The sequence below is a fragment of the Passer domesticus genome, chromosome 1 (assembly GCF_036417665.1).
Source record: "Passer domesticus isolate bPasDom1 chromosome 1, bPasDom1.hap1, whole genome shotgun sequence".
In the NCBI taxonomy this organism is placed as follows: domain Eukaryota; kingdom Metazoa; phylum Chordata; class Aves; order Passeriformes; family Passeridae; genus Passer; species Passer domesticus.
Genome location: NC_087474.1, coordinates 130,326,864 through 130,398,952, shown reverse-complemented (window position 1 = coordinate 130,398,952; position 72,089 = coordinate 130,326,864). Strand labels below are relative to the sequence as shown.

At 37.2% G+C, this 72,089-nt stretch overlaps 1 long non-coding RNA gene across 1 annotated transcript; it reads right to left on the bottom strand.

The window, feature by feature from the left end:
* Positions 1 to 15,264: 15,264 nt before the first annotated feature.
* LOC135289552 (uncharacterized) lies at positions 15,265 to 32,360 on the bottom strand. Its single transcript, XR_010352300.1, has 3 exons — positions 32,229 to 32,360; positions 24,752 to 24,955; positions 15,265 to 20,084 (listed from the first exon to the last, which is right to left on the bottom strand). It is a non-coding gene; the product is annotated as an uncharacterized LOC135289552 (long non-coding RNA).
* Between the last annotated feature and the right edge of the window lie 39,729 nt (positions 32,361 to 72,089).

Here is a 72,089-nt window from a genome sequence, read left to right as displayed (position 1 = left end):
AGGCCCACATTTTCCAAATACGTATGGATGTACTTAACTTTATTATCTTGAACAGTCACAGGCAGTCAAAAGGTGCAAAGCCTGAGAATCAATGAGGAAGAATTTTACTGTTATTATAATGATTTAATTATCACTATTTTAACTTTAGGCTCTGAATTCCCTGTGCTTAGAGCTCATTTGTGTCCTTTTTAATGGTCTAATTTACCTTTAAATGTGAGCAGCAAACCATGTGAGATTTTTCTGGAACACTTTGAAGTCCCAGATTTGAAAGTGCCTCTTTTGCCAGTTATCTGAGGTGAGAATCAGGTCAGCTGTATTGTTTAAACAGCTTTAGTCTGAAAAAGAAGTTTGGTTAAATGAAAAAATAAGATGACATTTTTTCCCATTTAAAATGTGAATATTTCTGAGAAACCATCCTCATTCAAGAAAAAAGTACCTTTTGTCTCTCATACTTGCTGCATAACCTTAAAAAGGACACCATTAGATCATGCCTGGCAAAACATAGCTTATTATTCTTATAACAAATTATTTGCTAGGTGCCAACATTGTGCTGCTTCACAGAATCAGGAAGAAATGGAGACAGAGCTCCTGCCATGAAGATTTTACAGTCTAAATATGCAGATCAGACAAATCCACCCCAAAATGCAAAGCATGTTGCTGTGTTTTCATTTGAACAGGCAACAATATCTTTGTTGCAGTTAATTAGTCTTAGTGGACAGAAAAAATTAATTTTAAAAAGCTATTTCATTTAATATAAATAGCACATGAGGCTGATTCCATGACAAACAGGTACACAGAAGCTATGAAAAAGTAGCTCAGAGACTGAGGCAGGCTGTAATGGGATGACAAAGAAGAACCTGTTGAAGGCCAAGGACAGAAGTTCAGGCTTGATGTGAGAGATAAAAAAGCCATGGAAGAGAATTATAGAGAAGAGTAATACAGGTCTTGTGCAAATACAAGGACTATACAGAGATACATTTTAAATTAAGTGCTTGCAAACCTTCCAAAATATTTTGATTGTCTCTTGGAAATACCAGCTTATCTAAGGAAGCATGACAGCAGGAAAGGGTTTAATTGTGGATGTGTTAGTGGATGAAATGTTCTTTTAATGAAGTAGGAATATATTTCCAGAATGCACCTGGAGAAACATGCCAGTAATTCCAGTTTTCAAACACAATCTTGTTTACGTGGTATTTAAAAAAATTGGGGGAAATTTTGTCTTGTTTTGTTTATTTTCTCTTGTGGATTTTTTTTACATAAAGTTTCACTGGTCTTTGAATTTTTCTGCTGCCAACTACCTTGAAGAGTTGTGGCCTTATCTAGTTTAAATTTATTTCTCACTTTGGTACATGGGATAAAATCTACTCTACCCATCAAAACATCTATTTCTGTGACTTTTATTAATGACAAATTAGCTATTATCAGGTATCTTAGGCTTAAATAATTAATATAGCTTCTGAAAGACTATGAGTGAATGGCCAAACAAAGCAAATTAAATTAAGAAAATGATCAATGATTTGCACCATTATAAACCATATGCTTTGATTCCATAACAACTGCTTTGTATTAAATTTCTGTGGTATAACTAAAGCATCTGTTTTAGAAAACACAATATTCCCTGGTTATTAATAAAGCTGGGGCCACTTTAATTGTTTCTGAATGTCAGTATTGTGTTACCCAGTGCCTGCTGTGTTGCATTCAATTCATTTTTAGGCACAAGATCACAAAAACAATTTCAATAAAACCCACAGGGAAACTGGATGTTCAGGTTGAACCTTTGTCCTTAAACTATAATGTTTTCATCTTTAAAATTCAATCTCCAGAAAAAAGAGGATAGCCTAAAGTGAAATAACAAATCTCTCAGTGGTTACTTGGGGCCGCATGGAGTAACATCACCCCACGTGTTCCTAAGGGTGATCTTGAAAGCATTTTGCCAAATTTTAAGCCCAAAGAAGCTCACTTTTGGTCTCTCAATTCTTTTTTCAGTGCTGTTATTTGTGAAAGGACTAATTATAAGAATACATTTCTGCTGAATGGAAACATAAATTTTATATGTAATAGAGAGTGACCATAGTTCTAAAATTCTCCCTCCATACACAGGATTTGCAGCCCCAGTTTTAGAGGGTACTCTCTAGTTCTTGGACCACGTAACTCTGGAGAGCCTTAAATTCTCAGACTAAGAAAATTATCTTAATTATATTAGGATGAAACAGGCATATTTTCTGGGCTAAGCAACATCAAGGAAGTTATAACCACTTTGCTGTATTTGTTGTATGAACATCATAGCCTGGCTTTGCATGTATGTATAAATGCCTGTATTTGAAATTCCAATATTCTTTGGAAGTGTTTGAAACTACAGGAGGCTAGGATAGCTATAGGATCTGGTTTGATTTCCATTTTTCTAACTGATAGTTGTAAAGATTTGAGATAGCTAATTCTTGCTAGCTCGGAGGCACCATTTCACCAATAGTTTACTCCTGTTTCTGGAGACAGGATGCTTATGCTATACATCTCATGCCATAAACCACATTCCTCGGTGTGACCACAGTTGCTAGTTAGAATGCTGCACTTAGCTGCAGCTTGTACCAAATGCATAATAATATTTACTGGCTGCTGTTAAAACCATCAATATAGGTCTGAAGTTTGACTGTTTGCACATGTACATTTTTTTCCTAAAAGAATTAAGGTTTTTGCCTGTTGTGGAGGAAAATGTGAAGGTATAAAAGATGATGGTGAAAGGTAGAATTGCAAATCATGGAAAATAAGGTTGCATGGATCAGTGTATTTGTGACTTGTTTTTTGACATCTAAAAAGAAAGATTCTTCTGAATGTCAGAAATATGTCTTCAAGAGTACAGTGCTTTTTATGATGATTGTGAAGCCTATGGAGAAGTGACACAAGAAACAGACTTGTGTTTCTGTTGTCACATCTACTTGAACTTGTAAAATTAAATCTTGGTTTGTCCATATGGTGTTAGCAGATTGTTCTTCCTTTAGGACTGACCATTGCTGTACATACTTTACTTTGAAAGTTTTTTTACATATGGTGAACATCTGAAGTCTGTCTTTACAAGGTTTAACCTTCTTTAAACCAGGAGAAACAGAGATATATTGTGTACATGCATGGCACAGGGTTATCAGCTGAAACTGTAATTGAATGAAAGTTCCTATAATTTCTTTCAGTTGGAAAAATAAAATAATTTTACATTGCTACTATATTACAGATGTATCAGGCAGTGCTAGTACCTAAATATGATCAATTAAACATGCTTGGTCTCTAATTGTGGTGTGACAAAGGAATAGCACTGAAAAAATGTATTCTATTATTTTCATTCATTTTTCTGTTGAACTAATATTGTTCATGCTTTACTCAACCTAAAGGTAACAGTTCTCAAAAAATACATTGTTATATTATTAGTTAACTAATAAAAAAAAAGTGCTATGTAGTCAAGTACTTAAAACATAATTTAATGCAGACAGGTAACAAGACAATGTTCAGACTGGCAGACTAAGCTCCTGTTTTCTCAGCTATTATATGTTCATTTGTATAAGCTATAACATGTCATTGGTTCACTTCCATTAAAGCCCAAAGCCAGATTGTTATTGATATTCAAGGTGGGTACAGCTGAAAAATCTGAACATTTACTACATCTTTGTGAAAATTATCTAAATCAAACTACAGAGTTCCATCACAATATGCAAATGCTGGAATAAGCCACTACCAAAATCCTATGTGAAATATATCTGTGTATTTCTTATAGAGAAAAAAACCATAGTTTTATGTTAGTTACTCAAACAGATTGTCTTGCCTCTGTCATAAATAATAAATTGTGCCTTCTGCCTGTTAAAAAGGCATAATAGGAACTATATTTGGAAATATTTTAGAAATACATTATTTAAATACAAATTTTGGGGTTTGGCTACCAATTTTTACCACAACAGTTTTAGTGGCCAAGAACACAGCTTCAAGGTAATTATTTCTACAGCTTCAAGGTAATTTTTTTTCCTCTGGTATATTCTCTTTTGAAATTTCTCACAATATTGCAGAACAAATTAAAGATAGAAATATTGGCTGATGTGTAACTTCAGGGTACACTTTGTGAGTTTTATGCTAAGAGTAAATATTTAACATCTATGGTTTTGTTATAAGAATGGCATCTGTTAAGGGTATTTTATTGATCTTGGCTTAGTAGTGTTTTCCTCTAAACTATTCTTTCTTGCTTATGCTTTAAACTTTTTTTAAACTGTTAACACTTCACCCTAGCTTAAAAAAAAGATACAGAAAAATTGGGTTAGTTGGAAAAATATGATTCCTCCACTGGTGTTTTCATATTGACAGAACTTTTTAAAAAAAAGCAATCTCTCAGGTTTAGAATGCTGTATGAGGTCTATCAAGAGCTATGATTATATGGCTACTGAGGAAAAGCAGCAAGCAAAGTTTAAGTTCCAATTTCATACCACTGCTATGGCAGGATGTAGTCTTTTCTGCTGAAACAGAATTCAATTTATAATGTTTGACCATAATACTTTTATTGAACTGCTTTCTTGCAACTGTAGATGTGATTGCTTCACTCCAAATACATTCTTCTGGTCTCCCAGAAGGTAATGGAAATATTCAATTGTTTAAGTGCCTGTGTGTTTACAGGGACAAAGCCTAAATTTTCACACAAGACCTCCTTCCGTATAGATAAAAGGCATGGCAGAATACACAATAAAATTGAATGAAAGCATGAAGTTGTTTCAAAGTCAATCATAAATTCTTTAAGATCATCTGCATATTCAGATGCATCGAGACATTGTTCTAATGCATTGAATCTTCTCATTCTGTGACCATCAAGCAGTAACATTCATTTTCTCCTACAGCTTCTTTTAAACTACCTACCATCCTCATAGTTCAAGAAGTTAGACCAGAAAATCTACTGATATATTTACCCATGAAAAATAAACAAACCCCACAAACCTTCCTTCAACTGAGGGAGAAAATCATATTCATTCTAGTGACACAAGGGCACAAGCTTCAGTTCTTGTAATTGGATGGGGGGGACATGAAGACCTTGTAGGTGCCTGGCTTATAACATCCCCAAGACATTCTGATAATGCAATTTGGACCAGTGCTGTGCATTCCAAAAGCAAAATAAATTACTCTTTGTTAGTTGTTTTCATGACTACCAGGGACCATCTCTAGTGGGGATGTTTTTTTCTACTCAGAGAAAGTATGAATTGCATTAGAGACTTTAAAATTAATCTCAATTTCCCTTCAATTTGGTGACAGAATTTTAACAAGTTGCTTCCAGGAACCCTTGAGAGCTTCCCTCAGCATCTCATTCTGTCAAAAACCTAGATATATCCCTGCATGTACTATGGAATTTAAAATACAGTTATAAGCATTTTAAAATTGGTTTTGGTACGTCACCACTATTAAAATTTCTATTAGTTTTTTATTATATGTAATTCCCCTGTAGCACCATGGAGTTGCCTAATAACAAATTTACTCTTCTCTATTATAGGTTGTATGGGGTAAAGTTGAGAATGGTAATATAAAACTCTCTGTTCAATTTGTTGCAACTTTCTCGAAAGTTTTTTTATTTTTTAATTTCTTGCTGTTGTTAGTTTTGCTTAAATTTTCACACTTACCATACTTCCTAGATGTGTTTTTGTCAACCATCCTCACTTTAATGTTGTGGATAACAGACCTCTGTGAAAGTTGCAGCTTTCAGAAAGTTGTTTTCATTAAAGTTCAACACATAAAGTGTTTTAGATAATAGGTAATTCTTCCTCTCCAAGCCCACTCCCTTTCATGACTTTCAGGTAAAACATGGCTTCTTTCAAGCTCCAAACAGACCATAAATTCCCTAGTTTAGTCTCCTACACCAGAGAATTTCCATTGGGGTTTTTTTCAGTTTCTATTTCAGAGGGAAATGAGACAGATGATCTGTGTCAGGGGAAATTTGTTGTAGATAGCAGTATGTTTGGGGTGTTCTGTAACAGTCTACAGAGATCTCATGCTCTTAATTTGAGAGGTTTACTATCTGAGTAGTTAAGTATTTCTCTTTTTTGCTCAGACTAGTGTAAATACCAATTTGCACAGAATAATTTTTTCAGTTATGAAAAATATTTTGTGCCTTGTTTCCGGTTAGTGCAAGAACAGCACACATGTTTAGTTTGTGAAGACTGAATTATTGTAGCAACCCCTTCACATTTCTTTATAATACTAATAAATGCAAGGAGTTCTACTGTGGAAGGGCTATCATGCTGGCTGTGGTGAGGATAAATTTGGTTAGTGGGAAGAAAAGGTCTACAGCATAGATTGGCTCATAATTAGAATAGAAAAATACTCAAGGAAAAGACACTGTAGGGACAACAGTGATATACTGACCAGAGACTTTTGATGAATGTTTAAAATGTTGTAACAGAAAAGAAAAGTCATTGTTATGCTGGAAAATAAAATGCAGGTTTATGATGTTGGTGTAATAATCTTCCTGTGGGTGAAAGAATTTCAGATGCTAGTAAACTGGAAAGTTGGGGGAAAAAAAATACTTCCAAAGCTCACAGCTTTTGGTGTCATTAAAAATACAATATTTGTAAAGCAGATATAAAATATTTGTTATGTGAGTGGATCAAAAAGGAGCTAACAGAGCAATTATAGATGGACTGGAGGATTTGAAGGAGGAAGAGAGTGTTCTTGCTAAAGCTTGAAAATAAAAAAAGAAAGGAAGTCAAGTGTAAGGGAAATCAGATATTATTTTTTCCTGGTCTCTCGCCAAACACCCCATTGAAGAGGCAGACCTTTATTCCAGTAAAGAAAGTTTTCTTGCCAAAAATGTGGAGGTGGCTACTTTGCTCTCAGCCAAGCTCAGAATGAATTATGAAAATAAAACTTACATCTACTGGGACCTTCAGTCATCTGTTACAACATGTTGAAAGTGACTTAATTCAGGAAGATCTGGATTCTAGCTCAGGCTCAGAGGGAACTTGAGGGCTTTATGGCTTCCTTTTTTTCTATCAAGTTTTATAGCCCATATTTGTAGTAAAATAATGTTGTTTGAAGTTTGTATGTTTCATGGGAGTGGTGCCTTGAAGAAGTTATTTCAGATAAATGGCACCAGATGGAGTGTTTAGTTTGTGACAGAATTCCACTGTTTAGCTTGAAATTATGTTCTTTATTTGATGGCTTTATGGTATCAACAGCTATTCTAATGGCATATATTCTTGCTCTGCCTCTTGGAAAAATGGGATAAAATGCATCTTGAATCAATTTAGGGAGGGAAAAAAAGCTATGGCTAGATAATAATGTAGAGGATTTTCTCTACTATGAGGTTTCATAACTTTGTATCAGAGTATGAATTAATTTTCAGTTCAAAAGTATGTCTTGGTTCCCTTTGGACTATATGAAAATCTCCAGATACCTAGTTAGGACAGAATAAATCCTCAAAAGAAACAATAACAATTAATATTTAGTATGAGAGTAAAAATATTTCTGTACAAATATTGGGAGTCAGCACTTAATTTGATTTTTTTTTTTTTAATTTGCCACCTCTCTTTATGTTGGTATCATCTATATTTTAGATCCTCACTTTGCAGCAGAAATAAAAGCCCAAAGAAGACAGGAGAAACTTACCAATATTAAATTGCAGGACAATGAGTTTGCTACTAATTGTGACACTGACTTTTAACAACTCATTGTCCAAAAGTAATGGGGGAGAGAGAGAAGGCAATAAAAATTACCAGCCATAGAACAGAAATGAAAAATGTGTCACAAATTATTTTAGGAGCGAGAGGTCATCTGTATAAGGGGGCAGCCCTTCAGAAACAGAAAGCACAGCTATAAAAATGACAGTGTAAGTGATTTTATCTTCCTTGAAGGAGACTGGGCTCCTCAGCCCACAGACTTTTGTAGTGGTAAGGACTCTAAAGTGGGAAGATAAACATGTGGGAGATTTTATCTTCCCTAGGAAAAAAACAAAGAATCTGAGGACTTCTAGCAATAAGAAAGACTCTGAAAAGGAGACAGAAATCAGATTTCTTGTTTTGTGTGCGTTAGTCAATACACTTTCTAAATACTTGTACTGTCTAGTATTAGAGAGGTTGTACTCTAACTAAAAGGGGGAGGGAAAATGACAAAACAAAACAAAAAAGAGAAATGTTTAAAATTTTCAAATTATCTCTAGTGGTTAATATACAAGCAAATCCAGTCTCACAATCATTGACATCACCAGTGTGTGCACAGGCAGAAGGAGTTTGACAGAAAAGCAGTTGGGAAGGTTTGAAACTTCTCATGTCCTGCTTCTGGAAAGACAGGATTCACTTTGTCGGTAGCCAGGAGTGGGTCGGCTAGGACCAGGAGTTTGTTTTATGCCACCTCAGGGCATGGGGGCAGGAGGGGAAGGAGTCCCCTCTGGTCAGTAGTGTGGAGGGGGCACTCAGGTGTTGTGGGCTGTACATGGTGAACACTCCTGTGTGAGCTGTTCCCTTCTCTTGTACACTGTGTGATTAGTATTGTCACTGTAACTTTTTGTTTCTTTTTTCATTGTTGTTTCCAGTAAACTCTTCTTATCTCAACTTGTGATCTTTACCTGTTGTGCTTCCAATTCTCCTCTCCAGCCCACTGCAGGGAGGAGGGGAAAGGGGAATGGAATGGGGAAGTGAGCAAGTGATGGATGGTTTGGAGTGTTTCAGTGGGAACATTAAATTGGGGAACGCCATTTCTGTACCACAACATCTCATAGCTTATTTTAGGATCTGGGAGAGTTGGATTATAGAACACTTTAGCTCAGCTGGCCAGAGCATGGGGCTAATGACACCAAGGTTGTGGATTCAATCCCTGTGTGGTCCATTCACTTAAGAGTTGGACTCGATGATCCTTGTGGGTCCCTTCCAACTCCAAATAATCTGCAAATCCCAAGTATGGGTCTATGCAGTACAAGGATTTAGCTTCTCAGACACTTCAGAAATGTTTTGGTCCTAGCTGTCTAGGTAGTGTGTCTAAATCACTTTTAAATTTGAGAGAAGACACTCAGACATTCCTCAAAGTTTTGCTCCAAGTCAGTCACATCTTTTAAAAAAAAAGGAATATCTTGATTTGTAACGAGAAACACTTGGAGACCAAGAGGAAATTCTGGAATACTCGCATACTCCCTGAAAGTAGAACTCTTTTGCAAGAAAATCACAGACTCCTGCCACAGCTCAGTTCATATTTCCATCTAATTAGAGGTGTGGCACACTGCAGAAAGTATAATTTATAGGAATTCTTTTGTACATTTTAAATATATAGCAAAATGGTATGAACTATCAACTCATGCCTTATTTTTTAGGAACAGAAATATTAAAAAGACATTGTAATGTATTTTTTTAATAAGATGGTTTGAAATATGTCCATTATTATTAACTGCTTATTCATAACTTTCTCAAACAAGTACTAATTTTTATACCTTCATTAGCTGAAAAGAAAAAAATAATAACACTGTATATGAAAACTAGAATGAACTAATGCTGTTGAGAACTTACAAGAAAAATATTGACCTTTATGAAAGAATTGCTACTGCTATAATATCCTTGAAAAATGGTAGATAAATAATTACAGTCATGATAAGAATATAGAGATCAAGACATTTCTAATTTTCCCTACCTCAACTCTAACAGTTTTAGTGTTCTGTAAAGATCAAGGTCAATCTGTAATTTTCAGACCGGTTCTCCCCACTCATCTGTAAAAACCAAACAAAAAAATTCAACCAACTAGCATAACAAACAAACAAAAATACAAACAAACAAACAAACAAACAAACAAACAAACAAACCTTGCAACAAAATAAAAACCAAAATCAAATAAAATAAAACCAAACAAAACCCCAAAGCAAAAAGCCACCCAAAGCCCAAGCAAACAAGAAAAACAAAACTCCACAAAACAAAAAACCGAAAACAAACCAAACAAAAAACCCAAAACAAACCAAACAAAAAACCCAAACCAAACCAAACAAAAAACCCTACCAAAGCCAAAATTAACAAATCCCACCTAAAAAAGCAAGCTGATAAAAACCTCTGAACTATCAACAAAGAAACCCCTTGGTTTCCATAATCTCATTTAGGTAGCCATAGTTTTTATTTTAAAGGCATTTGATTCATTTGCTGCTTCTCTTTCCAGTAATGTCTAGACCATTTTTTTTAAGAGATGGGTCTTTATAAAGCATAGCAGAATGCTTCTTCATTGAAACATTATGGCAAAGGATCTCTATGGATATGATGATTAAAGAGTTGAGCAAATACCTGCTCTTGAATCGATGAACGACTGAAGTGTTCCTTGTGCTGATCACCTTTCACACCATGAGTTGTGTGACATTCCTCACCTCTGCCATGCCCAGTTGTGGACACCATTTACTCTTCAACTCATGCACGCTCAGGCAGTTTTCCCTTTCAGTCACAGAGCAATTGTTTGAAATGCCTAGTGAGCCATAAATCATTAGCAACACACACTCCACATCTGGAAGATCATCTATATCAATAATCCTTTCAGTTATTCTAGAGGAGAAGGGTTCTACTTTTCCTAAGAGTTATCTGCATGAGAACATTATAGTTGCATATACAGCTTTGTTTTTGAATGTTATTGTGACTTTTGCCACTATTCATTCTGCTTTTTGTTTCTTTAATTTTCACAATCCCATCATATCCTAATCTTTTGGCTAGATCTGTGTTCACGTGTCCTGCAGTGTTTTCATCTCTTTGTATCCTTGAAATCTTTGTGAAATATCTGAATTTACATTTGAGAAATTATTTTTCATTTTTTGGTGCTGTAATGAAGACCTCAGTGAAGTTCCTTACTGCCAAATACAGTACATGTTGTGTTAGCTCTTATGCAACAATAGTTCATACAAAAATGTATATATTTCTATATAAATATATATATCCTGCATATAAATGAAAACAGTGGAAGTGGAACAAATAACACTGCTTACTCTTTACTATTTCATCCTTTAATAGCTCAGCTGTTTTCTCTTTTTTCTTATAAGTAATCACCTTTCCCATCTGAAACAAATTAACTCCTGGGGAGGATATGTTCTGAGAGCTTTCATATGGTCCTTGTTACCAGGGAAACTACTTCTTTTGTCAGTATGTGTTCTGAAGCTCACGGACAGTGTAGATTGCTTTGTAACATCAGATGACAAGAGACAGCAAGGGCCAACTAGTTTGCATGTGGTTTCTGAGCAAAAAAATAATTAGAGACTCTCACAACACTGGCCAACATTACTTATCCTGGACAGCTCTTCAAAACAGAGGTGTGCAAAATAGTGTGGTTTATCTATGTATTCAGCTTCCTGCAGGTTGATGAAATAAATACTGTCCTGGGGGCAGGTGGGTGGGAGGTGCAGTGCCGAGCATCTGTCGGTGCTGGGGAGTCCTCTGCTGGGGACAGAGTGTTGGGGGACTGCTGGACACTGCAGGGTCCAGGTTTAAGAGTTCTGGAATAAGCTGCCAGAGGAAACCATTTCCCCTTGAGCAGGTTCTTCCTGGGTAGGTGTATCTCATTTTGAAAGTGGTTTGTAACACTTATTTTATTTTGTCACTACACTGTGTGTAATTTTCCAAGTTATTAAGCCTAAAGCTTCCAATTTCTAATGGAATATAGAACCCGAGAGCATACCCTTCTGATAAAAAGTGTGAGGGGTTTGGACAGATGGTCTGTTTTTTTATTTTCAGAAAAAAACCCAACAGGTACAGTGGGGAAGAAAAGCAAAGCAATGCATGGACCTCAGGATAGTTACTGCTGTTTGAGAAGCTTCTCTGATTTACATTTTTAATCTGTAATGAGATCAATGCCCACATTGGATTGTGGAAGGTATTGGATTTAAAGTGACTGGCAAATAGGATACAGAATTGAGCCAATAAAGAGAAATATCAGTGTCATTAACGGCTTCTGAGATCTCAGCAAGGCTTCTGTTTTCAAAAGTCTGTTAATAACAAGGCTCAGTGTATGTCTTATGTCTTTACCAGTCTGCTTTTTTTAACCATATTACTATGTCAAGCATTTTATCCACAGAAGCTGGTTTGTTTCAGAAGTGAAGAAAGAATAGATTAATGAAATTAGAGCATTTATTTTGTTGAAGTTTTTTTAGGAAAGAAAATAAAAAGGAAAATCAGGAAAAAAAATCATCTGGGTTATCCATTTTCATTCTTTGGAAGATTTAAATAATAAAACCAGAAACACTGGCTACAGAAGTGGAAATATCAGTTTAGCTTTAATCATAATCATTCTACCATTGTTACAATAGTCCTGACAAGTTGGAGTTCAGTCTTTTTTGAAAGCCATGCATGAATATAACTGAAGTTTCAGTCAGCAACACCTAGCCATGAATATTGGTTATGAGAACAGATCACAGAAAATGTAGCACATTGACAACAGACATCAAACGGTCTGCTTTGGAAAGCATCTGTACAATTAATCTGAGCAGATCACCAGGTAATGGCTATTCAACAAGCTGAATACAGTCAAGAGGGATAAATCATAGACAGCAAGCTGAGTGAAATAACTGAGATCATAGAAATGGCAGAACAAGTGATTAAAAAACCCAGTGCTTTTACTGACATGGCACCAGATGCATTAAACACTAACAGGAAGGCAAAGTTCCTTAACCAGAAGCATACAGCCTAAACAGAGTTTTTATGCATATGATGAGAGTTAGTCAAAGAAAGCCAGCACAGCTGGATGACAAATTTATTAATGTATTTGGTATAATGGGGCATAAAATATTTTCTTGGGATTGCTTATGAGCGATACAAACACTTTTCTATACGATGTTTATGTTTCTCCAAGGTACGTTCAATGAGCCTGATGCAGCAAAAAAATAGGGACGTGTTTTATGCACAAGAAGTTTTAGGTAAACTCTCATTTGCATCTGCTTCCAGAGGGACATAAACAAATGCTCCTTTTTTTTGTGAAAACAGAAGTTATTTCACTTTCTGGTCAAATATCAGACACGTAACAAATAAAATACCAAACCCCTTCCCCTTGGAACACGAGGCAAAAATCCGAAGTAAAAAGGTCTAAAGCGTATGAGAAGCTCAGGTGAGCTTTTCCTTGGATTCTGCAAAATCTGTGTTTTCAGGTTGGGTTTGTAGCTACGTCCGGCAGGAGTTCTGCAAAAGCAGAGCATTTAGACCCTGAGGGAAGAGAGGAAGCTCTTCCCAATCTCTTTCAACAGTGGTTTCCCTTGTCAATTAAAAGGATGCCAGCTACTGTCAGCTAGGAGTCTGTCAAGCCCTTAGTGTAAGATGCCTGAAGGGAGGATGCAGATTAAAGCCATGTAAGAAAAACAGATGTTAGAGCATGGACTAGAGATGTTCTGAAATTCAAAGAGGTTGTTCTGCCTTAATGTGCTTAATTACAGAATTCCTTGTTGCTGTCATTAAAATTGAACCCTGCTGTTAGCTCATTCATCTATGCTCCAATTTTCATTAAAAATTTTCAGTTCTCTTAGGGGTGGTAGGACCACCTAGATTTGCCAGTCCCTGAGATGTTACATCAATAGGGGAAAAAATATTCTCTTTTAATTCTGAACTATTCAGTGATCAATGTAAAAATGAAGTCCAGTGCTTAAATTCCAGGACTAGGGATTAGATGATCTAGATTTTATTACATTAGATAGATCTGTGATGAAAAACCAGCTCCCTTGAAAACCTTGAAAGTCTGGCTATTAACTTCAAAAGACCCACGATTTCTCCCTTGCTGTTAAAGTTGGAGTTAGTAATTCAGGTCAGCCTTTTGAAAAGGCCTCAGAACTACAGATCTTACAAGAACACAGAGCATCCCAAATATGAAGCATCCAGCACCAGTGAACTCCTTTATGCAAATTCTGTACCCATTTTTTTGTACTCTCATCACAAGCAGAAAATAAGATAAATTATTTTTTGTTTTATTGAGAACTTTTACTTACTCATATTGGACAATTAATCAATGAAAATAATAATAACAGAAAAAATTAAAAGAAAATATATTGAAAGCTGCATGTGATTAATCTTCTTGTGCTTCCTCTCTTCCTGAGTAAGGTCAAAACTCTATTTTCAGTTTTCTTCACAAACTTCCAGTTTTCAAGTTGCATTCAGGCATAGAATGAAAAAGGGGAGCAATTTGTTGAAATAATTTCAGATCACATATATTTGAAAACAACACTGAAGAAATCCTTTCCATAAAATTGCAACTGGTTTTTTTTAAGGGAATTTAAAAAGAAACCCAAATTTTTTTTCCTGCATCTTGTTGAAACAACAGATTTCCACATTTTTCTGAAAATATTTTATGTATATACAGTCATAAGAATCCTTTAGGTTGGGAAAGACCTCCAAGATCATCAGACTATTAAACCAGCACTACTAAATGCATGCTAAAGCATGTCCCTAAATGCCACATGCCTTTTAGACACCTCCAGGGATGGTGACTTCACCACTTCCCTGGGCACTGTTTCAAAGCTTGACAATCCTTTCTATGAAGGAATTTTTCCCAATGTAAAATTTAACCTTCCATAGTCTTCCCTGAGCCTCCTTTTCTCCAGAATGAACAACCCCAGCTCTCCTAGCTGCTCCTCATAGGATGTGTGCTCCAGACCCTTCACTATCTCCATTGCCCTTCTCTGTTTTTCTTGTCCTGAGGGGCCCAGAACTGAACACAGCATTTGAGGTGTGGGCTCACCTCAGCTGAGTGCAGGGGACAGTCCCTGCCCTGCTCCTGCTGGCCACACCATTGCTGACACAGGCCAGGATGCCATCGGACTTCTTGGCCACCTGGGTACCACTGGCTCCTGTTCAGCTGCTGTTGCAGCATCCCCAGGTCCTTTTCCTCTGGGCAGCTTCGCAGCCACTCTGTCCCCAGCCTGCAGTGCTGCCTGCGGTTCTGGGGACACAAGGGCAGGACCCAGCACTTTGTTTTGTTGAACCTCATACAGCTGGTCTTGGCCTATTGATTCAACCTGTTCAGATCCCTCTGCAAAGCCTTCCTGCCCTCCAGCAGATCAGCCCAGCCTGGTGTCATCCACAAACTGGGTGTGGATGTCCTTGATGCCCTCATCCAGATCATTGATAAAGATTTAAACAGGACTGGCCCCAAAAATGAGCCCTCAGAAACATCACTAGTGACTGGCTGCCAAAGGGCTGTTTGCAACCAAGCAGCAGATCCAGACAGAATAACTCCAGCTACTTTGAGTTACAAGAAAAAGAAAGGAAAATCAAGGACAGTATAAACCTAACATTGCAAATTTCCAGAAAACAGAGTAAAAACACTCAGGATTTATTTTTGCTGCATAAATATTTAAATTAAATATAGACATGAAAAGGTCAAGCTTGCTCCTCCAGGAAGCCAAGGAACAATCTGAGTTTCCTTTTCAGATTTTGAATAAAGTTATGTAAAGATGTCTTCAAATGTGGTTAAGGATGGGAGAGAGGAACACCCATTCCTGTGGAGTTACTCTGTGGAAGAAGACTGGAGCTCCTGAAGGCATTTGGATGGACTTCTACATGCCAGAAGTTATGAGTCGTGTCTGAGACACAGTGAACCTGAAAAGACTGGAGAAAAATGCTGCTAGAGCCACAGAACCACAAGTATTTGTGTACATATAATATAAATATCAGTATAAAAATCCTGATTCCAAAAATCAGCCTTATATCATTGTCTGAGCACTGCATTATCATGATGTGCTTTTTCATAGAACATCTATAATTTCATCTATAATTTTATTTGACTTTCTAAACTTTTTATTTGACTTTATAAACGTTTTATAGGCTCTCCTAGAACATTCACTAAAATATTACGAACTGTCTTTACTCTTATTGAATAGTGCTTTACAATTCTCCAGATTCGTTCTGATTAAGTACAAAGGCTACAGGGTGTCACATTTGAAGTATTTTGGTGTTTTTATTAAGGAACCTAAACAACTGACCTACTCCTAAAGAAATGACATTCATTGTTACATATTTTTAAAAAGTGATCAAGATTTCAAATGTTCTCTGTACTCAATACTGGGAGCAAGAACTAAATATTTCTGGAGATCATTTAGGAACCTCAGTGGAAGCAAATCATGGTACATTTCGTTTGTGCCATGTGAGCCAATTACTTTTGAAAATCAGATTTTTTTCAGCATACTCTCTGTATGTCAGAGTGAGCAGTACATGTGTCTGGGTATTGTAAACTATCTGTTTTGGTTAGCATTCCTATCAGCAAACCACGTGCTAGGGTACAGCTGAGGAGTGAGAACAGTAAGGTTAGTTAGCAAAGGAATCAAAGAAGAATATCTTGAAAATTCACATATTCCAGTATATATTGAAAATTCAGATAATATTAGAAACATATGAGGGACGGTTTCCACAGCTTGTTGTCACAAAAAATTACAAATGCTGTTTCAGAAAGTGTTTTTGCAGTTATACGAACCAGGTTACTGAAGGAAATTTCAGACTGTTTATTTATTCTTTAGTTGAAGTTTAACTTAAAATTATTTTGGCATGGAGTATCTGAAGAAATATGACATATTTGGATGGCAGTGCCCCTTACACAATGGCCAGAGTGTTTTGCTGGGAGAAACAAACACAGCAGGAGTCAAACTGAGCACTGGTTAATGGCAGCTTGAGACAGATATCCAAAGAATTCATGAGATAGCTTAAAGAAAATGTAAATAAAATGAAGACTCACCATCAGAAATCTTTATTTTAAAAGATCACTGAGTATCATTGCTAGACTATGTATTCCAATCCAATACCTTCAGACTGAGGTCTAAGTTAATGGTAAAGAAGGGACAAAAAGGAAAGTGATATGCATATAATACACAGACATCTCCCTCAAAAACCCATCCCACCAAACCCAAAACCTTACAACTGTAGCTGACTCCCAGCATATTTTGTTGAAATCAGAACACAGCTGTACCCTAGCTGCAGAACAGCTTCCAGATACGCCCTTCTGTCTGCATGTCTGAACAAATTATACCAGTTTTTCCACCCTGCACCAGGGGATTTATTAGAAGAGCACCACAATGGATTTACAAGTTTATGTTAGCTAGGAAAAAAAAGTATTGGGTTGTTTGGAGCAGTATTAGGGCCTTCAGGACTGGTATTTTGCATGTAACCTGAAGGTGTTTCCAGTAGTAAAATATCTCAGGACCAAGTTATTACTCCAGACATGACATTGGTCCATCTTTGTATCATTTCTGTACACCTCTGCACATCTCAGAAAAATCTGTGAGTTGTTCTGCCTCAGTAGATACAATGCTGAGTTTTTCAAGTGATCTCAGAGAATATTAGGTTGGTATGGCCCATGAAAAAAGCAATACATTTGTTTCTTTGATGTTTTAGAAGATTTTGACAAAGGTTAGTCAAAATAAGGTGGAAGGAGAGTCACCCCACGCACTTCTAAAGATAACAACAAAAGAGAAATCATCAAATGAATAATATACTTACTTTTAATTGTCCCTTTTCTGCTTAAGCGATATCTTTAACATTTTAATTAACAATGATAAATTTATCTTGGAATAAAAAAGGAACAGGAGAGCAGAATTTGTAAAATTGTGTGTTATTCAAACAGGTCATTTAGTTATAAGAATGTATTCTACAAATCTGGAAATCCATTCACAGATGCTATTAATATTGTTCAAACTGCTAAAATATGGTGTAAATATTTTCAGCATTGACAAACCAAAAGAGAAATATTTTCTTCACTTTTTTATCCCATCACAGCTTTCATGAATCTGCCCAAGTACAATGTAGGCTAGACGAGAGCTTAGGAAGGGTTCTGACTTTATCTTTCACTTACATTATTTCTTACAAGATGTGGCCTGTTAGCTTAGAAATATATTCACCCTGATTTTTCTTTTATAGTCTTCCGATAGTTAGAAATAATTTTGCATTGCCTTTCTTGATAGAAGTAATTTTTCTCCTAAATGTATATTTTTGTTCTAAAACAACAAACCACCCCCAAATTTTATATGGCATTTCATATCTTAAAAGTACCTCTGTAGGCAGTATACTGTCAACATCTTAAACTAGTAAAGCTGAAGTACATTTGATCAATCCTAAAAGACCGTCTTGTTACAGAGATCCATTCCTCAATGAATAAATATAAACCACCTATCATTTTACATAAGCGACTGATCTTAATGCAGGGTAGTAAATATTTCAACATCTGAAGATTTTCTCTGAAAGACATGCTCCTAAGACACTAACACTTTGGATATTATCTAGTTAGAGTGAGAGAAAGGTATCTGCCCCAAATTTCCCATCTTATCCAATGCTCTGTCCAGTAGTCATTTCCTCTCTTTTAAACCATAACAAATTGTCTGTGGTAGGCACTGACAATTCCACCACTTGCATACAAAACAGAAAGAGTTTCCCCAGAAACAAATAGGCTTTATAAAACTTGTAGTTGCAAGCAGCCATTCCCAGCCTTCTTTACCCCTACTCCCAGAGGTTCCTCAGACTCTCTGATCTGCCTCCTCCTCTCCTCACATCCCTGCTTGCCTCCTGGCAACATTTGGCTGGGCAGGTTGAGTGGTGTCAACCCTGTTTATTTCAGGCAGGCATCAACATGGCAGAGATGTACCAGCATCTCCACTGGCAAAAGGTGGGAGGAAGCCCTAAAATCTTCTCATTTTCAAAAAACTTATGTGAAATTAATGTTGTTGGCAATTCTGCCCTTTTATAAAATTGGCTGAAATTACTGGATGTATTCAGAAGCCCTCACAGGGATGACATATAGCCACCCAGATTTGATTCAGGGGTACAGTGCTCCTATAAATCTCTTTCTCTTCCTCAGCATGCCCAATAGTACCACAGGCATCACAACCCACACATATGCTGCCAGGGAGGTCTGCTAAATAATGTCCTGTCTGAAGAGGAGCAGCATGATGAGCTTATATAATGTTCTGGTAACATAGAGGAATGTTACTGTAATTGAATATCTCATTGCATGTATATGTATATCTACAAACAACTTTCTCCAAATCTCATTTTCTTACCAGGTCATCTGTCCTCTGGTTGCTCTTACCAAGCAGAGCTCTGATTTCACCTGTTCCAGGATATATGATGCAGTACTTCCATGTGATTAGATAAATATGTAATAATCAATGAGAACAGATTCAGACTCTCTGTATTTTTAAGGAACAGTATTTGAAAGAGCACCATTAAATGCTCAGGTTTGACCCTCTTTAACTCCTAGGTAAAATACCCTTTTTTTTGAGTCCTTGGATTTTGTCCATAATCCATACTTAATTTTACCAAATGCTCTTCAACCAGTAGATCATGTCAGAAAATGTCAAGTAATTGATCCTCTAGACAAGACTTAATGGAAAGAAGAAAACCGGTTAGAGTAGTTGAAGGGGTTTTTTGGGTTTGGTTGGTTTTTTTTTTCCAAATATTTGAAACTTATTAAAGTTTTACACTATTAAACTTCTCAATATAGTGAAACCCTGAATGCAATGCACCTTTCACTAAAGCCTCCAGATTTAAACCTGCACGTACATCTCACTGTATAAATATATTCCATCCTGGTAAAACTGAAGAGACTTGATTCATTTACATTGGCCACAGCGAAGTATCTGAGAGGCATTTCAAGCTAAATATGGGATATACGTGGGTTGGGTATATCCCATATTTAGCTTTCCTTTCATTTCTTTGGAGATAACATTGGACTATGGTATAGTGACCACAGAGAAATGCTAGGTATTGTTGTAGGATGATGAGCTCAGGCTGTTTGTTCTGTGTGCATGAATAAATGGCCATCTGAAAGAGAACATGTTGTGTTCTACTGATGGGCTTCCTTATTGGTTTGTAGTCCTTTCTGCATCGCTGCCCCTCTCCGGGTGAGCTTTCCCATTATCTCTTCCAGCTGTGTTTTCCCAAATATGGAAACATCCTCGTGTTCTGGACGAAGCCACTCCACTGAGCGACCGAAGGTGGTGAACAGGCCTTTCCAACAGTTTTTCCTGCAGCTTTTGGAGAAGGTTTCTCGAAGATGAAGACGATGCTGGCTTCCTGGGGACACAACCAGCATCTGGCGATCCACCCAAGGGTCCCCCTGCAGCCAGGCGAGCACCACTAGGTGTCAGCGCAGCCCCGTGGATCGCAAACCTATTAAGTGACACAGGGACAACACAGTAATTAGCAAAAAGGGTTTAAAGCATATTTCTCTTTCCTTCTTATTGCTTTTAAACCACTTTTGTATTTTAACTTTTTTTCCTTCTCTTCTCTCCCCCTTATTCATTTTTCAAAATTTGATAATCCAACAATCTGGCACCCGTGGCACTTTTTGCATGCTAGATATGACGTTGGAGCAAATGCTATGTTACCATAACCTGGTCTTTGCTTTCACTCAGACTGAAACTTATTCCATAAAACTTGCAGAATCAAGAACAAAGCAGAAGCATTAAGCACAGACAGCAATCCTACTTGAACATATTTCCTTAAAATATAAGTGCACCTTATTTCTTTTTGATTTGGTATAATAATCTGTTATCTTTTTTCATGCATGTTACACTGATTTCATGCATGGGTGGAAAGGATGGATGATTTATTAGGAGAGCCCTATTCATTCTGCCAAGCAGACTTGTGTTTGAAATTGATATGTACTTAAAGAAATACAATATCTCAGGTCACAGTTATGAAAATACATTTCTGGTTGCAGATTCATTAAAGGTTTTCTTTTACAAAAATATAAGCAATAGAGATCTTAGCTGTTGCTCGTCTTTGCATTCTACACAAAAGATTATACTAATGAATGATTTGACCAGAATAATTTTCTACAGCTTCTGTTCCTGCCTTTGTATCGATTTCCATTATTCATCCATAATTATGGTACAGAGTGTTATAAAATGAGATTTGATTTTGAAACATTGCTTGTAACTGGTGACCCTTCAAAGTTTGAAAAACTGAGGCATCAGTTTAATTACATTAGTCTGTCACCAAATATTTTTTGGAAATACTTTTAGTAGGACTTGAAAACCCATTAAAATATGATTAAATTGTGAGGCCTGTAGTTCTGCTCTAATTAACATCTCCTTGCTGTAATGATAAATCACCATTCAATATAGTGGTGAGGATATTTCTAAATTGTAAGCCCTGAGTAATTTGAATGTTGCTGCCAAGGTACAGCCACCCAAATTAATAGGAGGCTGATTGATGACATTTTCTCTGAATAGAGTGCTGAAAGTAAGAGCAAAACCTCTGTGAGTTAATGAGATGGTCGCTCTTCCTTCAAGAAACTCTGGTGGTGCAAGAGTCAGAGGTTTTGTGTAGAGACTGTTCAACTCATGGTGATGTTTTACTTCCAAAGAGCAGGTCAGTGGGAGATGTTAAGACTTAATCTATTAAACTTCTGTTCTTCTAAGGCTTTTGGTGGGTTTTTTTTGGTGCTTGTTTTTTTTGTTGTTGTTGTTGGTTGGTTGGTTGTTTTTTTTTAATAATTTAGGCTTCATAATTAACAGCAAGCTGACATGGAAATGCTGGATAGTTCTTATGACCCACCCAAACCACAGACATAGATTTTTCTGTGGGTGGTAGGAAATCCTTGTGTCCTTGCATCTACTGTTCTGAAACACAGCCACTGAACTGAGAAGAAACTGCATTTTCTACTCCGGCGTACTTTCACTTATTTACTTTTACACCATGCAAGATTGTTGATTTTTTTTTTTAAAGGGGTTTAAAATCTTGATTGTTTCCACTAAATCAAAACATTAGACATTTTCACTTTAAAAATGAAATTTTAAAATTAATATCGGCAGTCTGGCTGTTCTGAACATGTAAAGATATGAAACAAAAACTTATGTTCACTGAAATAAAAAATTTATTTGATATGCTCTTCACTGGTCATTACCATTTAGGAGAGATTTTGTGATTATAACAGATATTCTAGGAAAACATCAGTTCAGTGATCAGAAGTTGTGAAGAATCAAATTGAGTGTCCAAAATTATTAGAGAAGAAATAGAGAATAAAACAGAGATCATTATTGAAACACTTTACAAATCCATGGGGAGCTCACATCTTGAAGAACTGAAGAACTGGTATAATTCCAGTCATCCCATTTCAAAAAATCAAAAAACCAAAAAAAACCAAACCAAACCAAACAAACAAAACAAAACAAAACAAAACAAAACAAAACAAAACAAACAAACAAACAAAAAACCACAAAAAACCCCCACAGAACTGGAAGAGACGGGGACAAAAAGGGAAAAAATATTATCAAAATTATGTGAGTTTTTCATAAAAAGGGTCAACAAACATACTGCAACTCTCCATCCTGTGAAGATATGAGGGATAACTTATAAAATTCTTCAAAATCATGAATAGCATTAAAAAGTTGAATGGAGGGCAACAACACAGTGTCTTATACATTACAAAACCTAGGTATACTGAAAGAAACAATAAAAGAGAAGCTCAAAATAAGTAAAAGGATAAGACTGCTTCAAATAACATTCCTTTAAACTGTGGAAAAATGTTTAATAAATTTAAAAGTTTAATAAAACTCTTCAAAAAATGTTTGAAGAGTTTTATTAAAAAAAAAACCACTGAGTGGTCTTAAATCTGTGGATCTTTGTGATATCCGTGTGATTTCATGCAGAGTTTTGCTTGTGGGGAATCCGACTGTCTGAGGCCCATCACATTCATTTCAGAGCAGTGCATTCAAATTTAGTTCATTGCAAACCAAGCCACAGAAGTTTTAATAACTGTGGCCAGGTCAGATTCTGCCAGGAGAAGGTCCAATCTCACTGGTCATAAATGAAAGAAGACTTTTATGGTGTTTCTTGTCATGTGGTGTAATGAGAAATGCAGAACCACACTGAGGCTGCCTGCCACCTCAAGAAATGAGAGCAGCTGTCCCTCAAGCAAAAATTTTATTACTGTGTTGGTTACTTGTCCAAAATGTTTTCCTCTGCCTATCAATATTGCTTTTACTGTGCCCAAGTTTAGTTCAGCCAGCTGTTCCTAGTCATAACACTAACCCCTCCTAGGTTCCAGGACACCTGGAGTGGGGTAGTTCATGGCAATTTGTTTTATTGGTTGGCAATGAGTAGAAAGTTAATTTACTGAATGAGAAAGTGATGTAGAGCTGAATGTCACAATGTATCCCTAGCATTTTTGTCTACTGAGCATGACAGTTTCCCCAGAGAAGTTGTACAGGTAAATGGAATGTAAATGGAATGAGAGGAGAGACAGTTTGGACAGTTTGTAGCATTTCCAGTCCAACACTGGAATTCATATCTATTCATATGTACCAATCCTCTCTGTAAAACTGACAGCCACTAGTGAAGTTCAGATTTTTAAGATTTCTGTCTTCAACATAATCCTTCAACATGTCCTATAGAGTAGTCTTATTTAACTGTGAATCTTAGGTTTTACCGGTCCCTAAAAATATAGGACATCTAATATAATTTAAAAGGAGAGGTTATTGTGAACAATTTAAAAACTTTCATGATAAACAACCTAACAATAATCTTTAAGAAGCTGTTTTTCCTCTACCTACCTTTCAGACACGCAGAAGAGGAACTATAAATCCTTAAATTGCTATAAACATTTCTTTGGGTTACATTACGTCCCTTGGTGCTCCAAAAGTGCTGAACTCAAGTGAGTTTTTAATTTTGCGGGGTTAATAACCATCAGTTCAGTGTGACTCTCATAATACTGCTGGCTCTAAAAGTGTGTAAGTGACCTATTGATTTCCTTGGCATTTTGTGGCTTGTTCTGATATGAGCACAGGGTTTTTTGAAGTCATCTTGCTGCAATGACAAACAGTCAATATACTCTGCCAGTGCTCAGTTATTGAAACCTTTTACCCAGTGGTTAGATAGTGTTGCCTGGAAAGGTACTGATTGAGCCATGTTGCTGGCTTATACTGAAGGCTTTTTAAGGAGCTCCTCACTCAGCTGTGAATGTTTCAGTTCGTGGAGCATTCTTTATTTGCTTAGCCTTGTTCTTCCCCTTAAATTACGCATTAAATATAAATCTGCATCCTGATACATCACAAAGACAACGCTGTACTTCTAGCAGACAGCAACCCAGAGAGGTGATGTAATGTTTTTGGACTGTCTCAGCTCCCTGGAGCGAGACAGGTTGGAATTCCCCACATGTCAAAGATCTGCCCCCCTATGAGATATAAACATAGGTTAGCTTAGCTTAAATCTGGTGGCAAGCAGTGCTGCACATGCTGGCAGAACTCCTTTCTGTCTTTCAAAGAGTAATAAATAAATAGATCCCCAAATTCTCAAAGGTAACTTATGTGGTTATCTCATGATGTGAAAAAGGATGCAATGCTGGTTTGCCCTTTTGCAGAGGTCATCTTTTCTGCCCCAACAGGACACCACTGTGTGAAGTGTGCCCTCTTTTGCCTGACACTTCCCTTGAGTCTGGTGAACAGACTCTTTGCAACTTAATCCTTACCACTGGCAGATTGGTCTTGTCCCTGTTGCTGACTCAGCTTTGTCTCACTTCACCTTCTTTACTGCCCATTCCCCTCAACCTGCATCTGTCAGGAACTGTGCACGCCCTCCATTTCTTTTCTTTGATGTGAGTGATAGGGAATGTAACTTTTTCCTATACAATACCCATACCAAAACGTGCTATCACTACACTTTTCTGTCCCTACTGTGCAAATGATCTATTTGTATATGTGAGCTGTCTGGGAGAGGAATGTCAAAGACCAGGTGACATTGAGTCTCCCCTCTACATCTGTTAGTGTATGAAATCCCCTGCAACACCCCTGCCCTTCAGTCACTGATCTCACACAAACAAAAGCTCTACTCACAGTTCTTGTAGAGGGAAGAGCTGAGAGGAGAAAGGGAATAGGATGGAAAAATAGAGCTCATTTTCCATCTCTTCTCCTCTGACATCACACATGTTGTGCCATCTCTCAGAACCAGGATGTAGAGGTGCAGGGCAGTGGCATGCAGAGCCAAACATCTTTGTGCACAGGGCTTAAGGGGTGCCATCAGCTCTGGCATTACCAATCCTGCAATAGAAATGCAGACACTGTTTTTTTCTTTTGTATCACAGCACTACAAAATCATTTGTGGGGTTTTTTTAATGCTACTCCAAGGCAGAATTCCTGCGAGGAGTGAAGACTTCAGCTTATGCTCTATTTACTTTCATTTTTGAATAAGACCATAAACAGTGTTGAAAGTAAGGCTATAAGTTCACCTCAGCTAACTATTCAGTCACAAAAACAACCATATTTGTATTATACCCTATGTTTTCTCATAAACTCTATAAGCATGAAGTACCAAAATTCTTTCCCATGAATCCCAGAAAAGAGTAAAACCTTCAGGTAGAAATCAAATCAAATGCTCTTTCAGAAAAAGTATATAAGAATTGATTCCTCCTTCAGGACACCTCTCAACTGAAAGCTTACTGCAGAAGAATAAAAACTTGGAAAGGAAATTTAAAAGACCTGTTCACAAGTATGAGTCTGAGTTTCTTACCGTTAAGGAGAGTAAGGAAACAGTAAGGAAAATTAGAATAAATTGCATGCCTTTGTGAAGTCAGTTAAAGAATATTAAAACTACACAGATGCATGCACTCAGGGGTAGTGTCCTTTGACCATTCCTGCTTCTAGCTGCTTCACACATTAATTCATTCCCATGATATTTAAATTGTTTAAGCACATGCACATGAAAATAAAATCCTTAGCTGAATCATCCTAATTTTCTTGAAAGATCCCATGCACAGATGATCTTACAGTAAAATTGATTAGGATTTATTCAGAAAATGACACAGATATAAATTATGTTCTATGCTGGCTTGCAAGGCTGCTGTTCTTTGAAATTCCTACCTAGCCTAAAAAACACCAGCTAAAATGAGGAGAGCCTGTCACTGAGGTGATAAAGCTGACAGACAACTTAATTATCTTGGCCAAGGAGAATTTGCTTGCTTGGACAATTGGAAGTGAGGAAGCCAGCTTGCTTTTAGTATCCCAGCAATAATTATGTCTATTATAATAGTCAGGACACGGTACTTTCCAGTCACTGTCTCTACAAAAATATATGATGGGAATTGTATTTGAAATAAGTGTTATGAGATGTGTTCTCTGGAACAAGTAAACCTTTCATATTGTGGGGATAAGCTCTACAGAACTGTGTGAATCACTGAAACAAAGCAGCCCCTCTGTTTGCATGGAGAGTGAATGATGACCAGGTGTGTCTCAGCTGGAAAATCAGAGCATGAGCATAGCCTACTGGCTTCTGGTAAAATTGCATTAGCAGTAATTGCTTTTGAAAGGGGCTTTGCTGTTTAAGATTTCACATGAACTGCAAAAAATTTTCCCTCCTTCAAACTTTTGCACATGGTACTAATGGAAAATCAAAAATAAGTGTTTGATACCCTAACTAGTGAGTTACTAAAGCTACTGCTAACACTCCAAACTACATCCTGAATAAAATCAAAATGAATTTGCTTATTTTATTGCTTATTTCAAGAAATATCATGACCTATGTGTTTCCCTATAGCCCATGAAGTTAAAAGTCTTTCTTAGTTTTGCATCTTAATAAGTTAGAGCAATATGGTCATCCACATACAGATATTCTGGGTAGGATAAAAGAAAACTGCAGAAATACATATTAAGTTACGTCATTAAAGGAGTTAAAATTGATGAAAGAAAATTGACCTCTACTTGAAGGCTTTAGCTGAAACTGCATTCACTGTCTGCATGTAAGCATGTGGCTATGAAATATGGCAATAACAGCTCAAAAGTCAGAATTAATATTTTGCTTTTGTGGCACCCTTTTATTCACTAAGTATGATTTTTAGCCATTCCAGCTTTAGCAGCTCTTAGTTCTTTTCTAGAGCAAACCTTGCATTGCTCCTAAGGAGAGCTTGTATCTTCACAGGGAACGGGTGCAGCGCTGCACCACACACTTCTTAAACACGATGGCTGTCTCATCTTGGTACCATACAACTCTCTAATACCTCTCAGGAACTTCTTGCTTCCCTTTAAACAGAGTTTGCAAAGACCATCTGGTCTTTATTTAGCCTTGCACATGTATGAATCTGTCTGTGTCATATGTCAGCTACCACTGAATGAAAACAGCAGAAAGGGACAGTGCAGCACCTGCACAGAGCCAGCACAGGGCTGGGTGCTTCAGTGCATCACACTTCAGCAGCAGGCAGGTGAATGAAGTAAGGAGGCTGCACACCTCCAAAAAGATCTGGGTGTTTGCTCAAATCTGGGTCTGGGGTCCTTCTGTGAACAGTCTATGAAACATGACACATTATCAATTAATGATAATTTTGATAACCAAAACCAGCAGCAAATGAATTTTCTTGGCAGAATGTTTGCTTTAACCTTGAATCATCTAAACATATACAGCCTGTAGATGTCAAGGAGAAGAGTTGCATGCCAGCCAGAGGACCTTAAAAGTTGTTATCAAATCTCTCAGAGTAGATGGGAGGCTGATAACACGCTTGTTGTCTTTGGCTTGTTTCAGTTTCCTTACTTTCAATCTCATTGCTGATCTCCAGCAGCTTCTCTGCTTGCAATTCTTATTTGACCTTTTTGTTGCAAAGTTATTGTGAAGGCTTTAAATAGTTCTTTATGAGATCTCAGTGGGTATTTCAATCTGAAATTCAGGAATAGTTCTTGTTATAATCCTAAGAATCAGCATATACAAGCTGACCTGCAGCTCAGTGTTCATTTCTGTCCCAGATGTCTATTGTCTCTCACAGTAGGTACAGAAGAGCACAGTATAAGGAAGAAAACTGTTTATTAAAACTGCTGTGAAACAGGAATTACAGGGTTAGTGTGAAAATTTGAATTCTTGAACTGAAATGTCCTTAGCGTTATTTTGAACTTTTTTGGTTACTGATAATGTTACAATAATAAGAATTCATTTATTTTCCCAACAGAAGTAATATGATGTATTTTACAGCCAAGTTGCTTCTAAATCAGTTCAGTTGTAAAAATCTGCAGCTTAAGAATAGGTTCTTATTCTTCTCCTAGAAATTTATCTGCAAATTGAAAATGCATTTGTGCTATCAGAGTTTAGATGGACTAATCATATCCCCAAACTGCAAAAGAAAACTGGTTCCATTTCTTTGGTGATTAAAAAAGAGACAGTCTGTGCAATTAGAGCTTGAATATTTTTTTAATAAAAACCTGAAGATTACATAGTATTCTGATTTTTTCCTGATGCTGATTTGCAATTTATTTTCCCAGATGAACTCAAACAAGTACATTAGAATTACATCCACTAATTTCCATGGAACTTTTCTTTGAAGAACATTATTAATCATTATGAGGAAGGGAAAATAAATAAAAATAATACCTAATATTTGTGAAAAAATAGGAGTATATGGACCAGAATGGTTTTTTTGGGAGAAGGAAAGAAGCGGGGGGGGGGGGGGGGGTGCTGCAGTGATGACCATTAAAGTGAGAATTATGGGAGAATTTCTCTTTTAACAGAAAGATTCTGAAACCTTGTATTCCTGCACAGCAAGATAGATAAGCTCTGTTATACAAATAATTATTGCTGTTGCCACACTCCACATGGTCCCACTCTTATTTTTATTTTTAAATTGACACCTTTCCTTCTACTATTCATTCCATTTCATCACCAGCTTATGTTTTTTTGCTTCCCATTTATCAGAGAAAAAGAAAAGTTATTCTCATAAAGAGAAGTTAAGCTAGAGGGATTTGTGTTTCTATTTTGCTCAGTGTCACTTAGACAAAAGCTCACAGCAATAAAACACAGTTTGTATTGGAACATGTAGTAGTTTGTTGATTATTTGTGATATAGCAAATGTGCTTTCTTTAAGAGTTTTCAGTTGCAACAGCAATGTAAATATTTCTTTGACTTTAAATGCTTCACCTCTAGCACTTTCTACCAGAATTTTCCTCTGCATGGGAAAAATACACATCCTTTAATCTCATTTCTAAGGCAATGATTTGCAATGACACAGTGGCACTGAATCAGGTGCAGTGTCCATCAGCTGTGAAATCTTGGCTGATTTCAGGCAGAATCTTGTAATAGGCTGAATTAGCCACAGCCCATTTTACTAGTTACTGCATGTTGCTTCACTCTAAATAGAACTGGGCTATTTTATGGCAGCCACACCCTTTAGCTCCACTTTTTAGTTAGCCCTTCCTAACACTTTAGGAAGTGTTGTGTAACTAATATTTCCTTTTGTTTCCAAGGAAAATACAGCTCCCATCTCCAGGCTAAGACATTCTGATAAGTATCTTGCTACTAAAGAGCATGAAATTGAAATGGACCCAGTGCACTCTGCCCTTTTATCCAAATGATAACCAAAGCATTGTTCTGACTTTCTGATTTCCATCCCCAAACCTGAATGACAGTTTTAAACATTGTCTGATAGGGTAGGCCTCATAGAGCCCTTAAAATCACTGTACTTCACTTTTCGTTTCAGTAGTGATTAGCAAAGGACTCAAAAAGTCTTTGTTGACCATAAATTAACATGAGCTGCCCAGGTTTTGGTACAAAAATATATGACTAGTGCTCTGTTCAAACTGAATGGCATAAATCCCTGGGGATGTGCTTATCAAAACAGGACCATGTGTTCTGCATTATTAACTAAGGGCTGTTTACTCAGATAAGTCAATATGTAGCAGAAATTCTGAAAGAACATTTTGTTCCACAAAAAGAGTTGAGCTGAAAATATATTCAAGCTTTAGCTTTCATATTGGTCAACCTTTTGTTTTCATCTTTCATACCAGCGGGGTAGTGGAAATCCCATTTCCCAGATAGCACAAGCTGGCTGAGAGCAATCATTTTCTTCATTTCATTTAATTTCTTGTGCAGAATGGGCTAAGGATATAGCCTGGAGGCACCCCAGGGTTCGATGCACTAAGATGCCAAAGCACTAAATTGAACAGGAAATTCAGAATAAAAACAAATAGCAACAAAATCTATGTGAAATGCTCAGAAAGTAATTCTAGTACCTCAGAGTACTCAGCATTATCTTTCTCCCGACTGACAATAACATACATAAAAAATATATAGCAGCAGCAGGGTAACGGGGCTGTTTCTATAGTCAACCAGAGGACAGTTAGAGATTATTCTGATACTCATTTCTTTATGTAAGGTGCTCTCTTTCTACATATTCCCCCACATGGCGCATAATATTTCCCTCTCTTGGAGGATTTCTATAATGAGAATAAATTGTCTCAGGGCAGAGAGTGAGTGCCACCTTTCCTCTGCTTTTTGTGTTTGTCCAAAGGGAACATAAAATGTAAATGAATCAAAATAGAAATGTTTTGCCCACTGTGGACTCATACAATTCCTAACTCATTTTTCACTTGTGAAAAGGAATATACAAAATTGATGGTATTTAAGAAGCCGCTCATGAATTACTTTGCTTATGATTTGCACACCATACTCTTATGTGCAGCTCTAGGCAGAGCAATGTCTCTTAGAAAGTTTCATCATGCATTAGGGTAAAGAAATAAAATTTGTATTTTGGAAATTGGACATTGAACATTATACTTTGATATTGTTAGTATTTTTTAGTTGGTAATAAAAGGTTTCTGGGCAGTAAGATCAGTTTTAAGGCCAAATCAAAAAGTGATCATCAAGAGGCCATAAAAATGGCTTCAATAAAAAGAAAACAGTAGCAGTAAGTTTACATTAGGTCAGCTGGGCAGCTGAGAATAGCCTGGTCACTTCTAGAAATTATATAAAGAAACAAGTACTTCAAGTTTGAAATGTAATGTAATGATAATTTTTAGATGTTAAGTAGCATCTGTTTATGGCAGTGCACTGAGATAGTTAGCACTGATATAGAAGTGAGTCTTGTTAGCAAGTCTAGCAAATTCATGTCTGGGTTTTGGCTTTTCCATACCATGGAGCCTTAGCTTCCTCTTCATGGCAGTTACTGAAAGAAACTTTGAATCAGTTGAATTTATTCATAGACTTCACTAGAACCAGCATAATTTTTTACAACAGTTTTGTTAAAGAATTTAGGTGCTTAGACTGATAAATCATAGAAGTTATGAAAGCAAAACCTAATTTTGTTTGTTTTCATCAGTATTTTTGAACTAAACAAACCATTTTCCTGTTCATCTATCCTAAGACAAAAAAAAAGTACATTTTAAGTACCTGGACAGTGTCACTAACTGCTTTGCTAAATCAAATCTTTGACATGGAGTGAGGAATGGCTATCCTACATTTTGTCATTCAGTGACACAGTGTAATCTCAACAAAAGTATTATTCATAATTTCTTCATAAACGTTACACACAGACATCTGTAAAGTATTTGAACTGATTGGTATGACAGACAGTATAGATGTGCTATAATATGTACACAAATTATACTAACAGCTTTGTAAAGACTTGGTCTTGTAGTAAATCATAACATGAGCTCTCCCCTGGACTTGTACCAATGTGCGCCTGTGTCCCCTCCTGTGCTGCAGCACCGAGCAGGTTTGTGTGCTCGTGAGCAGCAAGCCGTGCTGTATATGCAGGGGATTGCTTTAGCAGCTCTTCTGTCAGGGCTCCACTTAACCCTTCAGTATTAAACACATAAATACTTCAGTGAGAGCACAGTGAGAACATGGAGGAAACTAACTTCATTTCTGAATTTCCTTCCATAATACCCTTGAATTTTTTCACATAGTTCTCTCTCAAGCCTACTTTTGTTACTTCCTAACTTTTCATGAGGTCAGTTCTGAGTTTTTGCTGTGGAATGATGCCCTTATTTCAGAGAAAATGTAGAAGGCAAACCACTAAAACACTTGTATTACTCATGCCTAGAAGAACAAACCTAAAAATAAAATGAAATAATGAACTTATCATTCCTTCTGCTTATTTTCTATGAATAAATTAATTAATGAATTGTAGCTCTAAACATTGTTTTTTTTTAAATTCCATGTGGAATGTATATTTCAACTAACACTGGAAATTAATATTTCTCTGTTTCTCTCAAGTTTTGGGTTTTTTATTATCCAGTGACTTATTGCTCACTGCCTTCATTACCACCATAGAAAACACATTAATCAGCTAGGAGAACCCCATCTATTTTTACCAGAACACAGAAACTATTTCAAAGACAATAATTCTAATTCCAGGAAGAATTTTATAAAAAAATAAGAAATAGCAAATGTATCTCAAATAAAGAGCTATTCCATGACAGAAACAAAAGGGGAAAGATGTAACAGCAGACATTTGTCATGAGGTTTTACTGGAGATGCTGGTAAACTACTTTGCTTTGAAAGGGAATTCAAGAGAACCCTCTGCTCTACAGACCAGCTGCCTGTGTTTTCATAGCACCGTACCTGCTCCCTCTTGTGGCTGCTTCCCAGGGATTTTTCCTGTCAACATCAGGCAGGCCACAATTATGAGAAGGTGAGCTCTGAACAGAGATTCTACACCTTAGTTGTACTGCATATGCACTCCACAGGTTTCCTTAGAGACCATTTTTCCCTTAACATCATAGAATGACAGAATCATAGAACGGTTTGGGTTGGAAGGGGATCTTGAAGGTCATCTAGTTCCAATCTCCCTGCCGTGGGCAGGGACACCCACAACCAGATCAGTGCTCAGAGCCCCATCCAGCCTGGCCTTGAACCCCTCCAGGGGTGGCCATCCACAACTTCTCTGGGCACCCTGTTCCAATACCTCATTACCTCACAGAATTTTTTCCTGCTATCTGATCTAAACCTAACTTCTTTCAGATTAAAGCTATTACCCCCACTCATATCAATACATTCTCTTATAATAAGTATCTCCCTCTTTTTTACAAGTTCCCTTTAAGTGCTGGAAAGCTGCAATTAGGTCACCCAAAGCCTTCTCTTTTCTAAAAAAGAGAATTTTCCCAATTCTCTCAGCCTTTTTTAGCTCAGTTAGGTGCAAAGTGTGTTTATTCAGGAGTAGATTTATTGAAAGCAGTCAGTTTCCTACCCATATGGACCAGGTAGGGAGAAGAATGAAATCCTGAACAGAAGCAAGTGTTTGCTGCTTTGAAAACAAAGTTAAACTAAACAAAGACAACCTTTACATTTTCTTGCGCTATTTCATTTATTTTTCTTTTTTCTTCTTTCTTCTCCTTTTTTCCTTTGTAGAATATTGTTCACAGCAAATAAGTTTCCTCTGACCACATAGCTCCTGCATGAAGTACACTGCATCTGCTCTGCTTTGTTTTGCTGCTTAAGTGTCAAGTAAAAGATTTCCAAAACTGTTCAAAAATTGTAAAACTTAAATCTTGTTAGACCCCAATGAAATTTTGAAAGAACAACACAGTTGTTACTGAACAGGGCAATGCAGGATTGTGTGTTCATCTACAGGCCACCTTAGGAGCAGCCACAAAAAATATTCATTGTTGAAGGGAAAAAACACGTATGTGGAATTCTAAAAGCAACCAAAGATAAAAATAATAGCACAGCAAACCTTTCCCCTGTGTTTTTGGAATTTTGGGCTAAAACAGAATTTTGAGGTTGCCTTAGAAATTCATTGAGGAAGATGTATGCCATTTACTACACATAAACTAGCATCATTTATTTTGCTGTGTTAAGCTCCAGGTTATTTTGTTGTTGTTTGGTTGGGTTGTTTTTTTAATTTTGTTTGTTTGTTTGTTTGTTTGTTTGGGGTTTTTGTGTGTCTGTGTGTGTTTGTTTGTGGTTTGTTTGTTTTGGTTTGGTTGGGTTTTTTGTTTGGTTGGTTTTTTGGGGTTTTTTTTGGTTTTTTGGGGTTTTTTTGGTTTTTTTTTGTTTTGTTTTGTTTTGTGTCTCTTGGCAGGGGGTGGAGAGGTTTATTTCAGTTTGTTTTGTGTTTTATGGGTTTTTGGAGTTTTTGGTGATGGTGGTTGTGGTGATTTTGTTTGGTTTGGTTTGGTTTGGTTTGGTTTGGTTTGGTTTGGTTTGGTTGGTTTGGTTTGGTTTGGTTTGGTTTGGCTTGGTTTAAATTGGGTCAGGTTGTATTTTATTTTGCTATGAGTTGGCCCTGTAACTTTACATGGCAGGAGAAACTGATTACCCAGTAAAACTCAGTTCTGTGGTGCTGGGATGAAACCAGTAGATACTGTTTTTTAAAGCAAAACCTTCTATAAATGGGAGAAAACAAAATAAGAGGACAAGAAGAGCCTCTTACATGTAAAAGTACCACACTGTGTCTCCTGGGAGATTGAACAGCAGTGGCAAAGAACAGACCCTGCAGCAAGTGGTTTCCAAATAACTAATTTAGCAGAAACCTATGAGTTTACCAGCAGTCTCTGTGCAAATGGACTAAACCCCTTGTAGTGCAGGTTTGCTGCTTACTCAAGGAGTTGCACCTATGGAGCACAATAACCTACATCCCAAGATTTTGCAAATGAAAAATTTTATTCACTCCTGAGCTCTGTCATTACCATTGTAGGTAGATTTATACCCATGCCTTTTTTGAACAACTGACATATTGAATACCCTTTAAAAGTACTATGCCAGTTTTCCCATGAGCAAAACAAATGTGTTAAAATATCAGATTTGACCAAAGAACAGTGGTTTCATTTTGTGAAAACCTTCTGTCAAACTTCAATGTATTTTGTACTACACTGTCATGCAAACAAAAGCTTTCCAATTCATTTCCCATCGCTGGAATGGTATTGAATTATCACTTTTTAAACTGACACATAAATGCCTACTTCATTATTACAATGGGAGGTAATGGCTGGGACACTGTCCAAAGATTCCAGTTCAAATCCCCCTTATGCCTGATTTCCCAGCACTTACAGTGCTGGAGAATTTATCACTTCATTTTTCCCCTCACAATAAGATTACTTTCAAAAGTCATGAACTTTACTGAAATACTTCTAACTTTGACATAATAGTATGTTTCAGCAAATTAAAGTTTCACTGAATAAGTTTCAAACCAACTCTAAGAAATATAGACATACTGATCAACAGTTGAGGTGCCTTGATGGTTAAAACTTTAGGATAGTGTTGAAAAACAACAGATTTTTGTCTATAAAGTTAGAAATATGCTTTCTATTTTGTATACATAAATCTTTGTTCTGGAGCAAGATGCAATGCAATTGCTGCCATGCTCTGTGTGTGGTGATTAAGCAGTAGCTTTGTTACTATGATTGAATTAAACAATATGATAAATCCTGTCAAAAAGATTGAAGTGAACCTTAAATTACTTTGAAGTATTCCATTGGCATATGCAAAAGTAAAAGCTTTATGTTGCTGTTCAGTCTGAATTGGTGTGCTCTATATTTATACCTCATATGTCTGAGTGTTGTATGGATGCCCAACCAACAGGTTGAATAATTAATGCCACCTTCTGGATTTTTACTTAGTGTTCTAGAGGTAGTGGGGGTTAAGAGTGGGCAATGAGAAGTTTAATGGTCTTTAGCACTCCTTTCTCTTCTTTCAGTACACCCTTCCATAAAACTAGGAACTGGCAATCAGAGCTATCCAAGGTCAACCCTGGAAATTATTTTTATTTATTTATTTATTTCTCTAATATAATGTAATATATTTAATATTTTACTCTATTTATTTATTTTATTTCAATCATGCCTACCAGAAAGAAGAAAACTTCACTCTAAATGTCATGCCAAATAGGGACGATATAATGGTTGGCTTCTCATAGGGTAGGGATACTTTCTGGATTAAATCTTCCACTTAACCTAGGAATTCATCTTGTCTAATGACCCCCGTGGTAAATCTTGTTGAGTTGTCAGAAGGTCTAGTCCAATCCAGGTGTGTTATTCTTGGTTACATAGTATTTTATAAGTCCTGTGTACCTGTAAATTGAGAAGTAATGAAATCAGGTTTTACATTGGCAAAATCATGGAATGACACCACCCAGTTTCCAGTCAAGTGAATGGTGATGGGGTGAAATTCCACAGCCAGATTTGGAAAGCAAAATATGTGTCACTCGCACAAAGTAATGTAAAAATGTAACCACCAAATTCCAATTACTTTCCAGTACTTTATTCAAGAAATTTATATTCATGACATACTATCTTGATGTATACAAAGTTGAAGGTCAAATTTCAGAGCTTGTTCTAATATTTCTTGAGTTGTTTACTATGATTCTTTGTTTCTGTGGGCCTGAGTCTACAAACTTTTGCCCTAACCAAATCATCAACCTCCCATGAGCCAATTGCAGTTTTCTGCAATCACAACTTGAAGCAGTATCAACAAGATCAGTGAGAAATCAGGTCTGTTGGGTAAGTCAAAATGCTTTCTAGAAGGTAGACTGGGGAGGAGGTGGCAGGTAGAAACCACAAGGAAGGAAAGGGCTGAGGTGCATAAATGTAACAGTTCCTTTACTGGTGTCACACCTGTGGAAAAGCAGCCCTGGAACCATTTTACTGCAGCTAACTCTTGCCAAATAGCATTAAGTTGTCATTGCACCGAAATGGGCCAGGAGTAGCCCTGAGACCTCCTCAGTGACTTTTAAGTTTCATCTGAATATTGAAGAGCAGCCCAGTCCCAGTCGGTGCTTTGATGGCTGCAGTAACCAACATGTGCCTTGAAAATCAGTGAAGGCAGCCTTGTCTGATGAGGAGGATAGAGGATCGTGGAATATCATAGGTTGAAAAAGACCTCCAAGATTATCACATGTAACTGTTTATCCAGCACTGCCAAATTCACCATTAAACCATGTCCCTAAGTGCCACATCCACCTGTCTTTGAATACCTCCAGGAATGGTGACTTGCCTGCTTTCCTGGGCAGACTGATCCAATGCATAAAACTTGTAGCAATCTAAGAACTCAGTAACCTGGGGCTGTTTCATAAACTGTGTGAACATGGAAGTAGCAAGCCTCTAGTGTTTGGACAAAGGAACATAAGGATCAGATCTTTTTCAAGATAAGGTCACGGACTTGGGTCTGGGCCAAATGTACAACATAGTCATGACCCACAGGCTTCCCAAGAGTGCAGACAGAAAAAGGAAATTATCCTACTTTACTCTATTGAATAGTAGAAGGCAACACATTGCACTGGACTCACGAGACCAGAAAACATATTAGAAGAACTATTTTTTCCCATTAGAAGCATGAACAGCTGTCTCAGATTGTTAACATCACTTACTGCTAATTAGATTAAGGTGAAAAATGGGTTTGCACCACCTTTAGACTGAAATAGCATAGGAACATGTTTGCTGAGTCCTCAGCAATCACTTAGAAATAGAAACAGTGATGTCATATTAATCAAGCCCTAGGTATGTTGTTTTCTGGCCAAACCAGCAAAAGCTCTGTGTTTACTTGACAGACACATTCTCATATCAAAAAACATATCATATGCAAGAGAACCATGCTGAATCTAACTTCTGTTCACCAAGCAAAAGAGTTGTCAGGGAAAGTTCCCAAAACTTGACCAAATACCACTATTAATCCAAGACACGAGTTTTTTTTCAGATAAAATTGAAGAAATACAGAAGGAAAATGTAAGGTTACCTTTTGTTTAACTGCTTCCAGGTTGTGAAGGCTGAGAAAAATCACTCTCAAAGCCTGTAAATATGTATTAACTTTATTAGCCATAATTAGTGGCCATGAATCTTTTTTCTGTGATGAAAGCCCAGGTGATTTTAAATAGTTTAGCTTTTTTAAGTTGTTGAAGGCAAAATTTCCAGTGCTGCTTTCTACAGGATTTATGTGATACAGATTCTATAGCAAGTGCTCTGTCCCAAGGTGTGCTATGTCCCAATATATACTGATGCAATCTCAACAGATACACTTTAAAGTGTATCTATTAATGCAATTGCATTACAGGAACTTTGTAAATAATTGAGTTATATATCAGAGTATTGTAATATGCAATTTCAATTAGAATGCATTACAGTCAGGTAAAATTTACATAAACTTGTAGTTTAATGAGGCAAATTTATTGGTGTTTTTTTTTAAGATTGTATGTTTCCCGTGTAGTTTAGTAAAGTTTGGTCAGCAACTACATGATAACACAAATTAAATCTTAAAAATAAAAATAGGATCAATATAAATTCTACTTGGTTTGAAATATCTCCTACAGTTTTAATAAAACTCAGATCTATGCCATTATAACACCCAGGACCTGCCATGACAGCCCCTCTATTAAATATCTGTGGCCACCATACTCCGTAAAACTGAACACAGGACTGAGTTTTGGAATGCAGAGAGAAATGTGTTACATGTACAAAATTCACGTTAAGAGAAACTAAGCTGTCACTCCTCAGGAAAGGCAAGTAAATGGTGGTGTAATCAGATTTGTGCTGGAGTGCCCAATTCTGTCTCATAGTCATGCATCAATAAATCTGTGGTGGTAATAAGGATTAATGGTACTGGAAGGCTGCACTCAAGAGTATTACTCATAACACATCTTCTATTTGAGACCATTTACTATAGAAAAGTACAGTTTAGTGGTTTAAATGATCTCTACACATACAGTCATTGAGTCTATGTCACTTGGGTGTGAAAAACTGTGATGGTTCCCTTCTCTGCCAGTTCAGAGATTATGTGAGTTGTTCCCAACCCAAGCTTTAAGATCCCATTTGTTCAAAGCACGGTGCAACAGGTTGAGCACAACTCTTCAGATCCCTGTTTCAGTCCATGGGATGCCAATGAAAATGCTGGTTGTCAGTTTTCCTGTTACTGTCTTTCACCCAACATTGATAGATCAGTTAAAGACTGGTGTGAATATCATGGAATCTTGGAATGGTTTGGGTTGGCAGGGACCTTAAAGATTTTCTAGTTCCAAGCCCTTTGCCATGGGCAGAGACATATTCTATTATACCAGGTTGCTCAGAGCTCCATCCAAACCAGCCTTGAAAAGGCCTCATCTCTCAGTTAATCAGTAATAAAATATTTCTCATATTTAAACTATTGAATTGCTTCACTTTTGCCCTACATTATCGCCTTTAAAATATTTAATCTTCTTAAAATTCTTTCCTTATCAGTGGTTTGTTTCTCCTTATCTCCCAACTTGAACAATGCTTGATAGCAAACAGAGATTTGCTACTGTGCTATGTCTTTTTCTAAAACTTAGGTACAGATCTTATTTGTCTCATTCTGTCATTATATATACATATAAATATATATATGTATAATTTTTTAAAATAAATTAAAAAGGTAACAAATTTGCACAAAAATAAATGCAGCAAAGACATTCTAGGAAAATTATTTGTTTCCCTGAAAGACTTTTTTTTTTTTTAAAGTTACGTTAGATTGGAAAAAATGCAATGCTTATCTCTCTAGAGATATATGGTCTGACATTTTTTCCATGCTTATATCTCTAACACATTTTCATCTCACACCTGCCCCTGGCATCAGATTACTTCCTGCTCCAGAGACCACTGAGTGATATCTTCCATGTTCCTATTATGTGATCAGGTGTCAGCTTGCTCGTAACAGCCAGAAAAAGCAATGCTGTTGTTACTATATGAACAATAATTTTTACTTATGAGCACTGTCTTGTGTGAGGAAGAGCATGTTCCTACACTTCTAACAAAGCCAGTCACTATCAGAGAGCATAAAAAGTAACAATACAAATAACAAGAACTGGAGTTATTTCACAGAGCTTTACAGATACTTTTAAATTCTCCTTCCATTTTAAATTCTCCTTCTCCTTAACTTCTACTTCCACACGTCAATCCCACATCTGCTGAATCTAGTCCAAAGTAATATACCACTCTTATTTAAACAATTTTTTTCTATTTCCTTTCCTTTGCTTCAAGAGGCAATTCTCCCTCATTTTACACCAGAAGTCCTTTTGAGTGCCAACCACAGGTCCATTGATTTGGCTGAAAAATTAGAAGTGCTACATTACCTTGATTGTCTTTCATTTCTGCATCATATTTTCTTATAGGACCATAGATGCAACATAAGATTTTAATTGAACCAATATTCCAAGCTGAAATAAAGGAGGACTTCAGAGTGGAATAACAGCAGATGACATTCAGTGGAAGACCACTCCAGCCTGTACCTCTTCAGTTTAGTATTAGATTGCAAATACAGAAGGATACAGTAAAAAGTTTTATTTTAAGGAAGAGTTGGGAAAAAAATTAAATGTGTTTACTTGTATCTGGATGTTGGTTTTCTGTTGATATACAGTTCCTTCCTGTTAGGTAGAAGCAGGCTATCTCAACAATGCTCAGAAACAGAATGATAGACTTTGCCTACTCTCACAAAGAAATTTTCTCAGTATAACCTGCTCTCACTCCCTCATTTGATAGCTAGTTTCCTATTTCATCAAGTCTATTGATCAAGTCTATTGGACTGTCTTCTCAGTCCATGGGTAGAAGTCAGATTCACAAAGAGTCATAGCCATAGACAGTGCTCCTCTTCTGCAGAAAGTTAATGACCCTGAAACTCTACAGACAGATGGCATCACACTTGTCACTCATCAATATCTAGTAAAGCCAGTTGCCAAAGGTCACTTGAGTTCACCTGGACAACTTTGCCAGAAGTGTGTTAGAGAGAAAAGCTCCTGCCTGCTGGCAGAGAAATGAGGGTAGTAACCTTCAGGTGGTAGACAGTGACAGGGAACCAGAACTCTTAAAGTCTTCTGCTGGCAAGGTTAGTGCAAGTAAAACTTCTGCATGTGGCTCTGTGCAACCCTGAGCTGTGTAAGTGAACTCACTTGGCTCTCATCAGTACATCTCCAGTTTAACCTGCAGTCCTTTTAGTTGTATTGTAAAGTAAATAAACTACTTGTGGCTTCTGTAACTGTAGCACTGAATAACAATGATAACAGCCAGATTAGTTGTAAGAATTATTCATATCATAGTGAGAGGATATCAGTGGGCAAATTTAAAAAATACCAAAGTTTGTTTTGGATGAAGTTTTTATAAGAGCAGACTTTGTTCTGAGATTTCTGGTGTTTTCAGTTTCCACTTGACCTATTTTTCTTAGCTTGCTCTTTGAAAAAAAATTACTGAGACTGAGACCTACTAACAGAATAACAAAGTCTAAATAATATAGCTTTACTCTTCAGCAGCTGCTACCATATGATGATAGCACTTATAACCAATACGACGGTCTTTGAATAAATCTGTTCCATAATATATCTAGAAATTGTTAACAAAACAGTAGTTATTTAACATATGCTTTATTTTTAGACACTCCTTCAGATGAGATTGGAGAGGGCTCATGTCTGTAATACAGAGTATTTTCAAGTGTTGGGCTTCTACATTGCGTAAGGTTCATAAAAAAAGCCACTATTTGCTTCTCCAATTCTGGATATGCAGAAAACAAAAATACTTCCTTTACTCAACCAGGCCCTGGATAATTAAATAGACTAGTTTGATTTATATAATTAGTTACTATAAAACATACACATTATAACCTGCCATCTGCCCTCTGTCCTTGTTGCAGAGTATTCAGTAAAATTAGTAATTATTTTCCTGTAAACTTTGCTGCACGTTTTTTATAAATATGAACACTTTCTTTTTTATGTCAGTTCTCCAACTCATCTGCTAGGCAGCCACGTTTTCTCAAGACAGTGATCTAAATTAATTGTAAGATGAGGACACATGTTCTTGAGCCAAATACATAGCAATGCTGTTGCTGAACAACCTAATATACCAAAAAGAATTTATAGGTTTGGTGGGGATGCACTTCCATGGTCAGTATTAGGCAGACTAGGTTTATGTAGCAGTCTTTTCTGACTGAAAGCAGAATACAGCTCCACATGTCCTTAGAATGAAAAGAGTGAAGATCTATCATCAACACAAGATTTTTCAATTGTCTTCACTCTCTAACCTTGCTCCAGTAATCAGCCCAATGGAAGGTGGTCAGAGCAGCTCTGATAAAATCAGTTTAAAGCCTGTACTTGTTTATGACAGATGAGGAATAGAAAAAAAAAATAAAAACCAGAAGTCATTTGCCTGATCAATGGTTTTTGTATTTCCCTTTCTGTCAAACCAAAACCAGGGTCCTAGTTCAACGGAGTACCCTTCAAGAAGAGTCTGAGAGCCTCTAACTATTAACATTCTTTCTTTCTCTCCTCCCACACCCTTGGCTTCCTCTGCAGCCAGCAGGGTTTGAATGACCTGGAAGGCCATGGACATTTTCTGCTCGAGTGGGCCCCAAATTTTGAAATATATTTATGCAGGAGTATCAATCATGTAATTCAATAGAGGTCAAATTGCAAGGGGTTTTTTGGGGGTTTTTTTTTTTGGTTTTTTTTTGCATTTACACATAATTGAAAGAATATGTTTGCTAAGCTTACTAAATCACTCATTCTAACATACAGAACTATGTTACAGTATTAAGGCCATCTGCATTTGTATGTGTTCCATGCCTAGGAATGTCAAGTTCACAGCATTAAACTCTAATGTATATGCCAGAGTTCAGATCCTATGAATAATCCAGCATGTATAGGCAGCATGTTTGTCCTGAATTATCTCACCACACAGCATCCTTCAAACAATACTATATTGTGTGGTACAATATAGTATATTGTTTTACATTTTATATGAAAATATATTACTTAAAACATTTTATTGCTTTCCTTCTTTCCAAATTCCACTTACTTAATAGTGCATTATACACTTACCACAAACTATCTATTGGCTAGGGCAAATAATTAGAAAACTAGATTGTTAAAATAACCCTGTAATGTAGCTTACTTGCAAAGCCCCAAAATTCTACAGCTGCCACATCAGAAATTTTTTTTTCTATCTCAGTGTATTAGGCAGTGAACCTGAAGGTATGTGTTACACATGAGTCTTGCAATGAAAATGAGGCCTCATGCTACATGCCATTACATCCAATGCCTGTAATTTTTTTCAACATTTAAAATCCATGAGTATGTTACCTGGACTTTCCTTCAAAAAGTTTTTAGAACTGCTGTAACCTAATGCTCTGTCTGTAACTCTACCTTGGGAAAGAAGTTCTGTGGCAGATCTTAGATCAAAGCTGGAAAATTTAAGGATTGCCTTTAAAGAAATTAAGGTAGTGCCTTCCCATGGGGAGAAATTCAAATGCAAACCCAGCTTTGGAGTCTTTTGAAGAAGCTGAGGCATGATATTAAACCCCACCTTTTATGCCAATCCCCCATTTAATTCCCATGGGTGGAGGTCTATTTTGTGCAACTACTTTAGTGAATTTTTATTTCAACCTTTTAAGGGATATATGTGCACCCCACAGGCATTGCTTTATGGCAGTTTCCCAAATCACAGTGGGAAAAGAGCCAGGGCTTAAACAATACGCATCTACATTTAGGAAGGATATAAAAAAGGGATCTGTGCAGTAGCATAATCAGATAATATGACTGACGAACAAGTGTCACACTCATTGATGGTATAATTTTTTTAACTTCCTCTTACCTGACTAAATCAGCACCTCACCATAAGAAAGAAAAATATAAAGCACAGCTCATTAGGTTTCTATCCTAGTCCCCTGGATCAGAAGGCAGCTGTAATGTTTAGACATACAGAGTTAAAATAAAGGAAACCTCTGTGTAGAGCTTAGACACTGACAAAAGCCAGCAAATTCACAGCATATTTGAAGCAAATTAATTCTACCTTTTGTTCGGTGAAAATTTTGATATTCTGCTTCTGTTTTTTGCCTACTTGAATTGTAGGGTTTTTTGTTGTTTCAACAGAGGCTCAGATGTCTAGATCAAAACAAACACAGAATGAAAATATGACCTTTGCCCCAAGGTTTTTATGATCTAAATATGAAAAAAGGAAACTATTAAAAATAAAGAAGAACAATGAAACAACGGGGATAGATATTAGTCATCCTTGTAGACAAATCTCTCGGTGTTTGAGCTGCCAAGCTTTTGTAGGTATTGGGATAAAACAGGAGGGATTTGAGACAATGAAGTTATATTTTTACACTGCAAATCTCATTTAATGCTGGCTTAATCAGCAAGGAAAGACTTTTTGGAACCTTATACAAAAATTAAAACAGTGATCACTTCCTATTAGAGCTTACACATGCCTCATTTAATTGTCTGATATTTTACTTCTCTAACTGGAAAACTCTGTATTATATATTTTAGATGGAACCTTTCTGTTTAATGATAAATTTGAAGGGACAATAAGACACACAAGGAGAATTGTTTCTGTCTAAGCTTTTGTAAGGTTTTCCAGTAGTCGTCAGCAGCTCTTTAAAGGTCAGTCCAGGTTAAAAGTCATATAGCTCCTTTCAGTGTTCAAAGGAAGGCAAATCCCTATGCCAGGGCAGAAATTACTTGCTCAGATGTACAATTGAGTTATCTCCACCCAAATATTTCAGTGCCTGGAGGCTTACTACAGATGTTCTCTTTTTTTCACTGAACATTTTATAGCCAAGGCACTCATTCGGCTGCAGGAACAAATCATCAGTCCGTGAAAAGGACACAGAGAAAATCAGACTATAGTAAAGAGAAAAAACCTAAACTGACTCATAAGTGTGGCTTGCAGAAGCCAAAAAAAATTTATTCTGGTGAAGGGATCTTAACTGCATACTGGAATGCCATTAGTGACTGGACTACTGATGGATTAACACGGGATTCAATTCTGCTCTTGCACATTTTTCTGACTTTTAAGAGACTTTTATAGAAACTAAACAGGTAAAAAGATGTCAATAAATATTCTAAGTATTTAGTCTGGTCACAACAAATTAAATAAAAATGAACATTTTCTAGAATGTGTGCTGGTTTTAAAGATTCTGTAAATAATTTTTTCACTGATATTGGAAGTAGGCAGTGGGATGACACACACTTGTATAGCCAGACAGGAAGCATGCACTGATTCTTTCAATTTCAGATGTGCTCTACTGATTGCTGAAAAGAAGGAAGGCTTTAAAATATTGTGAGTCCATTCTTTTTGTTGCATTAATCCTTGTGGCTCATATGTAGCAATCTCCTGAGTCTCCTAGAATCAAAGATTGGTCTTTCTACCAGGATCAACAGGAGAGCAGCAGCAGCCTTGTCAACTTCTCACATGAAAATAAAGAAAGTTATCCATCCTAGCTGCAAAAGATTATGGAAGATTGGATACATTTTCTATCTTTTTTTTTTTTGAGGGGTTTGATTTGGTTTGGTTTGGTTTGGTTTTTTCCCATGGGAATGAAACAACACTTTGGACACATATTTATTTGGATACTTACGGATTTGGATACTGAGAAGTGGAGGGGCAGACCCTGATGTCCTCTCTGGTGACCAGTGACAGGATCTGAGGGAAAGGCTTGAGGCTATATCAGGAGGGGCTTAGGGTGGGTATTAGATAAAAGTTCTTCCTCCAGAGAGTGGTTGGGCACTGGAACAGGGTCCCCAGGGAAGTGGTCATAGCACCAAGCTTGACAGAGTTCAAGAAGTGTTTGGACAATGCTCTCAGGCATATGGTGACTCTTGGGAATGGTGCTGGGCAAGGCCAGGAATTGGACTTGATGATCACTGTGGGTCCCTTTCAATACAGGATATTCTGTGATTCTACACATCAGCTTGACACAATGTACTATATAATCTTACCCTTTTTCATAACTGATGTTTGTACTGGCTAGTGTTTTCCCCTCTCTGTGTTACGATTTTTGACATCATGTTGCAGTCATGGGTAGAAGGGCCAAATGTTCTAGCAGCCAGCTTAATTTTGGGTGTTATAGAGATACAGTGAGGGTTTGGCCAGGAATTGCAGTTCCTAGATTGCCTTTTAATTCTTTCAGTGTGAATTCCCATTGCATATTGGAAAACAGGGCAGGCCTAACCAGCCAGTAACAACAGAAAAATTAATTTAAAGAACTACTGATTTTTCATACATGAAAATCAGTGAAACTTCTGAAAGATAAGGTATTTCATTAATTTTACTTATGACTAAGCACTCAGTGCTGTAATATTCCTTTCTTACATGCCTGTATCCTTCAGTCTGATGCTAGCTATATGTGTTGTACACCTCTTGACAGTGAAGAACTGCTTTCATTACAAACATATTTAAGATTTTCCAAGGTTCTGGGAGAGGATCTAAACTCTCCTTTCAAATTGTTTTCATAGGTATAACATTGTTTTAAAAAGTGGCATCTCCTTAAATTTTATTAGTTTAAACTTAAGTTATAGAATTGACTGTTTCTAACAAAATCTCCATTAAAAACAGGAAAAAAAAAAGAAAAAACTCTTGCATTTAACTACAGCCTCCATCTTATACTGCAGATTTACTGTTCTACTCTTGCATTTTCTTTTAGAAGTGTGAAAGCTTTTGTGTGAGTAGTTGTTTCAGTCTCCTGGTCTCCTCCCAGAACAGGCAGATGGTGCTGGTCCTGCTGCTCCATATAAAAAGGCCATTACACCTCCATGACCTCATTCTAACTTCTTGCTGTTTCTTCCTCTGTGCCTCATGGCTAGACTATTGTCAAGAACTACAGCCAAGAACCTCTTAATATTCAGTCGCAACATCCATCCTCTGAGCTTACAGATTTCCTCTCACTCCCAAAGTTCTCCCAAATATGCTATTGCTCCAAATTCCATATGTTCCCTTAATTTTAAGCATATGAGTAAAGTCACTGGGTTCAGGTTCTATTACTTAGGGCAGTTGAGAAGAGTGGTTTAAAGAAAACCAGCACTGTGGACTCTTTGTACCCTTTTTGCCCAGTTCCAGCCAATCTGGGATCCCAAGGATCAAGATTTTCCTCATTCAACATTTTCCAGAAAATAAGGAGAAAATTAATGTTTTCATAATTTTATGTGTTTGTGCATGTATGTCAGTTTCTTATAGTACTGTGCTAATTTTGTATCAATTAAACTAAAAAGCAAAAAGGTTTTCATTACTAAATGGAGCTTGAAAGCATGTGGAGACAAAGTGAACCTCTTTGCAGTGAAAAAAAATAGTAATTTATTCTGCAGTAACTTTTTTTTCCAGTAATAACTTAGGGTAAATGTAGTAACTTGTATTCTGCTTTTCTTTACTTTGTGTTAATTTTCTATTTAAAAAAAAATAAAAATTATTTGGAAACAAGTTAAATAAACACATTCATTGGCCAGGAAGGTTTCAGTGTTCCTGCTGACACTGGCACAGAGAAGAAAAATGGAAAAATTAAATAAGGCTTGACTCTTACCAAAGCAGCACAAAGTAATAAAAGTTTTCTCCAGTGCAGTGTTTGACATACACACAAATTACAGAATCACAGAATAGTCTGAGTCAGAAGGGACCCAGAAGGGTCCTAAGTGAATGGCCCATACAGGGGCTGAACCATGACCTTGGTGTTATCAGCACCGTGTTCTGACCAACTGAGCTGGGAAGGACAGTAATGTCATCTGTACCTGCTGTGGAGAACCATAATTTCAGCTACAGACACTGATTTTACATAGAAAGAGGACAGCTAAGAGCTAGTGGAAATAAATATTTTATTCTCTAATGTTTTGCTTATTTTTGTTTGTCTCAAAGTGCTTTGAGATCAGCAAGATAAAACATGAAGTGGGAACAGGATTTGCTCTGTGCATTGTACTAGAAAACAAGTTACTACAATACCAGTTCAGTGTCTCACCCGCTAGACCACACTTAGAAAAGAAACCTAAAGTCATGGTGGTTTCATTTGTGATAAAGTAAATGCCTTCACTGATGAACAGATTGACACCAACAATTTTATTCCACTGTAGAGCAAAGTGAATCACATCAGCAATGCCCACAGCTGCTCTTGCCTCCCTCAGAAGGACTATGGGCTCTGCACATTCATTTCAACTCAGCCTTCATACTTTTCTGTCTTCTGGTCTGGTTTCACATCTTTTCATTGCAAAATAGTTAGGTTCTGAGCTTGACATAGTTGTTAGTGAAAACATATCCTGATTCAAAGTTGTTTACATTAAGCTGTCAGACAATACATAATACCATGGTTAGTCTGTAAGCTGTTTGGAACAGTGACTACTCCAATTTCAGCATTCCAGAAGTTCATAATAGGATATTGTATCTTTGAAAGCTGCGTCTCTGACTTTTTGAAATAGAGGGAAGCCAGACACCTCCCCCAAAAAAAGCTTTTTTTCTCCTTCCAAGTCAGGACTATGCTATATGAAAGTTTCATGTATTTCAGAAATATATTCATGTATTAGGGCATGTTGATTACCTCTTTTTGACTAAGGTTCATGCACTTTGCCACACACCCTAAGAGTTCTTTCTAAACAGCTCTCAATCACTGCAGGGTTTTCAGGCTGCATGCCATGACAGTGTTACATAAATGTATACATATATTAGTACACTTCTCCTATACAGTCTGCAAAACAACCAAAAACTAATAAACAGATATTACTATTGACTTTTGCAATCAAACTTTCCCCCATGCTCTTTTTCCTTACCATCATCAAATTACATGGGTGGACTGGTGTGTTTTGCTGGAAAATTCTTTGAAAGGATCTGTTCTTAAAAGTTATTGTGCAGCAGACACACATGAGCTGAAAAAACTATTAACAACCTTGTTCTTGATGAATTGTTTTACAGTTTCAAGAAACTCATTCTCCCATGAGCTATGCATTTATTTTTCAGCATGCTGAAAAATATCCTGGGGGATTCACTGCCTGTAATTGTATGAGTTCTTGTTTATCTTGTTAGCCAACATATATTTTAAATCTGTACCAAGTCAGAATAAATTTGTCAGAGTTGTAGAGATTTCAATGGTATCAAGACTTTGAGTGAGTTGTCAAGGCATAGACACCTAGTAACACTTACCAAAATGATTTGCAGCCTTTTTATTTAACAAGGCAGCTGGTTGTCCATTTGATGTAGAAAATAACACTCAATACCTGTGTATGGACAATTTATTCAAGTCCTGCATGTCCACAGATAAATGTGGAAGCTTGGACACAGTGCACACATAGATATTTTTCTGTAAGCATCTGTGGTTTCTTAACCTTGAAGTGAAACCCTTACAAAAATTGTATAAGTTTTACAAAAGTATTTTGCTGTCTAGAAGTCAGATTAAAGCTTCACCTCTACCCAGACTGGGATGCAGAGAACAAATATAGCAAATCATCCACCCTCCTGTGTGGATTATGTGCTGTCATGTTAAGGCTAGATAATATAATCATAACATCATAAAATCATGGAATCATAAAGTCACTTGGGTTGAAAAGCATCTTAAGGATCATCAAGTTCCAGCCCCCCTGCTGTGGGCAGGGACACCTTCCACTGGACGAGGTTGCTCACTGATGTTTGTCAGGACTCTGAGCCATTGATCACTACCCTCTGGATGCAACCATCCAACCAATTCCTTACCCACCTAACAGTACACCCATTTAAACCATCTCTCTCCACTTTAGATAGAGGGATGGTGTGGCAGAGGAGGCTTCACAGAAGTCCAGATGAATGACATCTTTAGCCCTTTCATAAGTCACTGATGTTGTCACAGTGTTGTCACACTGTTGTAGAAAGCCACTAAGTTGGTCAGGCAGAACTTGCCCTTGGTGAAACCATGCTGGCTGTGCCAAATCACCTCTCTTTATTCCCTGTGCCTTAGCATGGCTCCTGTGTGGATCTGTTCCATGATCTTGCCAGGCACAGAGGTGAGGCAGGTCGATTGTTCCCAGGGTCCTCCTTCCTACCCTTTCTGAAGATGGGTACAATATTTCCCCATTTCCAGTTACCTGGGATTTTACCTGACTACCATGATTTTTCAAATATCCCAGAGTGACTTTGCAGCTATATCAGCCAGTTCCCTAAGGACTCTAGGCTGCATCTCTTTAGGTGTCCTAGACTTACATATGTTCAAGTGGGAAGCATTTTGCCCCCACAGTCCCCATCCTGTTTTTCACCCATTTGAGAGGTGTGGGAAAAGAGTTTTCTAACACAACCTTAACTGTAAAATGAACTATATAGTACTTAAGTAGGGACTTAAGTTACAGATACAGCCTTAGTACGACACAGTTAACAAACCAATTAATCATAACTTTTCTAAAGCCCTGTCCTCCTTAGCCTGTTTTCCATAACACTAGTAGCAACTCATTGATCCCAAATGAGAAAGTCCAAAATGTATTAAAAAATATTTATGTCAGTTCAGAACCCAACTTGTTATTTCAGTCTGAGTATTTTCTTGATTTCTAGGCTTAAGTGTTTGAAGGGAATATGGAATTTGTGACCTCACAAAGTCTTTTGCTGATTAGATGTCTGTAGTTCTTCACTTTGGCTGCTGTGATCATCAAATTCCATTATATTCAATTCTTCCTGAATGGAGCATATTCCAAGAGAATATTTTGAGGCGATTTTCCTCTGCTGTCCTATCCTTATTTCCTTCCTTTTCCCTCTTCAGAACTGCTTTCATACTACTGCAGTAATTACAGGTTATCACCCAGCCTCCCTTCACAAAGATACTTTATCTTCAGTTTATGTCACAATTTGAAAAACCCGCATCTTGGCTGTGAATATATTTGTCTGTATGAAATTGTTTAACTTCTTGTTAATTAAAAATGGAGGACACTAAGAATATGTAAAATGACAGTTCTGCATGTGTTATTTGCTTTAGTCTTTCAAGACAGTTTGAATGATTTTAACATGCACTCAGGTAGTGCATTTTCTAACAAATTTAAAACTTGTAAAATCCATTTACATTTCTTGCCATAATTATAAAACTCTATGCAGGTTAAGTTTTGGCTCTCAAAGTGTTCTGAATAGCCAGAGGGTGACTGGGGAGCCATATTACAATATTTGAAGTTTGATATTGTGATCCAAGGGAGCAAAATCACATTTTAAGTGCTAGTTGAGATAATCTAGCAAAACAACAGGACACTGTTTCACCAGCTTCCTGTTTCAATTACTTGAAGATAAATGGTTCATTATTATAAAGAAAAATTGCCATTCAGAGCAAAAAGGGATTTTCAAGTTCTCCATCTCTGCCAGGTTTTTTATTGGGCAGTGAATCAAAAGTATAATTTAATCCTTACCCACACATCATTACTGAGAAGAAGCTTGGGGATTTTTTGAAGTTTCAGGTTCAGATAACAGTCAAAAAATCTATGAATCTCCTTAACTATTTCCCCATCTATGTTCCTGAGTTTGTAATTCTCTCTCTGAGAAACCGTAGGCAATGCAAATTAGATTATTTTTTTGTGTGTGTAACGCTTGTTCTTTAAATGCTTATTAGTAGCTGTTTGTTACTCAAAGGTAAGGCTGATTTTACTCTGTTTTTATCTCTCTTCCTCTTTACAGCAGATTTCAATAATGATCCTCTTTTACTGTTTTCAATAATTTGTTCCCATTATTCCTCATATCAAAAGTGGTGACTTCACATTTTCATTTTTCTGTTACACTTTCGTAAATGGTCCTTGCACATTCAGGAACTGAAGGGACAAATTGTGTCTGGATAAAATACTGGCACTTTGTGGGCCCTCGTCAAGCAGCAGGGAAAGAAAGGAAAGGGGAGGGTGGGGCAGGGGGGGACAGAGTGCAGCAGGAATGTTTTTCTCTTGTATTCATAAGTTCATCCTTTATGATTTGCTGTTCATGATGTCTTTCAAGTTGAGCTCACCCCAATTCTAAACTTCCATTTTTTTACTTCTTACCCTTTGGTACTGTGTTATGAAAAAATGTGTTTCAATTGGTTAAACAATTGGTAAAAAAAAATAAAAATCTTTTATTAAGTTAATTAAACAAATATGTAAAATATATAGAGTAGAGAAAAATTATCCTTGCCCACAATATCTACCGAAACTGCATGCATTTAAAGCAACACAGTGTGTGCCTTACAGCTCAGTCAAGGCAATATAAAGCATACTAAGTCCACACTTTAGAAAAAAAAGTTTATTTCTTTCTAGTTTTTCTGTGGAAAATGGATTTATAAAATATTTTTGAATCCCTGTGTTGAGGCTGGGGACAGATGAATAGGTCACTGACCAGACTTTGGCCTAAAGCTAAACCAGCTGAGCAGGATGTGAGAAACTACTGAGCATGACATGAGAAAACTGCTGTGTGTAAAAATCAACAGTTGTGAGGCAACAAAAGAGTTACCTATCTTAAAGAATAGATGGATTGTGCAGGTTGCTAAGGGGAATTATGTGAAGCACAGACAAACTTTGTAGAGATTTGAAGGGGAATGTCAGGGACTTTTCAGGGAGGAGATATGGGGAAAATACCATAAATACCAAGTAGCTGCCCCAAAACAAGAACCAATGGAGAAAAAACTCAATTGGGGTGGATGCTTCATTAGCAAAGAATGAGAGAGTTAAAAAGGAAAGCTCTGGGAGGGAGTAATAAGAGAATATAAAGGGTCACAAATCAAATCATAGGGCTATTTGGGGGTCTGGGCTTGACAGCCCTGCATTTGGGAGCAGAGAAATAAACACAGTTTCTACTATGCTCATGTATGACTTGCTTTTGCAGACAGAAGGGAATTGGTGTCATTCCCACATCAACAAAGATCCACAGCAGCTTTCGTCTTCCTGCTACTGGGAAAAAACTGGAGGTGCTATCTGACATTTTTACCCTTCCACAGCCTCCTTTTTCATCACAAACTTTCTCCTAACTCTTATTGTTCCTGGAAATTTCTTAAATCATAGTTTTTAATTGTTACTCTTTTCAGTAGATTCTTTTAGTTACTCTTCCTTCAATCCAGAGATTGCTTCTGTCTCTTCCTTGCTTAGCTTTGAAGCAAAAAGAGGGAGAGATGAGGCAGTGGCTATGGCTGTGTAAGGCAAAACTTAAGCATTAAGCTCAGTTGCTGTTTCGCCTAGGGTATTCCAAGGTCTATGTTGATTTTGAAATCAAACTGGAAGTCTCTCACTTGGGAGGAATGATATTACCATTTTTCATTTGTGCAAAAACAAAACTATTTTTGATAGGAAATTTCATTATGCAACAAATAGCCACAAATGAGGTCAGAATAAGGAGATATACTTAAACCATTTATTTGCCTAGGAAATAACTCATTTTCACTGTTTGTTTTGCTTGAGGACATTACTGGATACAAGCTACCTACAGCTGTAGAGAGTTGTGTTCACAAAGTAGAATGAGTTGAGGCTGTGCAGAGTAGAGCCATTTAAAATTCTGAGGAGCCATTTCCTACAAGTTAAATTAAAGCATAACAGTTTTAATGTAGGATATTTCTGAAAGAACTGCAGATGTTGAAATGAAATTTAAACCTGTTAGAAAACAGCATGGAGTTTTTTCTCCATTCTGTTTCTTCCTGTAGACTAATGGTTTAGAGGAAGGCTAAGAGGGCTAAAGAACACATGGTGGGACTTTACATAGGGTATCAAAGCTGGTGGGACCCCTACACTTCTACCTCTAACACTGTAACTCAGATCAGAAAAAAAGTATTTGATACTATCTGGTTCGATTGCCATGACCTTAAAACTTGGAAGTGTCAATGAAAGTCAGTGTATCAATGAAAGTCACAATTCTGCTGTCTGAAAGAAAATGTCTTTTAGAACAGCACCTGAAAGATCAGACTATCAGTGGGAAATGCACATCCCACTAGTCAGTGGAAATATACACCATCACTTGGTTCTTTGCACCATTAGATTGCAACAACCTGTCCCACAGCAGGCAGTAGTAAGATTGGTGAAAGACTGAAGTGTTGTAAATACTAAGATTGAAGTGGATTTGCAAACTTTTAGCAGTCAGTGGGATATGCACACAGTTGTCACACAGTATTAGTGGCAGTGTTTTTCTCTCATCAAAGAAAGGTTGGTCCTTATCCTTTACAGTGTTTTTTAAACTAACAGGTTTGTACCTGCAGGACTTTAGAACAAGTTTTGACAGTTGAATGGGCCAAAGAAATTACATATTGAGGGGTCATTCTCAGGTGTTCACAGGGGTATGGCTGAGGCTCTTGCTTGTGATATCAGCAGATTAGTGTTACTCAGGGCAATTATTGCTCATCCAAAGTAAGTCATGTATCTCTGCACAATCTTTCACCACACAATTGTTTTAGTCACTGGATGAGATGGCTTTGCCTGAATGACGGTCTAAGAAACCTGAAGAGAAAAGAGTTGAGAAACAGATCTTAATTTCTTTTAGGTGAACCTCTACAAAGAATCACAGAATGGGTCAGGTTGGAAGGGACCACAGAGGGCCATTGGTCCAACCTCCCTGCTCAAGCAGGGTCATCCTAGAGCACATGGCACAGGATTGTGTCAAAGTGGTTCTTGAATATCTCCAGTGAGGGAGACTCTACAACTTCTCTGGGCAACCTGAGAGCAGTGCCTGGTCACCTGCACAGTAAACAAGTTCTTCCTCGCATTCAGGTGGAACTCCCTGTGCAACAATTTCTGCCTATTGCCTCTTATCCCATTGCCTGGCACCACTGAGCAGAGTCTGGATCCATCTTCTTGGCACCCTTACTTCACATATTCATAGATATTTATGAGGGCCCCTCTCAGTCATCTCTTCTCAAGGCTGAACAGGCCCAGCTCTCACAACCTTTGCTCATCAGAAAGATGCTCCAGCCTCTTAATCATATTTGTTGCCTTCCACTGGACCCACTCCATGAGCTCCATGTCTCTCTTGAGCCCAGAACCGGACTAAATATTCCAGATGTGTCACTAGGAAAGAGTTTTTCTTTCTCTGAAACCTCAGCAGTCTTTCAAAGGATATGTTGTTTCCTCTCTCGACCAAACATACACTGCTATATAACCACTATATCCATCATTTATTATGAATATTTTGTCCCAAAGATGTGGATCAGGGTTGACTTCTTTGAGAAGGCTACAGGACTGAATCCTTGAACCTTGCAATTTTTCTTTCTTTCAATTACTTTTTTCTAATACAACTAGTAGATTTTTTTTATTAGTTTAGACATTATTCTGTGATGTGCTTTCATGACCTCATATATAAACTTCCCGCTGCCAAAATACAAGTGTTAGTTTTAAAACCATTATGTGGTCCCAGAAGTTGCCAAAATACATCTCTGTTTTGCTGACATCTGAGTATCTCTCCAACCCATGCTGCTCTGAAAGCTATTAAATAAATTAATCATCAGAATCAGTTAAAATTCTTGTTGTGTGGAAGAATGAAAAACATAATGCAAGTATTGGTGGCATATTGTGGAATTGGGTTCCTATCTAGTTCTGGATGGAGGAAATTTGAGTTGAACTCATTGATCTTGAAGGTCTCTTCCAACCTTGTGATTCTGTTATACAATGTGGCTCAGACAGAGAAGCTTCATCAAGGTACAGGAGCTTTCACAGAAGCTACTGCATCTGCACAGTTCCAAAGCCAGTGTTGGAGCTGTTACCATGAAAACATTGTTAACTGGACTTGCAGTTGACTTCTAACTCCCAGTTGTGATGACCTATGGCCAAGGGAACACTTAACAGTGTCCTTCAATAGATCACGGTCTTGCCTTGTATGTTGCCTTACATATGGTTGCAAAAAAACCTTTCAGTGTTTATGCCATAAGACTGGATTCAGAAATGCCAAAAATTCCTGCCTTCAGTGTAGGACCTCTGCATAATGCTGGACAGGTTGCATTAGTTAGAGTGAGTATAGTATTTTCTTACCTCTCTGGGGTCTTGGCAGAGCAATAAGAATAATGATTGTGAAATACCAAGAACAGATGGGTATAGATGGAGAGCACACTGTTAAATCAAGTTTTATAATTGACACTGCTCTTGGTGATGTTATAATCACAAAATTATTGGCTCCTCCATGATTTCAGCCCAACTTGGGAACTACTTTTCATCCATAGTGAGGATTCAGTTGCATGTTTTAGGTGTTGACAATTCACCACGTAACAATACTTGCATCCTGAACAGCTCACTCTCAAATCCTGAATTGGTTGTATTATTTGATTAAAATCTATTGACAAAAAAATAATTATTTCTATGTTCACATGGCAAAATTGCTACAATTGTGTATGCTGCTTTGCATAAGCTTTAGAGAATTTAATTATAATTCTCACGGTAGCTTAAATTCTGTTTTATATGTCTATCCCCATAGAGTGTCAACTTCTGTTCCTCAGTTTCAGGTGCATGTTATGCTAAAACTGCATGAAAAATAATAGTATTAAGCTTTCTGTCTTTTGTTTTGTTTTAAAACCCTGAGCCTTTCTTTTCCTTCAGCTGTGTTCCAGATTTCATTTTCTTAGCAAGAAGTCAAAGGAAAAATGTATGATAATTGTGCAAACTTCTGCCCAGAGAACAGAAGTTGATAAGTTATTAGTATTTCAAGACAAAATATTCATTTTGGCATGAAAAGCAGTAGTCCTTGATTAATTTTGCTGCGGCGCAATGTAGGGTATTCTGCAAAATACAAGTATTTTGTAGAATGCTTGTGCTATATAGTAAAATTTCCATGCTGTCATGTAAACATTTCTTTTTAGCATTGGCACCGTACATTAGAAAAGTGTGCTTTACACTGGGAACCTTCATGTTTCTAACTCCAGCATTAATGAGGAAACAGCAACATGAGCTGCAAGCAGCAAGCCCAGCTGAAGGGAATCCTGAAACTGGCTGCTTTGCACAGATGAGGAAGGAACAAGATTTATGAGTCAAGATAAAAAGACCTTTTTCCCCTCCATTAACATCACTTAATTTAACTGTTCAGCCTCTTTCCCAATCTGTCAGATCAGGTCTGCACATTGTATGTGCTCAGATCCCTGCTGATAGCAAGAGAAAGAGCATCTGCTTGCTCAGGAGAAACTTTCAAAACCAAAGGCTGAAATATTAGCCTTTTCCTCCCCCATCTCATACTCATTCCCCTCTTCCCACACAAACATACATATTATTTCCTGTCATTTATCTTTACTGATTCCTGTTTTCACTCTTCTACACCTCCTACATTCCTTTTACATACACAAGTATCTACACACACACAGACACACACACATGAATTTATTTGAACATATATAAAACCTGCAGTGGATTGGCCCTTCTCCATATAGCTGACAGGACACTTTCAAAAAGTCCCACTTCCTAACATATATATTTTCTTTCAGTGGTAATTGGGCTCAAGAGAAAAAAGAAAGCCTAGAATTGACTATATAACAATATAAGTGATATAAATGTGAATTCCTAAGATGATGGTTGAATGGAAAAGTGTATACCAAAATTAAATTTCATTTTATAATAGAGAAACCTCTGTGGAGCAAAGTACTTACCAAGAGCAATATGAAGCCAAAAACATAAAGGGAAAGAAAGAAAATAATTCAGTTTTTAACAAGTTATTTAAAACTCTTCAAGGGAAAATCTTAATCTTTTTCTCTTGAATAAATAATGCAATATGGCAAGGACACCTGAAAGCTGAAATAGAAGTCTAGGTAAGCAGAAAACATATCCTTTACCACGAAAGGTATCCACCCACAGACAGTAGTAGTAGAAACCAATAAAATAGATCTGGGGCTTATAAAACACATAATTTCAGTCATAATCAATTATAAAAGTTGAAACAGAGGAGTTGCTTGCAACCTGGTGAGAAGAATTTTCTTTCCTTCTCAAACATATTTGCTGTAAAGACTTCCCACACACTAATTAAATGCAGCATTTTTGCGGTTATTTTCCACACAGGAGATAATTTTTCTGTAGTCTTGGAAAGAAGCTTTGCTCAGGCCTTTTAGTTCAGCAATAAAAAGAATAAACCACTGCACTAGTTATACTTTCTCTTCCACAATACTCTGTCACTTTGATGTAATTTTATATTTTCATGTCAGCTGGCTAACGACCAAAATGGTGTACCAGAGCATCAAACATCTGCTTCAGCTTCCAGAAAAGAAGGGTACAAGAAATCTGGAGGTTTCTATTTTGTGTGAAAGAAGCACAGTCAAATAGCAAAGAAATTCAAGGAGCTTAGCTCTAGGAAAGCAGACTAAGGAAGAAAACAGAGTTTTAGACTGTAGTGGTGAGATTTCAAAAGTGACAATCAAATCCAAATGACAGTACAAGCCTCTCAAAGTGATAGGTTATTATAAAAATATAGACAATAGGCGAATTCCAAAAGCCAGTGTTAGTGAATAGGGCAGAATTTAGCAGCCAGTAGAGTCAAGTCTGCTGCAGCTCCATGGTCTCAGTTCCAACAAGCAACGAGGCCACACAAAGACAGCACGTGTATACATCCCTTATATGCTTTTACACAGCAAGGTACACAGAGACAGAAACTGAGCTCTCCTTTAGAAACACAGGGCATTTATGGCCTCATTCTACTCCTTTCTTGGCCTGAGTGGGATCGAGGTCTACTACTTTGTCTATGTGTTTGTACATAAATCCCTCCATCAGCTGGGCTTAGATCCAACCTACCCAGTCACTCCCACTACTCCTCTCTCCCTGACTCATCCTGATGGATTTCATGCCTGTACACTGAGGCTGAGCTTCTTCTAGGACATATCTGGGAGGGTCTCAGGTAGGATGTTACGTCCTCTGAGGTTTTAATTTGGGTTTCCTGCCTGCTACAATGATGTCTCTGTTCTCATTTGAGTTTGTGGAGATGGGCCTGTGATGAAATGTTGGCTCAAGGGACTGCACCACCCTGGGCAGCACCCCGCACCACCACTGTTTGAGCTCAGGGATGTTATTGTGTGCCTATGCTCCTTTGTGGGTGTGCAGATAAGTTGTTATTACATAACTCAAAAATTGAGAATTATTAAATACTACATTTCTTAGGAAAATTAAAAAAAAACCCCAAAAAACTAAAACAAACCCAAAACAACAAGATGCTGGGGTAAGGAGTCAGTTCCCAGGAACAGGAATTGTAAATGCGAGGAACCGACAGAGCATGTGTTGTGTAATAAGACATTTGTCAGTAAATGAAGACTACCCTTTTGTAACAATTGATTTCTGGAGCCAAACCCCAAAATGTAATTAAACACTACACTCCTGGGAAGGTGCAACAGTCCTGTGGTCCCAAGGAAGTCAGTCCAGTCAGCAGTTATAATATATGGACAAAGAGTCTGCTTAAGCAGGTCTGGATTTTTGCAGACTGGTCTTCTGAAGGTGTGTAAATACTCAGAGATTGTTTTTTATTGAATCTTACTTGAAGAATTCCAGAACACCATAAAGATTAATTATGTGCTCTGTCTTAATCAAGGTAGTCTATTCTGTTCAGTGTCTTGCAGACTTTATCATCCCTCCATTTAATTCTCGGTTGTAGCCTTTAATGTCTAGAGTTACTATATTGTAAACTTTTACTCTCAGGACTTGTTTTGAGTGCTTTTGATGGATGAAAGCCTATTCATGTCTTGATATATGCATCCTACTATAAGTCTTTCCTTGGGAATTAAAAAACATTAAAATTCAGCTCATTATTATTTTAAGCACTGGGAAAAAAATTAACCAATTAGCATTGATTTTCAGAAACATGTTTGATCTATGCCTATCTGACTATTTTAAAGTCTCATTATAATCAAAGATAGCAAAACATATAACAAACAAGGATTTTGTTATATTTATTTCAAATACTGATATTGCGTCTTTGGTATTCCATTTCTCATTTGCATAAAATCTAGATTTTTATTGTATTTAAATGTTAGAATTTTATTGCCTCTTCTAGAGCTAGCAGCATGAAGTGATAGATCCCAAGATATTTGAGCCAGTTATTATAATCTAAATACTTGTAGTAGAATTAAAAAACTGCATTAAATTTGCTTTTAATTCATTCAGTGTAAATATTTCCTTAAAATTTTGATGTCAGGAGTACTGTCTGAAGCTGATGCTAGTTCCCTGAATGTCAACAGATATTTGAGGTTTCTCATCAGTAAAAAAGTAGTCACAATATACTTTTTCAAACAATGGTGATATTTATTCAAATGGGGAAAAAAAAATTATTCAAAACTGCAGGAATAGCCATGTGAAGAACTTCCTTTTTCAATGCATGGTGCACAGCAATTTAAGAAATGCCTAATCCTGTAGTTTGTCTCTGACAACATCTTGAGACAGATGATCAAGAGGAGGACACAAAGAAAACCTTCAGTGCAAAATTACAGAATAATTTGCTTATAGGAGGAATGTTTATTACGCCCCATTAGGTCTTGTCTTATGTACTTTGCCATAGAGATGTATATTTTATTTGATCAGACAGGGATTATTTGGAAGGACTGAGAAAGAGAGAGAGGTTGTGACCTCCTTGTGCTCCTGACTAATGCTGCAAAGCACAGACTTTGTATTCATATAGATGCAAAAGGTCATGAGGGATGACATCAGCAAAAAGAAGGAATAAGTTGGTTCTGCAATTTAAAAGGTTGCTATAAAAATGGTGGTGCTTCACAGTCATAATTTTATTTGAAGAATTTCCCACTGCAATAAATTATGCTTACAATGCATGTAGTACAATAACACACATGTATGCCCTCATTAAATACTACATGGAATTACAAACAAATGTGCTATCAGCCCATTGATGTTCCAAAATAGTATTTCAGGATTATATTGTGTCCTTTCCTGATAGTCCTTATTTTAAAGGCATCCAATAGAAGCCTAAATTTCCCTAAAAGGAAGACCCTTCACTGAAGAAGTTTAGCATCAACTGGTCTGCAAAGAATGTGATCCTCTGAAAGAAATTGCAGTCGTACTTCTGCAGATATTACTGCTAAGAAATATGCTTTCATAACATGTAAATGCTGCTCAAACTGAAAAAAATCAAACTTGAAAAATTCAGCCAAATAAAAAAAATACCAAAACCCAGTTAGTTACATTGATTAAAGAGAGCTTATTTCAAGATCATGTGCTGTGTAAAGTCATCTATCTTTAAAAAATTGTATAAGTAGTTCTTCTGTGATTTATAGCTCTCAGGTAAACAACGCAAGGACAAGACAACCAAAGAGATTAACAGTATTCTTAAATTATAAAATGCTTATTTTGAAGCATTCAGGATTCCTAACTAAAGTGTGTTTAATTTGAGAAGACAGATGCTGTATGAAGGAACATATGGCAGACTTTCCTCAAGTCTGTGGAATTCTTTGTTTTCATTATGTTTTTGTAAGAGTCTAAACAACCCTTATGTCTGTATTTTTTTTTGCTTATATTTGATAAGAAAATTACATTAATTTTTCTCCACATTTTGAAGGCTAAGTAATGAAAAGAAATTTAAAAAGATAAGATGTTGGACTTCAATTTGCCCAAATATCACATTTTTAATGTACAAAAAAACCCCATTTTTTCCAAGTACTCGAAAACTCATAGATTTCTGAATGAACTTTAAACATTTTTATTGTGGATTAATGACCAGGAGCTGTTACAATTTGACAGATATTAAAACAAAGAAATTAATAAGCTTGTTTCATACCAGTATTGTATTCACAGCATGAGGATGGCAAAAAAATTGAAGTTTCAGGATTCAGTTCAAAAAGGTGTTTGGACTGAATCACCTCCCTAATACCCCAATAAATATCTTCTTCTTACTTGATATTTCCCTTAATATGTACAGAACCATATTCCTGTGTCAGAAGGAAACCAAATGGAAGCCAAATTTCTAACAGTGAAAACTATCTGTGTTTTTCTGTGTAGTCAATGCACATGTTTTGCTCTAAAGAATCCAATCTCATAAAAATTTGAGAAGTAAATGAGAGCTAAATGAAATATCACTTCACTTGAACTGCTTCCCAGCTGATATCTAAAGTCTGTTAAGGGATTGTTTGGGTTTTTTTCTTTGAAGTTTCTATTTACAGATGTGCTTCTGAACATGGCCTAAACAATTTTATCCTTTGAAAGGGCTGAGAAGCTACATTAAATATTCCACTGAGATACAATAATTAAAGGCTTGATTAATTTGCTTACATGTCTTGCTAGTGCCATATGAGATGTTGCAGGATGCCATGGTTTCTAGGCAGTGCTTCAGAATAGTATAGGTACCCTAAAAATGCTGTACCATATCTGGCAGACTTATCAAGCTGTCTTGGAAAACTTGGAGCTTCTGAAGAATCAGAAGGCATCTATATTGCAGATGATTGTGTTGTGCCCTGGGAAGTCAGTCCACCCTTAACACACTTACAGTTCTTTATCTCTGTGTCTACATGGGCTGTAAGGAGCTGGCTGAATCAAACTGTAGGTGTCCAACCTTCCATTACAATCAGATGTCTGCCTGACTTTGGTACAAACCACAGTTCATAACCTGGGAGTCTGATGTTTACTAATATGCCATACATTTGCCAGGTTACAAGCACAGGCTTACCAAATATGACTCAAGATATATAGGAGACCTAAGTCCATCCAGGTTGCCAGAAGGCAACAAGGAGGGGTTGCCAAGATGGGAGTAAAAATTTCTTTGTTTTAATGGTTTTTAAATTCTGAGCAGTTTAAATGGAAAGAAAATACCCACTATGCCATAAAGGATAACAAAGAAACTTCAGTGCAATTTCAAATAAGGAAAAGTCTTACCTAGGGAGGATTTTAATGCTCAATTCTTTTACAATTTCTTGCAGCTTCTACAGAAGAAATTCTTATCAACTGTCTTCTGAAATCCTTCTGTTCTTATACCAGAAGCCATTTGAAAATAGTTCAGTGGAGTTTGAGAATGGATACTGCAGCACATTTCCCAGTCTGATGAGAGGGAGTCACACTGTGCAAAAGTATTCTCATTCACTGGCTGAAGTTTAGTTATCCATGTGACAAATCAGTTGAATATGCAAAACTATATAACACTAATGAAGCAATAAGTTATGCAATTTATCTGATGACCTGTGTCATCACAGGTTTTGGTTATTAGTCATCACTTCAAAGAGTCTTAGAGTCCTAAAATCATTGCACCATTAACATTGAAAAAGACATCAAGAAGAAAAAAAATAAAGAAAAAAAAGTGGACCCACTTTGCATTATTGAACTTCTTATCTTTGGCCTTAACCTATCAATGCAGCCTGTCCAGATCCCTCTGCAGAGCCTTCCTTCCCTTCAGCAGATCAACACTCCTGTCCAACTTTGAGTCATCTGCAAAGCTTGCTAAAGGTGCTCTCAATCCTCTGGTCCAGATCATTAAGAAAGATACTAAGCAGGACTGACTTAATAATTAACTACCACTCCCTGGACCCAGCCATCCAGCCAGTCCTGAACTCAGGGAAGAGTGCACCTATCCAATCTGTAAGCTGCTGGTTTTGGAGAATGCTGTGGGAAACAGCATCAAAGGCTTTACTGAAGGTAGACAGCATCCACAGCCTTTTCCTCATCCCCATGGCAGGTCTTCTGGTCATAAAAAAAGGTCAGGTTGGTCAGACAGGACCTGCCTTTCCTAAACTCACTCTGTCTAGGCCTGATTCTGTGGTTTTACTCTTCATGATGTGTGATTGCATTCAAGATAATCTGTTACATAACCTTCCCAGTATCAAGATCAGGCTGAGAGGTCTGCAACTCCCTGGATCATCCTTTTGACCCTGGGTAACACACTGGCCAACTTCCAGCCATCTGTGATCTCCATGGTTAATCAGGACTGGTGATAAATGATGGAGAGTGTCTTGACATGATCTTCTGCCAGCTCCCTCAGTATGGTTTGGGACATACATCAATTGGAATTGATGAAATTGATTCAGGAAGTCTGAAGTTTCATAAGGGCTAGGTGAATCCAATGAAAGTTCTGTATATGTGAGTCTGCATCTTGCCCTTTCTAGCACACAGTGCTGAGTTTGCAATACTTTGTAAATCAGGAAATAAAAACACCTGGTTACAATTTAGCACCATTTTCTTTGGCTGGACTAAAGGGCTAGTCTTGTGATCTTTTATTGCTCTTGAATTCCCTCATTAACTCTTTCAAGCATACTTTTTATTGCATTTTTTAAAATCCATGACAATATAAGATGTCTGATACTATCACTGATTTATAATAGCAGCCTTTATTGTAAAGGACCAGACACCTCAGCTTTCCCATGACACTATTTTAACTTGTAGTAATATTCCCAGTAAATTAGGCCCAAGCTGAGCAGTGTTCAGCACTGCATCTTAAGGCTACCAAGAGGTCACATACAATGAGGCTGTATACTTATCTTTGCTCCTGCATGCATTGCTGGGCTTGCAAATTCTTGATTGAAGATTAAAATCTCCCCTACTATTGCTGTCCTGCTTAGCTGACCAGAAAGTCTAGTCATTGCAGTATCACTTACCAGCATACTATTTCAAACTTAACCTTCCAAACCTAACACCTGCAGTATTCTCATAAAAGTGAATGGATATGCACTTCATTTAATTCCCACAGTGCAATATTATAGCTCTGATTCAGAGTAATGCTATGAGAGCTTTGCACTATGTGGGCAGTTTGTTTGAATGGAGCTTGGGTCATCTTGGAAGCTCTGATATTGTTAAAATTTTACACCAGTACGTAGACAGGGTCTGGTCCTCTTTATTATATAGAGTTTGAAGGTAGTCCAATATAATTTTTTTTCTCACTTAGATTTTAATTGTTTTATACAAATAAAGTCTGTAAGCTTACATTCTTTGTGTGATAATTCCATTTCCTAAACCAATAAGGTACAAGGCTGGTGCTGCGTGTGGTGGCAGAAAAGGATGGAGATTTTTAGACGAGCAAAGACTAGGTATGTTCTTATGGTTACAACAGGGTCTTTAATGGAGTCGAGCAATATTGATATGATGTGGTCACAAACTGTTGTGGGGAAATTGTGTTATGTCTGTTGCATGTTTATACATGTATAGTTAGAAATGAAGTGGCAGTCTGTCTTTCAAACACACTTTTATGCACATTTTTTACTGATGTGCCTGACTTGATGGTATGTCAGTGTCATATTTTCTGTTCTCTCATGTAATTCCTGAATAAATTAAGTACCATTTTATTAAACAATTTAATTTACTATCCTCTGTTTCCCTTTGTGTTTCTACTTTGTTTTTAAATATCAATATCAGAAATGAAAACAAATTCATGTGAAACCTTTGACATCGTATCAACTGTTGCTCTATATGTTAGACTTACGAATTTTACTCCAAGATTATATGTAAAGACACAGAGGAAATAAACTAAGTAAAACAAGAGGTTGTTACTGTGAATTATTCTACTGATCTAAAAGCATTCTAAATTACAGAAGGTATGCTTACATGTCTCTTCACTCAGATTCTTAAATTGCAGTAAAATAATGCAATGTATTATTTTTATTATTTTGCTGTCAAATGCAAGCCTTTTCACTTCTACACTTGTTCATAATTTTTTTCTCATGGGTGACAAAAGAATGTGCTTTCCAGTGAAAAAACTGGCAACAGTTTATCAACATATACTTACAATTAAATATTCAGCAGGAATTGAAAGCACATTAAGGCCATCCTACATTTGTTCACTCTCTGGGGAACTTTTCAATTCCATGTTAGTTTGGTGTATGTCTCCATGGAAGTTTTCACTCCCACTTTTGAGTCAATCTTATAATTACTTCAGCATCATTTCAAGTCCTGTGAGCTCCTCATTAAGGAGATGGAGAGTTCTACTACCAGTAATGATCCTCTGAGTGAGTTATCTGCAACATCATTAATGGAAAAAAATGGCTTTATTTTACAGAAATAATTGGAAACATTGGCCACATGTGATAAAGTTACATTTTATAATTATTTTGCCACATATGATGTATGTCCTTTATTTCTATTATGCTTGTGGAGACATAGTTTCTTATATTTTATGAAGGTTGTTTCAGAGAGCCCCTAATTTCTATATAACAAATGCTTTTTTCTGAGCCTAATTCATTTTTGTCAATAGGTCTCCTATTTAATATTGCTTAACTCTCGGTAATGCTCACTTGATTTTAACAAGTTGAATTTATTCTGGACTTATAAAAAGGTCATAATTCACAGCTATAGTTCCCTTGACAAAACTCCAGAAAAATCACCCCTAATGGTAGAATTCCCGTCTGTCCACTGCTTTTTCTCCATTGTTCTGCCCAAAACACTGCAATCCCAAATTGTTGAGTTTCGTTTCCTCCTACATCCACTAAGAAAATTAGTTCCTTTCTTTTAAAATGCAATCACTTACACACCTTGCCCTTTCTGCTGTAAATGCAATCAAAAAATTACATCCATGTTAAAAGGAGAGGGATTTTCTTTTTCTGTGTGTTCCTGAAATCAGGAATAAAATACATATGTTCCCTTTTATGTTGCTTAACTTTAATTGTTTCATTGTTGAAGGGAGGTATAATCATATTTTAATAAAAGTAGCACAGAGGATGAACAAACAGAGAGCTTGTTTACCAATATTCAAGAAATTTAACAAGAGGCACAAACCAAGACTTTCTGCTGAACTTTAGTAAGAAGGATCCTTCAGTAAGAAAATAATTCTGTGATCCCAAAAACATAAAGGCTACATAGCTGAAGGAACAGGGCAATCAGCTTGGTGCTTATGGTTTCATGTGGATAGAACATGTCCTTTTAAATGAACCTCTGCTTTGATATATAATAATTTTTCTGGAAGTCCAAAAGGGTTATTCTCCAAAATTCTAAAATCTAGCTAAGGTTAAATATGCACCCTAAATTGCTGCTTACACAATTCTGCTTCCAACAGCAAATACATACAGAACCCACATAAAATACTAATGCAAGCAGTCAAGTCCAATGGTTTCCTTCAGCTGGGGAGACAAGCATGCACTAGTGCAGGCACACACACAACACTCTCTAAGTTCACAAGCACACATGTATTTGCAAGTGTCCTGAGTTCTGGCAGACACCCTTTTTCTTCCTGGTACTCGCCACCTGGATATCAAGTCCCCTTACCTGCTCCCTGACCTGCTCCTCCTGCTTCCAGATGCTCTTGCCACCTGATGCTCACAAGCAAACAGACAGTGCTTGCACACTTGTCTGACAGGTCCCCCTAAATACCTGCATGGACCTCCAGCCACCTGGTACCCCAGCTTGAGCCAAGGGCTCCCTGGGATCCGGCTGATCAAGCCTGAGATTTACTAGTGGATAACACACGCACACACCTGAACTGGGGAAGACACAGACCCTCAGCTCCCCCTCTGCCCCTTCAGAGATGGCACCAGGCACACAGTCTATGGTCCTGCTGCTGGCCAAGCCAAGCCCCTCACTCACTTCACTCATTCTGATCCCTCCCAGTAGCTGGTTTTGGGACACATGCCATTCCCTCACCAATGGGTAGAGATTTAAGACCCCACTCATTTCAGTCTCATTTCAGTACTGAGACTTCCCCATTCTCACTCCAACAGCTGACACCACAGATCAGGGATGCCTACACCCCAGTGTGACTCCAGCTGTCGCTCACACACACGTATAGATCTCACACAGTTTCACAGAACATATACCTACAGGAGAGAAAGTAACACTATGCAGAGAGGTAGTTAGGAAAGAATTTAATAAATATAGGATAGACTATGGCCATCAGACAAAGACCCCTCATTTTACATGCAACCAGGACCTTTTACATCCCTTTCTGTCTCTTCTCCATCTGGGTTTCTCCATCTTTTGCCCTGCACATTTCCTCTTCAGTTTCCATATTTCTCAACCCCACTCCAACATCCTGGATGCTCAGGCTTACATCCTTATCAGTAGCAAAATCCAGGTTTGCCTGTAGTTCTTCATAGTCCATCAATTAGTGACTGACATGGCTTATTTCTCGACTTTGTCTCCCTTATGTTTTTCTTGTCTCCCTTAAGTTTATGTCTGTTTTCTCTTTGACTTCCTGCTTTTCCTCACCACACTATTTGATAAAGTCCTTACACTCTGTTTGGTAAGGTTCTTGATCATATAAACTTAATGAAATAAACATTCCCACATTCCAACACTCATCAATTAAGTGTGACAGTTTTGTTCTTATAATTGCCTGCTTTATCTGATGACCAGGTTTGAGACCCTTCTCTTCTCCAGGCTGAACAGTCCCAGCTCTCTCAGCCTTTCTTCACAGGAGAGATGCTTTTGTCCCTTAATGATATCAGGGGCCCTTCACAGAATTCTTTCTAACTTCTAATTTCTTTCTAGTATGTCTACATCTCTCTGGTACTGGGGAACGGAGTCCCAGACCCAGCATTCCAAGTGTGTCCTCATCAGGACTGAGTAAGGGTGAGAATCCCACCCCTTGATCTCTTGGTAACACTCCTCCTGATGCAGCCCAGGACACCGCTTGTATTCAGTGTGGTCCACCAGGACCCTCAGGCTCCCTTTTTCAGAGCTGCTTTCCAGCTGAACAGCTCCCAGCATATCCTGCCCATAGTTGTTTGCATCACAGCAAAATGAATACAGTCAGGGTAAATGGTGAGAATATGTGTGGATGAAGGGGTTTTGAATAAAATAATCCAGTGGATTCAGGAAAATTAAACTATTGTCTATACAGAACTAAGGCAGTTTATTAGATTTTAATCTAATCCAAATAAAGATTTGTATAATCCAATGATGACTAATCATGTTGATAATTCTGTTAATATTGGAAATCAGATGTTGGAGAACTGAGTTTTTTGGTACAGACTTTTTTTAAATTTTAGCAGCATGGAGAAATTAAGTGCAAATAGCCTTTCTATGTACAAAGCCCTTTGCAAAAAGAGAGTGACACCTTTCTTACCAGAACGTGTCAGCCTATTGTTTCAGGCTAGACAGACAAGCAGACTCACTGTTTGCAATTATTCTCAGGAATATGAAGACTGTGCCAGCATTTTGGTTTAGCATTGTGATTTCATGTTAGTTCTGGGAAAACTAACTTTCTTCATCAGTGAATGTATATTACAGCATATTACAGCAATGACTTTCATGATCTGATTATAAGTATCCAGAGAAAGGTAAAAGAGCGATCAAATCTAGCTAGTTAAACTTCCATTAAAGGTATACAGAGGAGGTTATGAGTCTGGCAGTGGTTATACTAAGTGCATATGTTGCAATGAGAGTTAAAACATTTTTAAGGTTAAAATGTATTTTTACTTAGTTAAAAGGGTGATTGTATTTACCACTCACTATGCAACCACTTTGCAAAGAAATGAGCTGCAACATCTTTGAGTAAAAGAGGAACACATATAGCCCATATCCTCATTATGCACACCCTTAACTGCTTCAAACCTGGTTGAAAGATATGCTTCTGCAGCTCTTTCTTTCTCTTGTTTCCTCCTTCTTCACATTCTGGTTTCCAAGAGAAGGTCATCCAGGTGACTGTGCTGGCAGTGAGACGGAATAATTCCAACCCTACTCCAAACTGAGTTGCTCTGGTACTAGGATTATGCCTAATGAATGCCCTGACTTTTACCCCATCAAGTAAACTTGGATGCACCAACGAACTTATTAGGACAATATCCATGGTGATATTGAGATCCAGAAAATCCTTGATTTTATCTGGTTCTGAAATGTGTTTCTCAAGGCATGTCCATTTCGATGTCCGTGACTAAGAGGTGTCTGCAAGGACAGCCTCTGTGAGACCAGGCTGGGGTTTTCAGCAGACTCACTGCAGGATGTGGTTGAGCCCATTGGTTAAGTTGATGGCATATATGGGAAAAAATTCAGTTAACACAGGAAAAAACCACACCACATAACTACATGAAGAGCAAGGAGAAAATCTTGCTAGAAATAAGCCTGTCAACACCAAGGTTGCAGGTGGGGAGGAAGGGCTCCAGGGATGAATACTGGTATGTCCCTACAGCCTGAGGAAGACACTATAGTAGAGCAGAGGTCCCCCTCCAGCCTGTAAAGAGGACCAGACTGGAGCAAATATCCACACTACAGTCAGTGGAGAACTTAACACTGAAGGAGGTGAATGCTCTTTGAAGGTACTGAAGTCTCCAGAGAATCACACAATGGAGCAAGTTTATATTGAAGGACAGCAGCCCATGGAGAGGGCCTGTGGTGGGGGCCCCTGAGCAGAACATAAACATGAGGAGAAATGAGTGCCAAAAATGGGCTGTTATGGATAGACCATTAACCCCAATTTCTCACACACACTGCTGTGGAGAGGGGTAGGGAAGAGGTAGAGGAGACATGAATGAAACAATGAAGTTAAGCCTGGGTAGAAAGGGTGAGGGAAAGGTGTTGCTTTAACTTTGATTTTCTTCTGATTATCTAATCTTGTTTTAATTTACAATAAATTAAAATATGATTCCCCAGTTTGAATCTGTTTTGCCTATTACATTCATTGGTTAGTCATTCCCTGGCACTAACTTGACCCACAAGCTTTTTCATCTTATTTTCTTCCCAAATCCTGTTGATGAGAGAGCAGCTGTGTGGGCACATGGAAGCTAGCCAAGGTCACTCCACCACAGAATACTTCTACCAATACCTTTCTGAAAGTATTTCTTTAGTACTTTTGTACTTCAGTACTGCTTTTAAATAAATATTTCTTTAGTATGGTCTAGTGAAAGGTGACCCTACTCATGGAATTGGGGTTGGAACAAGTTGATCTTTAATATCCCTTCCAACTCAAGCCATTCTATGATTCTGATATGACATTGTAAGCAAAAATTTTCTCCTGTCCCAAATATGGCCTCCTTGACCAGCCAGCCATTCTATTTCTACTGTCTATTTTGTTTTCCTTCCAGAAGTCTTAGTCCTGGTTTAATTCTTTTCTTCCCTTCTATGTCACACCAATAATTCTCCCTTTCTTCCCTTAGGACCTCTGAATCCCAATCTTTACCATCTTTTCTAGACTGTACAACAAAGCTCTGTCCATTGAGTCTGGCTCTTTTCTATACTGTAGTTATTTCAAGCATCTCTTACCACTGCTGCACTGGTCTCTGCACAGACTTCCCAGTCAGCTACTCCCAGTCTCCTGTTCTCAGTTTTATTCAGTTAATATCTAATCTGTCTGTGTACTTCCCTAACTTGAAGCCTCAGTTTTTGAGGTCTCCTCCACATTTGTGTTGACTCAGTGCAATCATGGTTATAGACCCTTGTGCTTTTGGGGTTTGAATTCTGCAGTGTCTTCTTCCTCCATGTGACAGCTGCAGTCTCAGAAGAGTTATCCAAAATCACTCTTGGCAGAACTTTGCAGAACTGCCATTTTAGGGAGAACCTTGTTTATTCCTTAGTGAGGAGAATCTAGCAGGATTTGAATGAACATTTTGTTTAAATGAACTATAAAATGAGCCTACATGGACTGCACGGTTCATTTTGCAAATGCTCAAAACATGTCACCATGTAGCCAGGTTTTCAAGCTAATGGCAAACAGATTAAACATTCCCCTCATTGCCAGAATTATAAAGGTTAAAGCCCGGAATCATGATTGGCAATTCCAGACCAAATATTTAAAGTCTGGCAAAACTGTAAACAACTGAAAAAAAGTTGTGCAATGCAACCAACACGGAAACCAAACAGTAGGTGGATTTACCAGGCGTGCTTGTATGAGAACACTTTAAGGGCCAAATTGTCAGCTGGTAGAAATAAAAACAAAACAGCAATGAGTGACTGACAGTACCTCTGATTCATAGCAGGTGTAGATTTAGCTTGTAAAATAAAAAATTAAATTCTATGTTAGATCCTATGTGAGAAAGCATCCTTTATTGTTGCATTTTAAGTGTATCCACTCCCAAGCAGGGCTTATGGTCTTTGCTGTTCCCTCTAAAAATCTTTGTGCACAACAGAGATAAGATGAAGATGTGCATACAAAATATGAAAATAAAATATTAACTGGTTGAGAGAGAGTTCTTGTAAGGAGAACAGCCATACTAATACATTCTTTATTATTCACATTTTAAAGACATTTCTCAAAAATTGTGGATGAATGCCATAAAACTGCAGAGGGAAAAAAAGCATTTAGATTAGAGGTCAAAACCAGAACTTGATATTTAATATCACATAAAGTCCTATGTAGCTGGGAATTTTATTCCTGGAAATTAGTTTATCTTTGCCCTTCTTTTGTTTTGTCCTGTTAAACACTTTTAAACACTGATTGCTTCCCTGTGAAATCCCCTGCTCACTGATTTTACCTTCCAAATTGTGAGCAGACATCCTGATAATCCCATATTTTAAGCTTTTCATTAGCAAATTCTCTTTTATTTGTATTTTTGTTGGCCAGAATTCTCTTGTGTTAAGTATTAAAGTGCAACAAAAATGTCATGGTCACTGTTCAGAATTGCATTTCTAGAGGACACTTAATCTGGATTTGCACATAGAGAAAAAGGTAAAATAAAATTATACATTCTTGTCTCACAGAAGATAGACATATTTGCATTGAAAAAAGATTTTTACTACTTCATTTTTGAAAAATTGAAGTGCAAAACAATTTTTTTACATGTTCTTTGTTCTTCTGACAGCAACAAACCAAAGTGTTTGAGCTTCTTTCTTTCATTTTAAGTGCAGCCAAGGCTACCACACTACCCATATATACTGGCATAGCCAGGCTCCTGGAGTGCTTGAAAAGAATGCCAGGCAAAGTCTCACTCCAGTTCATGAAAAATTAAGCGTGAGAACTTATGGAAGGGGGAGGAGAAAACTATTTATAATATTTACAAGATTTTTACTGTCTCAAGTCACCAAGATTTTTCCCACTTGCAGTCCTCTTTTCTTATTATTCATGGCCTCTC